Here is a 72,089-nt window from a genome sequence, read left to right as displayed (position 1 = left end):
ATGAACTGGTGATGGCTTAATGTCATTGAGCACCATTAAATAGCTTAATGTCCTAAACCAATCATAAGAAAATAATTTTTTGCTAAGGATTATTCTTATTTAGCTAAATTCAACATAAAAAAAAACTTACATTGTACATTTATATATTTATGATTTTTAAAATATCGTAATTTAGGTATAGGCCATGACATCTAATTCAATTTTTATCATTCTAAACAATATGAGCATGATATTCCAATTACAGCTTATGTAACACCTGACAACTTTTAATATTTCTGATCAGTTATAATATCTAAGTAATAGATATTTTGATGACTTATTCTATGATTTTTTAATACATGATTGTGTTGACATTGAAAATTTTAAGAGAACGAAATTGATTTCATCTAAATTGGAATTCATATGAGCTCAAAACATGTCTGACAATACCAAAGGCAAAATCATAATTTTGAAGGTCTATTTTATGAGTTTTAAACTCGTGATTGCATTCGTATCAAAATTTCAAAAAAAATGATATTGATTTCATTGCAATCAAAATTGAAATTCATTCAAAACATGCATGGTAAGTTCTAAGGGCATAATGATAATTTTTAATAAAATTTGGTCATAGTCGTTGAAGCCCAGGTTGACCACCAGTCAACCATCTTTTATACATAATTGGCAAAATTCTGTTTTATATAGAATACTAATATTTTTTCTTTTTTAAGAGTCTCTTTTAGGAAATACATGCAATATAGAGGACTTAGTTTAACTAACTGGGTTAAGACCTAGTTAGTGTTGATGCAACTTTTTCAATAAAGCATTTTAAAAATATATTTTCAGTAAAAATATTTCTACAAACCGTGCATCAAATTATAAAAATTGGTTCACACTAGTGGTGAAGTCCAAGTCAAACTTAGGGAACGAGAAAATATTTTGTATTCTACAAACAACTTAACTACTCTTTATTGCCAAAAATAAAAATCAATTAATTGAGTAAATAAAGAGAGAGTGCAACCCTCTGCGGAGGACTTTAAACAAATGAATAACAGCCTTATTACAAAACCAATTAAATGAATAAAATAAAATAAAATAAACCCTAATCTAAAAATAAATAAAAAAGACTCGTACTTGAGCTTATTATCTCTTTTGTTTTGTTGCTATAAACTTTTTTTTTCTTTTGAGGGCTCCTTGAGAGGCTTTTTGAGGGTACCTTTTAGGGACCTCAAAGTGCTCTTCAGGAATACGAAAAGGGGCTTATCGCATATTTACATGCTTTTTTTGCAAAACACAAATCACAAAACACGAAATAGAGAAAGAAAACTACGAGAAAAACACAGGTTAGTACAAAGAAAAATCATAAAACATGAATTAACTAATAACAAACTAAAGTGTTAAAAGACAAAGCAAACTATGACAAACAAGAATCTAATTCATGTAACAAACTAAAAACAACTTGTGAAACTAAATAACAAGTTAACTAGATTAATAGCAACTATGAATTGAATAACTAAATTGAAACCCACTTATTTAATCAAACAAGTTCTAACCACTAAACTACTTAAATAGGAATATGTGAACCCAAGTACTAAATTAAAAGCAAAGAGACTACTACTTCTAAACCGGACAAGCATAAATTTAAATTAATTAAACTACTTTTACTATGATAGAAAGTAAATCTCGAATTAACTATTGAACGGCTAATCATAACACATCTAAAAGAAAATGTTGAACTACTTCAAATCAACTAAAAAAAAACTTAAAACAAGCCGCCTATTCTAAAAGAGCAAATTAAGAAAGACATGAACTAAAAAAAACTAATTATATGTATACGGGAAAAAAAATCAAAGCTAAAGTGTTCAATTGAACCATTGTAATTATGATGCTAATTATAAACTACACTACCACTAACCAAAGTTTGTTAAAACGCAATGACACGGACATGTAAAACAAAACAATTAAACCAATGCAATGACACTAACGTGTAAAACAAAACAATTAAACCATTGCAATGACACTAACACATTAAAAAAATTTAAAAGTGTTTCTACATCACACTTGCTACCAAGGAAAAGACGAGTTTTATTAATGTCAATCACGCAAGCGTGATTGACATTAATAAATTATGATTTTTGTACCTGGTTGCGCGTGTGCGACAGGTCAATTAACGCTGCAAAGCAGACGGAATTCAGCATAAACGGATTTGCTAGGACTACGTATTCTGCATTCAGCGTCACACAGTTCAGCCTATGGAAACGATTTGTAGCATCCCAAAAATATCTGATTCGCAACATGGCTTGGCTGCGGAGTGACGGGATTAAATATCAATTTGATCTACTCCTTGTTAATCCAATCAATGACCAGGTCTGTCAATGATCAAAGTAGGTTATATGTTCACCCCCACCCCCCGAACTGGGCCGCCGGTACTAAGATCTCATGTTCGGGGGTTCCAAATAGCGCCACGTATAAGATGCAGACCAGCATGTATCTCCATGTGTGTCCGCATCATATTGCATCGTAATTTGATGCCGCAGCAAAGACTTAAGTACCCTTTACCGCCATTCGCTTCATCTTCCTCGAACGAACATAAATGCCCTTCTTCTAGAAAACTGAATCGTCGGTTCTTGAAAAGGATAAAAATGCCCTTCATCGTTATCGCGCCAAAACGTTCTGCAAAGTTTGCGTATGCAGCAAGCTGTATGTTATAGGATTTAAATAGTTCAAAACAATTCATTCTCGCCCAAAGCAGAAAACTCTACAGGAGCATTATTTGCTTTCATCTGTGTACAACGGAGCATCATTTCCTTTGTTCCAGAGCATCCGTTGCCACCTTCTGTTGTGTATTAGTTGTTACTGTTGCTTACTCTACAGTTGGAATATCCAAAATCCTATCGTTTCGGTGAGTTTCGTGTAAGGTTTTGTTATTCAATCTGTAGGTTTCTTTTTATACAACGACTTATAAGTTTGAGAAATCTTACAAAGATGTGTACTTATGAACCCAAATGTTGCGACGATTTGTAATCATGATGATCATTTAATTTGTTGTGCAGGTTAGCAATGTCTGCGCCTCATCAGAGAATAGATGCCCCGTCGTTCTATGGTTTGTGTATTAGAGAAGTGATCCGTCAGTCTCATTTATCCAAGGTTCTTGAGAGGTACCAAAATATACTTAACATTGAGAACGACGAAGACAGGAAGAAAGCCTTGGAATTGTATTATGCGGAGGATTATCCCTCAGATATCGAGGCTGCGGACCAAAGAAAAAATGCTGAAGAACGAAAGATGCAGAAGAAGGATGACGAAGAGAAGGCAAAGCAAAGAAATACGGAGGAGAATGAAAAAAGAAGGCGAAGGAAGATGGCAGAGCTTAGGGAAAGGCAAAGAAAGAATGAGGAGGAGAGGGAAAGGTATTTTAACCCGGTAATGATGGAGGCTAGGGCAGAATTGGATAAGGGGATCTTGGAGAATAAAGCAAGGCGAAACAAGGCAAAGCTACTGAAGGAGGCAGAAGAGAGGCAAAGACAAATGAATAAGGAGGAATTGCAACGGAAGGAGAAGGAGGATGAGGAGAAGAAGGAAACGCAACGGAAGGAGAAGGAGGAGGAGGAACAAAAGGAAAGAGAAAGGAAGAAGCAGGAGGAGGAAGTGCTGGAAAGAAGAAAACACTATTTGGAAGAGGAAGAAAGGCGGCGGAAGGAGAAGGAGGAGGAGGAACAGAAAGAAAGAGAAAGGAAAAAGCAGGAGGAAGAAAGGCGACAGACGGAAGAAAGGCGGCAGGCGGAAGAAAGACGGCAGGCGGAAGAAAGACGGCAGAAGGAGGAGGAGGAAGAAAGGCGGCAGAAGGAGAAGGAGGAGGAGGAAGAAAAGGAAAGTGAAAGGAAGAAGCAGGTGGAAGAAAGGCGGCAAGAGGAAGAAAGGCATTGGAAGGAGAAGGAGAAGGAGAAGGAGGAGGAAGAAGAAATGCGGCGGAAGAAGGAGGAGGAGGAAGAAAATGAAAGAGAAAGGAAGAAGTAGGAGGAGGAAGTGCGACAGAAGGAGGAGGACGAGAAAAAGGAGAGAGAAAGGAAGGAGAAGGCAAAAAAAGAGAGAGAAAGGAAGGAGAAGGCGCAGAAGGCGAGAGAAAGGAAGGAGAAGGAGGAGGCGAGAAAGGCGAGAGAAAAGAAGGAGAAGGAGGAGGAGAGAAAGCAGAGAGAAAAGAAGGAGAGGGAGGAGGAGCGAAAGCAGAGAAAAAAAAGGAGATGAAGGACGAGGAAAGGAAGGAGAGAGAAAGGAGGGAGAGGGAGCACGAGAAAAGGAAGGAGAAGGAGGACGAGGAAAGGAATGAGAGACAAAGGAAGGAGAAGGAACTCGAGAAAAGAAAGGAGAGAATAATGAAGGAGAAGAAGGATGAGGAAAGGAAGGAGAGAGAAAGGAAGGCGATGGTGGAGCCGGTAGTGAAGGAAAGAGAAAGGCAGTTGTAGGCAGTGGACCTACCAGAAAGGCCTAGGTTGGAGGGAGAACAGGAGAACAGAGTGACCAAGGTAAATAAATTCGGCCTGTCTTTGAAGATTTAATAATATGTTTAGCGATTTTGGTACATCGATTACTGTGTTAGGTATTAATATCTATAGTGATTACTGCGATAGTCTGTGTGCAATCAATATTATTTATAGCGGTTAGTAGAATAATATTTATAAGTACAAATGGAACTAATTGACAATTGGTATGGATAATATGTTATTTTTTGTTACAGGAAGGTCACAGGAGAAGGAGAGCACCAGGTGAAAAGCTCGGAGGCTGGTGTCAATGGCCTGTAGTTCTGTCATGGTATTGTCAGCTGAGTGCATATCAGAAGGACCGATTACGAAATATGCACTTCGGTGCCCTTTTGAACCAGCAATATTTTGAAACTTGCTGGAATACCATGACCCACCTGGTAAATAAGTGGAATGATAAGACTAACACATTCCAGTTTGATTCTTTTGAGATGACCATGACTCTAGAAGATGTGGCGAGGATCACTGGCCTTAAGTGTGATGGCAGTGATGTCCTATTACGACATTCAAACTATAACGCAAGGGAAGAATGCATGGCCCTTTTAGGAATGTCGATGGACGAATGGAGTCAATGTATTTCTGGTGGAATGAAGTCCACATCAATGAAAGTGTCATTTATCCGTAATAAATGGGAAGGTCGCTCCGCTACTTGTGCATCTGAAACAGCTGACCAAGAGTTACGCGACTTCCTTCTTTATTTTTTTGCTCTTACATTATTTTCTGATTGTTCTGGTTCGATAATAAGTTCCATGTGGCTGCAGTACCTGGCAGACTTAGACGAAGTCGACAACTATGCCTGGGGTGCCGCTATGCTCGCACACTTGTACAGTCAACTCTACCGTGCGAGTAACGGTACGAAAACAGTTGGGGGATTTTGGCCATTTGTTCAGATATTTGTTGATTGCATAGTTAGTAATTGTAGACTAATTTCATTGAAGGTTGTAGTGTTACTAATAATATTGTTTTTGTTAGGCTTGAGCGTGGGAACATATTATCTCATTGCGTCCACATGCTGCCCCTGCGAGTTATGGTTTTCCAAAGATCAGTCGGTGGGCTAGAATAAACGTCACAATGCATAATGCTAAGTCCATTTTAGATGGGCTGTAACTAAATGAGGTAAACGTTCTAAAATTGTTTACTTATCATTGAGTATTATAAATCGTTGTAATGTTTAGCATTCTTAAGTAATCATCGTTGCAGGAATGTTTTCCGTAGTACATATTGTTGTCGTCATATCATGCTTAAGTAAATTGTAATATATTTGTCACTCGTTATTAAAAAGAATTAGCAATGTACAAGTTTTGTGGAGACCTTATGGAGATGGGGAGGTCGATGACCAAGACGTTATTACAGAGGCTGCTAGATTGTCTGACCGCGATTTGTGGCTGTTTTGCAATTATGAAGCCGAGTTGCAGCATGGTAGTCGAGTTCTCCTACAATCTGGCTTAGGGCAGTCCATACCAAATATGCATTTGGAAGTGAGAAGGAAGTTGAATAGTGGTGGGTGTAGGAACGTGGATTGGCGCGAACTCTACAGGGATGAATTATTCATTTGGAACTCAGGTAGTGTCCCTGCCGTATCATATGATTCTAACGGATGACAATTTGATCCCTTCTATTTCGAACGCTATTGGGAACCAATGCGCCAAAATCTGTCGATTGATAAAATTGGGAACCCATGCATCCCAACTGCCCCCTCTCATGTTGCAGCCCAGCCTCTACAACCAAAACGTCGTCTCTCTTCTGTTACAACAACGATTTCCTCACCAACAAAGCACGATGAGGAGCGAACAATTGCTACAAAAGAGCACATTGTCTCTGCCTCAAGGTTCAATCTTATGGAGAGGGAGAATAAGAAATTAAGGACAGAAGTTAACAATATGGGGATACAATTGAACTCAGTTGTGGAGATAATGACCAGCTTTTTTAGTATGATGCACGCAACCCAGAGGCCACCCAGGATAGAGGGTCCACCAATAAAAACAGAGAGACAAGTGTATGATATTTCATCTGATTCGTCAAGTGCCTAGTAATAAACCCTGGGCATTCTTTTTTATCACGATAGCTATTTGTTGTAATTGTATAATTAATAGTCGTAACTTGACATTTTTTTATTGTTTAATTCTTTATTATTACATGTAACAGACACGTTTCGTCTGTGGATCTCGTAAATAAATAAATTTTAATCGAAAATAGATGTTTGTTCTTTAGAATGTGTGGCATTGAATTGAATAAGGTCGCCATCATTATGATAGAGCATTTCTGCCCAGCAATCGTTGTATTTGTCTGAACAATAATTTAACAAGTTCTGACGTCGTAATTGACATCAGTGAATAGCGATCAGAGAAGATTGATGCGACGAAATCGCTATTGATGATCATAAGTAAACTGTAAGTAGATTGCAATCGCGCAATAGTATGTCGGCCAGCCAAAATCGGTACGATATTGTTCTCTGCCAGAAGTCGCTCATTTGCGAGGATTTCAATTCATGAGGTCAACAACGCAAACGTCAATGGCTTGTCCCTTTGTAAACGTTGTAAGTCAACAAGGATTTGCGGTGTTAAATGATACTAGTATAAAGCGACAATGAACGTTTTAAAAAAACCGACAACGGCTACGATATTTGGCATGAATATATCGTTGTATCCATGTTTGATAATCAATTGAGTAATCGTCAAAGATTATTCATACCTGGAAAATGGGTTTGTTCGGGTCGGGTCAATCTCCCATTCAACCATTGTTATAATATGAAGTCGAAACGACAGTTTTTTAATTATTTAAAACCCAATCATTTAAGTTGCGGGTTGTCTTCGATAAAGGGCGGTATTTGAAATGACAGTTTTGAATTATTTAAAACAAAATCATATAATTAGCGGGTTTTTTTCGAAAAAGGGCGGCATGGGAAAAGACGTAAGCTATCACCACACGAGATTCATGTCCAACTGACAGCACAATCGCTTTCCCGCGATAACCACAACTGGCTATGCAGTGATTACGAAGTCTACTTACGCAGCTCCAAGCGATTGCGAGAAATCGAACCTTACATTTCAACGGCGCCATTCCTAGACGAAGAAAGATCAACCATGGAACAAAGGAATTCCAGTCAATGAACCTCTTCGTATGTTACAGGGTGAGCATTGTTCGCTTTAACAATGGAAGTGCAAGTGTGAGTGGTACTCCTTAATTTTTCACAATCGCTTTTGAGTTCTTAACGTGGTATCGTTCAAATCCCTCTGGTTTTTATCAACAAACGTTGATTATCGCTTTATACTAGTATCGTTTAACATCGCAACTCGGTGTCGACTAACACCATTTACAAAGGCCGAGTATTACAGCACAAATCGCTTTCCGCGATAAACACAACTCGCTATGCAGCGAATATGTAGTCGAATTACGCAATTCCAACCGATGGCCATAAATTTTGGATTTGTCGTACATTATTCATTGATCATGTTGGTTGAGCAATAAATCTTTTGGGTCATAAATAGTCTCACAAGTACTCGATGGTGTGATTATCTTCAACTTCATGAATCAACAACAATCAAACCGACGGTTCCTTCATAAACCTGGACTCCCCCCCCCCCCCCGAACATAGAAAATTGTGGTTGGTGAGGCAGACAAAGACAACTACACGACCAACAATGGCGAATCATGTGTATATTGTCTTCACATCATCTCCATTTTCAACAAAATCCGTCTCTTTGAAGTCGTTATTTGCGATTTGTGTTGTGTACTATGTAATGTAATTTCCATATCGTTCATTGCAATGTCCTTATTCATTTCAGTAGTACATCCACCGATGAAGTTGGGTGAAAACTTAGTCAATCACTCGTGGAGGACATCAAACGAATGCGCAAAGAATTCTCAAAATGCAACATGATCAGTAATTTTGTTCGTATGAAACTTGAAGGAGTTGTCTATATACGTAAGCCATGTGTACGTGCGTTAACAACACCATATTTGCTTCAAACAGACTATATCCGATTTCGTCAGTTATATTAAAAGCAACACACCAAGCCAGAATATAAGCATCGTCAGCCCGTATTTCATGGTATATCGGTTGTATTTTACGTTGCTTTTGGTTATTGATTAAGTCTGATTGATTCGTATGTTAACCTTGCTGTTAGCAATGTTTCGGTATGCAGACGATCTTACGCCGTTTGCCATATTCCAGTGGATTTAAAGACGGCCTACCTTATTGGGTTAATGGTAATCATTGCAGAGACCTTTTGTCAAGTGAAAAGGTAAGCAAACAAACCTAGAATGCAAGGTTACAGCATGACAGTGCTAACAGCATTTTTTCGATCCATTTGCAGATATTGATTCCTACACTCTGGCAATCAGAAAAGCATTAGGTCTTATACGTGATGGATTTACACGAAAAACAACTCTGGTGTTACAATTCTTTAGAAGTTGACAGTGGTTTACGACTAGACAATTCCCATCTCATAAGATTCCATCTTTATGAGTATCGTGTCCTGTACTGGGGTCATGAATTTACTTTGGGTCGCATTATTCTTAGATAGGTTTCGTCAAAGCCATTTTGGGAGTCGATGTTAGCGAGTGGATCTATCGCACGGCATACCATGCTCCATTACAAGATAATGGTGTTGATTGCGGCATATTTGTAATGAAGTACATTGAAGCGATATACAATGGTGCAGAACCCCGTTTCGACGCTGTATGCCATTTCTTGTCCTATGTTATTAATCATTAAATGCATGTCTATTGGTTCCACATTACAATTTGTTTTTGCAGGTTGATATACCTGGATTCCGTGAAGAACTCTGCCAAATATTGACGTCCTTCCTAATTGCGGAGGCGAAACTAGCAGAGCTGCCACGAGGATGTAAAAGGCAGCGACCAGCGGTGCCCAACACGCATGATTGACAGTCGCAGAATTAGATAGCGATGTATGCAATGAACGAAGCCTTGTAATGTTCGAAATGATAATAGTCAACATCATTATGAAATGTTTGATGTGTAAACATCGCCTTATTGCTGATACGCACAGAATGAAAATCGCAGAAGAGACTCGAGATGAATGCGGTGAAGCCAAAAATGTCGATTTGTTGTTCACAAATGGTGGTCTAACGTCAACTACACTACTACTACCATGAAATGTTGTGTAAGAATTTGTAATTTTTTTTAATTTCAAACGACTATTTACTTTAATTATGATATTGCATACATATGAAAAAAGTCTACATCGATACAACAACCGCGACGAAGCGCCTATACACTCGATTCAAGAACAAGTCGCTTTTGCAGGAATTGTCGATTTGTCAATTCCTTATTCGCGAAACAAAATAGAACACATCATTAACCTGTGCGATGTGTCATTCATATATTAATGAAACGTCCTATCACCCTACATCAGTTTTCAAATTAATACGACTGTTTTAATAAACAAAGAGCAAATCTCACATAAAATACCCTCCGCATTAATGAATTTTAACAATGGCATGTCAGAGAGCTATTCTCAAAACTAATCAATGCGATGGGACCTGGTAGTTCAAATCACGGTAGCACGTAGCGGGTGGGTTTTATTGTAGAAATATTTTTTGGTCTTATATAAAACCACAACTTTGTTCAGAGCGAACATTACGTGCCTTTGTTACTAGGAATCGCGGTAATCCATTTCCACACATTTTGTTCACGGATTGCGAGCTATACAACGATTTCGGAACAACAACAAAATATCTTTCGTTGTACAATATTTTAAATTACCGAAGAAAAGCATTACCAGGATTGGTTAAGTGCATACAACATAAAACTATGTCTTTATACGATTTAGTTTTCGTAGATGTAGCAGTACAACGATTTACAAGAGTATGTTGTAATGTTTAAATTATATTTCAACGGAGACAGATTTACAATATTTGTAGTCCTACAAAATTTGCCTACCGGAAGATGAACCCCCATCAACGGAACCAGGTAAGATGAACCCCCTTCACCGGAACGACCGCTACTCTAAAACCTTCTCCTCGTGAGAGGAAAAGGACGCGGTGGAGCTCTTGATGGTCACCCGCGGCGCGACGAACGCGTCCCTTGCCACCGCTGATGACTGCAAATTAAGTGCCCGCGACTGCACCGCCAATAGCTCCACGTCAGCCAACTCCACCTCCGTCGACCGCTCCTCACCATGTTGCGACTGCACAACCGTAGTTGGGCGAGAACGGTGATGGCGGAGCTCGTTAGGTTGTACATAGAGAGCAATCGATAGGTTTCACATTACATATTTTGTCTCCCGTTCTTTTTGAACTCAATCAAATTTCTGCATATTTCCTAGCGTAAATCCGGTATATCTTCCTGCAACAAAAATATGTAATATGAAACCAATATATAACAGGAATCCCCAATATCAGCGGATGCAAAGTTCATACATCGATGAAAATAGCTTCTTCTCCTTTGTATATTGCTTCAATGTGCTTCATTACGAATATGCCATAATCGATCCCATTAGTTTGTACAGGAGCATCGTCAGCACAAAGCAACATCCACTCGGAAATGTCGACACCCAAATAGTCCTTCAGAAATCCCACCTGTGATAAAGAGAAAACATAGTACAGTCCGGTCCACCACAAATAGCTACGCTTCACCTATGGGCAGAAGCTTACCAAATGCATAGCGTCACGTTCTACACCACTGTGGCAGTCCAATGAGTTGTAGCACTATAGTTGTTTTTCCACAAAATTCATCTCGTATAAGACCCAATGTTCTGGAGTTTGCCACAGCGTAGGAAGTAAAATCTGCGAATCGATACAATAATTTATAATTCTATAGACAGATCCTAATGGAGATGTAACGACTAAACCTTAGAGAAGAGGTTTGTTAACTTACCTTATCAAAATTCGCAAAGTCTACGAACTCTTCACCATTGTTCCAACAAGGTAGTGCATCTACGAATCCACTGGTGTATGGTTTTCGCCGGACGTACATCTGTTACACGAAATAGTAAGGTTTAACCACCAAGAAATTTGAGTAAGTCATAAAAGCAAATAAAACAATGGCAGACCACACATACCATGAAATAAGGGGTGATGATGCGTACTGTATTGCTCGTTGCGTTGCTTTGAATATAATTGACAAAATCACACATTGTCTGGTTGCAAAAATTTACAAACTTCAAAACATACAAACCAAAGACCTAGTAAATGATAGTGGTTGCGTACGCACAAAATTACTGATAGTGTTCCCGTCTGCAAATTCATCTTGCATCTGCTCAATGTCATCTAGGTTCTCGTTAGGGAGTTCCCGCCCACCTTTATCTGTGGATGTTGCACTGAGTGCACCATTAGCGTAGTATTCAGAATTAGTCGTTCAAATTATTTTCTACAGTAAACAACAAAAGACGAAATACGACATGAAAAGGAAAAATTATACATCTTAAGCGGTAAAGCTGGTACTGTGGGAGTGGTTGTCTTCTTCGTCGGCACCGTGGCTGGTCGTATTGCTCCCATTGTGCTCTCCTTTGGTGCCATGACTGGTCGTATTGCTCCAATCGTCCTCTCCTTTGGCGCCATGACTGGTCGTACTGCTCCCATCGTCCTCTTCTTCGGTGCCATGCCTGGTCGTATTGCTGCCATAGTCCTCTTCTTCGATGCCATGCCTAGACGATGATATCGATGTCACCTTTGCAACGCAGATACGGAATCGACGTCGTCAGTCAAATATAAAGGAAACGTCCTTTAACATGCCGCCCTTTTTCGAAAACGGCCTGCAAACTAGATGATTGCATTTTAAATAATTAATAATACATCATTTCACATGCTGTCGTTGCTCGATAAACGTTTGCAAATTAAATGATTGCGTTTTAAATAATACAAAATATGTCTTTCCCCATGCCGGCCTTTTCCGAAAAAAACCCGCTAATTATATGATTTCGTTTTAAATAATTAAAAATCGTCGTTTCGAATACCGCCCTTTATCAAAGACAACTCGTAACTTAAATGATTGGGTTTTAAATAATTAAAAAACTGTCGTTTCGACTTCATATTATAACAATGGTTGAATGGGAGATTGACCCGACCCGAACAAACCCGTTTTCCAAGTATAAATAATCTTTGACGATTACTCAATTGATTATCAAACATGGATACAACGATATATTCATGCCAAATATCGTAGCCATTGTCGGTTTTTTAAAAACGTTCATTGTCGCTTTATACTAGTATCATTTAAAACCGCAAATCCTTGTTGACTTACAACGTTTACAAAGGGACAAGTCATTGTTGTTTGCGTTGTTGACCTCATGAATTGAAATCCTTGCAAATGAGCGACTTCTGGCAGAGAACAATATCGTACCGATTTTGGCTGGCCGGCATACTATTGCGCGATTGCAATCTACTTACAGTTTACTTATGATCATCAATAGCGATTTCGTCGCATCAATCTTCTTTGATCGCTATTCACTGATGTCAATTACGACGTCAGAACTCGTTAAATTATTGTTCACGGCCTACATCGCGGTAGCACGTAGCGGTGTTAGTCAACACAGAGTTGTGGTGTTAAACGATACTAGTATAATTCGATAATCAATGTTTGTTGATAAAAACCAGAGGGATCTGAACGATTCCACGTTAAGAACTCCAAAGTGATTGTGAGAAATTGTGGAGTACCCCTCACACTTGCACTTCCACTGTTAACGCGAACAAAGCTCACTCTGTAACAGACGAAGAGGTTTACTTACCAATTAAGAAATAAAGTGAGGAAGAGAAACGACACATTGATTAGCCTTTTATTTACAACATATGGCTAAAAGTTTTCACAAGATAACAATTGGAGGTGTTGGGAACACGAAAGAATTGTTGCAGAAGAAGTTGAATCGACGCCTTTTATTTACAATCATAGCTTTACCAACTAATGTTGGTAAATTGACCCGATTTCAACATTGTCGGATTTGTTACGAGTTTATAGTGATTTGTCATCGACGACTTGCGGTCCGTGCTTGTATTTTTGCTTTAATCGCTAAATAGCAATTTGTGGCTTTTGCTGGTTCATGACATAACTTAATGGTGATTTTTTGGTTATCGTCGAATAGCGATATTTGGCACCGCAGTATAATAATTTGGGGGTATTGTTCGACTGTCACTCTAAGCGTTATCTGAGGGGTTGTTCAAGTAAGCTTTTTTGGTGCATTGATCATGGTTGCGTTTCATTTCATGATCTAAGTAAGATTTCATTTGCGTGGTGATAGCAAACTCAGATCATAAAATGAATCGCAACCTTGATCAATGCCCCATAAAAACTTACTTGAACAACCTTTCTCAACCCGCTTAGATTGACATTCGAACAATACCCACACATCACTATGCTGCGATGACACAGATCGTTATTCAATGATAACCACAAATCGCAAAAACACAAGCACGGACCGCAAGTCGTCGATGACAAATCACTATAAACTCGTAACAAATCCGACAATGTTGAAATCGGGTTATGCAAAGAGGCATGACAACTAAACTAATAGCCCACACGAGATTCCTGCGTCCCATACCCATCTGTCGAATGCATTAGAGCCTGTCATGATAGAGAAAATATAAGACACTGCATTAAGTTTTACAAGAAATGCATACCTCCTCACCACATTGATTACATACCAATAGACTTGTAAAACTGAAGCGATCCTTGCCGGAAATCTGGTCGGGAGGAATGGAGGTTTCAACGTTTGCTGGTACTTCTGTAGGGTATTGTTGCACGTTGGACATTACACGAGTTAGATATTAACAAGCTTCACGTAATGGGAAGCAATATAATGTCTAAAATGCCTGTTCATTCGAAGGGCTTTATTGTTTTTTATTACAGGTTGGTTGTTTCTTAGTCCTTTTCTTGCCAACCAATTCTAGTGCACCCTTTGACCTCTGACGACTGTGATCAGAGGCAGGTTTTCTTTTGATACCCTTCGCTTCATGAATATGTCCATCATAATCAACAACGTTCACTACTGACTTGTTGAAGATAATGTTTACGCTTCGACGCAACTTCTCGGGAGTGTCAAGCGAAACATGATTTTCACCTACGGTGTTCGATCCCATTATCTTCGGCTGGTATTCATTCGCTGCAACGGACTTAAGATGAATTGACTCCACGTTTTCAAGTAACTCCATTGCAGCTTTTCTCACAGATACATAGCATTCTTCACTTCTCGATGCCAAATCAGCAACATGCATGAATGACCTACATAGTTGTTGGTAACAAGAGGCTATGTGGCGCTTCTGGTCAACACCAGATTTACTCGCATTGTCTATAACGAGCATTTCAATCTTTGCGCGTCTCTTTCATCTTCGCATTAGGTAAGACTCAGGTATTTCTTGTATCTTCTCTTGATTGAGTGCCTTTAATGCATGACAACATAGAATACCTTTGAATTCATACATTTTGCACGAACATTCTACCCTTCCGTTGTCAACATTGTACGTGACATGTGTTTCTTGCCTTTCCTGATGCTTTTCGCCCTGACAAAAAGTATGGTATTTGTGCATATTCTCGGTTTGCACGAGTCCTATTTTGCAATTCATGACATGCAACACCTCTTTCTTGATCCATTCAAATACAGTTAGTGTATACAAAGCTGCAGGTCGCATCAATATTTTCATGCCAAAAGTTAGAGGTCGTGTATTGAAGCATTTCACGTCTTGTTCAAGCTCATTCTGTCTTAGACCGTCTACAAATAATTCATATTGTTCCATGAAACGAAACATTGTTAAACATGAATACATGGTTTTCTTCAGGGTGGCATGCATAGATTCAGTTCTTTGTGTGCTTATCATACCGACACAAAAGTATTATCTTTCATATGCCAATGCCCACTTCTCTTTTTCTGCATATAAATTTTGTAACCACAGACAGTCAGTAAGGTCGTATGTCTTAATCATTTTGTCCCAATCTGACTTAAAGGTGACCTCATCTACGCTATGAAGTACACACCTTGTAAACTTTTTGTCAAACCCTGTATTCTGATTAAATATGTGTCCTATGTTCTTTGCTGCATTTTGAAAGATATGCCACAAACATAGGCGATGATGTGCATCTGGCCACACATGAAGCACTGCTGCCGCAATTGTGTGATCACCATCTGTAAGTACAGTTTCAGGATACTTTCCGTTCATTGCCTGTGTAAATACTCTGAACAACCACTCAAAGCTTTCCTTGGTCTGGTCATACACAAAAGCACCGCCTAATATACAACTCTGTGCGTGATGGTTTACTCCCACAAACTGGCCAAATGGCCACTGTTTAGTATTAATCTTTACTATAGTATCAAACACAAGCACATCATTGAAGCATTCATAATCTACTCTAGACTTTGAATCTGCCCAAAACATATTCACAGCATATCCATCTTCGTCCACTTGCATTGCACTAAAGAAACCATGTTCATTGCTTGATTTATTCTGTAAGTAACGAACCAAACAACATATTTCTCCGTTCTTCATGTTATTTGTCCTCTTCCTTCTCAAGTGGTTTCTTAGATCCAAAGGTGTGAATGACACATTTTCGCGACCACCATCTATGCGGGTAAACAAATTGTATGTCTTCCTTGGTGCAATGCCGGTGCTATCGGCTATTTCAGCCATTGCAGCATGCGCTACAGTTACTTTACGATGTGACCTTAGCATAGAAGTCATAAATGATGCAGATAAATCATGATTATGATCACTGATTAAAGTATGCATGCCAAATTTCCCATTCGGATGTCTTCTCAAAACCAATCTCGCCTGACATCCACATCTTGATTATGGCATGCTCCTTGTTGGATTTCTCATTGATTTCTTCCAACCTTGCTTGGAACAGACATATGTCTTTCTAACCAAGACACCCTGTGCATTTTTTGACCAAGAAAACCTTCTCACACTGAAACCAACTTTTAAGGCATAATCATTGTAAAATTTATATGCATCTTCCTCGTTATTAAACTGCATTCCTTCTACAGGAACATAGTCAAGTGTAATTTCATGTACATTCCCAGTTCCTACGGTTTTATTAAGTGTACTGACATCAAAATCTACCTCATTACTGAATTACATTTCTTCTCCTAGAACATTCAAGTCAAGTGTACTTCCGTGTACATTCCCGGTGCCTACACTTTTATTATGTGCACTATCATGGTAGTCTACCTCATCATTGAATTGCATTTCTTCCACTGGAACATTCAAGTCAAGAGTGGGTCTAATGCCTGCACCCTTCTTTTCATGTGCATCGTTAGTGCAGATGTTCAATTCTTCAGTTGTGTCATAAGTATAGATATTCAATTCTCCAGATCTTTAGATTGATTGAGCTACATCGTCTTTATTACAACCTGATAATAAGCTTAACAATGTTTTAAGCAATATATCAATTTGTGTTTGCAGCAAAATAGAAAACAAATCGATATTAACTAACAAAAATGTATCTCACAAAAACGGGAGTCTGTTACTAATACAGCGGTTTGAGATACAATGCATATGATGAGTTAATGTAGGATACCTGATAGGGTAGAGGCCCTTCCTAGCATTTGTAAACAAGCATTCTTGTCAACAGGTCCAAGCGTCTTACAAATATCGATAAGTTTTCAACCATCGTAAGGACATGATCTACCTGTAATAACCAAACAATGCCTTAATGGCACACAAGACGACATGCATTCTTCATCGATAGCATGATGAGATGAAAAACTACTCACGCTGCCTTAATGGCACTGGTTGGAATGTTTGTGCATCATTGCTTTCTTCCATAATGCCTAACAACAACGACAAATAAAAGAAGACAGCGGAATGTTTTGTAACACAAGGCAGGCACGAGAAGGCGACAATGTCTTGTATAATAGGATAAAAAACAAGGCGGAAAGCTCGACTGGAGACGAAGGCAAAGTTTGGGTTGATAATGGGAGCAACTGTTACAGCAGATGGCGCAAAAGTTTAATGAATAGGGAACGTCTCCACTTTAAATGGTTAACATCAAACTTTCTGGATGGAGGACTTTTTTGTCCTTTTATCGACCCGTCGTTTCACAACTTTTGAATGGAGGATATTTTTGTCATTTCCTCGAACCATCATTTCAGGGCAAGAAAAGCAAGTAAGGGTGATTAAGTCTTTGCAACAGCACCAGAGTCTAATGCAAAGTTATGTCAACATACATGGGAATACGAGCCCCATGTGCATGAATACATGGCGCTCATTCGATCCCCCGAACACAGATGTGGGATTCGGTGAATCATCGGGGGCGAACATACACCACCCTCTCGTCAATGATGGCAGATCTGGTTTCTATCCCTCGCAGATGGGATGACAACAAGATGTACTCAAAATAACTATAGTTTTATTCTATCTTAGGCTAAAACGACAAGCAAATTTACGTTATATGCAACAGAAATCCTATTTAATCTATGCTATGAAAGTAGTTAAATCTAACTTTTATGCAAAACAGGTAAAGAGAAGGGAGAGATGAGGTTTACCTACGGCTTATTGAAAAGAGAGTGTTGTTGATCCCAAGATGCACACACGCCTCCTCGACGAAGAAGAAGATGTTGTCGACGACGAAAAGGGTTAGAAGCAAGAAAGAAAAAAGAGGAGAAGAGGGAGAGGAAGAAATCAGCAAAGAGAGAGAGAGAAGAGAGAGAGGGAGAAGGGCGGGCGTGTTTTCAGAATAGGGAAAAATGCCCTCTCTTGCTGAAAAAGAACTATTTATAATCCCTATTTAGGTTAAAACACTAATTTTCAAAAAGTGTCTGATGATTTTTCAATAATTTTCAAAAAGGGTCGCTTATTAAAAACATGTTTCTCTAAAATAAAAAATTCTTAAACTAATTAAAATTAGCTAATTACAACCTAATTTAACTAAACTATAATTTTTAAAAATCTAAAACTAATAAAAACACTAAAATGCAGGGCAAGCTTTGAAATACATGATTTTATGATATTTTTAATTCAAATGCGATTTCTCGAAACTAACAATAAAAATGAGTCTTTAATGCAATTTTATCATGGATCATGCATAAATAAAGATGAATAAAATGCAAATATTATGCATGATCAAGTGCAACTAAATTATCAACCTAATTGAATTCAGTTGGATCTGGATTGGATTCAATCAGGATCTAACCCAAACCCATAAGTTACCTCTTAAGAGTGGTTTAATTTTATAATCAGTTTGGTTTTATTGCTTTATAGATCATGCATCATCCTTTATTTTATTTAGTTTATTTTTATTTTATGAATGCATGGGAAAAGGGCTTATTTCAAGATAAAATCCCTCAATTTCCATATATTGTTGGATAAATCCTGAAAAGCCTACATATTTCTATTAACATATTTGATGATTTTATAAGAAAACTCAAGATTGCATTTTCTTTATTTTCTTTCCTTTCTTTTTTTTATTATTCAATTATTCAATATAAATTATAATCAAATACCAAAAATAGTAAAAATTTCTTTTTCTGCATAAATAGATTGCATTTGCATATAGTTTATTCTCCTAATATCAATTGCTATGGTTTGTCATGCATATGCACTTTCCAAATTTCATAATGGTCAATATGAATGGCATGTGCACCTTGTTCTAAGAAGTCAATAAACTCAGTGGAGTTCGTATTTGTGGCCATAGTCAGAATATGAACGAAACTCAGATTTATTAATTTTTTTAAGTTATAAATGACCTACACTCTTAGGTCATTTTAAAAAATCATTGCATATTTTCAACGATTTTTCATATTTCAAAACTCTCCTATTAGGATTCAATGAAGTATATTCAATACATATTAATGGCCATAGTCAGGTATACGTGACGAATTTATCTTGTTCAAATTCTATAAGGCACAAAAAAACCCTTTCTCTTTTTGCCCAAAATAAATTTCTGAAACAAAGGGGATTTCTCAGTGATTTTTCTCAATTTTTTTCCCAAAAAGAATTTTGTTAAATTATATTCATGCATCACTTATAATAAGGAGGCATCATAGGGACACACACCCAATCATCTGGATTTTCCTTTTTCAAAAATCGATTTTCTCAAAATATCACCTTTCAAAGCATTTTTAAAGCAATTCCAAGAATTTCAGACATGCATCATGTTTTCAATAATTTTTTTCAAATCATGTCACATTTTTTATTCTTTTTGCATTCTAGGATTTAGAATCATTTCTTAGACATTTAAATAAAGCAAGGCATATTGTTCAATCCTTGGTTCGATTACCCCTGTTTAAGGCACCAAGAACGATTGAACCTCATATCGACCGGCGAGTCCCCTCTCTTATGTTTTTCCATATTTTTTAAAATGGAGGTGAGTTTTCAAAAAAAAAATCAAAAGGTCAGTTGACTTGCAGAAGTAAAATTTTGCACGATAACAATTAGGCAGTCGAGTAGTTCGTGTGTTTTGTGTTTGTGTCTTGCAGGTGGGGTTTACTTTGAAGGATAAAGCGTAATAGCAAAGGGTTGTGCACATATTACAAAAAGAAGGCTACAGTGCTTGGAAAAGAAGCCCTGCTGATTTTTACTTTTCTTTAGTTTTTTTTTTTTGCCAGAGGGCCATTTTATTAATTGGGTTGTAATAAGGCCATTTTATTCTTTTAGTCCCTTTGTAGAGGGTAACTCTTATAATTAGTTAATTATTCTTTTCCTTGAAAGGCAACAAAGTTCGTCTTTGTGTGGGATATAAAAGTGATTAAACCCGTTCCCTAAGTTCGACCCGGACTCTACCACTCGTGCAAGCCAGTTTTTATGATTTGATGCATGGTTTGTATAAATGTTTTTATTGAAAAAAATATATAAAAAATACTCTATTGAAAAAGTAGCATCAAAACTCTCTTTCGAGATGTGTCTTAACCTTCAATACCAAAGCAAATATGATTGATCCTCCTTTAGGCCACATTTATTGTCAATCATTATGTTATCGACAAAGTGAGATTTTAGAGTTTGGAATTTGGTTTTCAAACAATACAAAGCATCACACACATATTCAGAACCTATAGGAATAAATTTTTTAATAATAATAAGCTTAGAGTTATAAAATTTAAAAGTAAAACGAAACTTATCAAGTTTTGAAATCGAAATAAGGTTCAACTATAAGATAAAACATAAAATGTATTTACCAAATCTAAAATAAATCTTGACTCCAACACAACTCCGAAGGTCTCAACATTCTTGACATGTGAACGCATCTTATTTCTTGAGAAAATGCTTATTTCATGTTTTGTTGGTTCCATTTTGTTCAAAAATGCCTGCAAAGAGTTGACAATATGCATCATGGCACCAGAATCAATCCACCAACTATGCAATGAAACATGAATTAAATTGCCCTCATGATAAATGAATGACTTATTACCTTTACTCTCGAGTCATTTCTTATGCTTAAGACAGTCCACTTTCTTATGTCTTTTTTTCTTGCAAAAAAAAACACTTTATAGAAAAACCTTCTGCTTGGGATTTAGCTTTCGTTTAAAAGTTTAAACTCTCCCCAGAAGTTTTCTTCTTGTTCTTCTTCTTGAAGAAACTTTTCTTTGCCCCTGACCTATGTCTTTCCTTATAAGAGGCCATATGTGTACTCAACACCCTCTCACCCTCCAGTCTTTTCTTTTCTTCAACACACTTGGTGAAGAGGTCATTAAAATACCACTCATCGTCTAATACCTGGTTGATATTTTGAAATGATCTTTTTAAAACAATTATTTTCAATAAAAATTTTGGAAAATCGTCAACCAAAGATATAAAAATCGACTTTCCACCGAAGTGGCGAGTATGGGTCGAATCCACAGGGAACGAGATATTTCTGAATTAATTCCAAAATAAAACTTTATTAATAAAAACAAAGTTTACAACTATGTCAATGTTTACAAGTTACATTAAATAACATTCTAAACTATGAAAATAAAATAAAATCGGAGGCTAAGTCTTCTGCAGGTCTCCAGGGGCATTTCTGTCTTTTCACATCAAGTGCAGTCGCACATTATAATTGAATTACACCTGTGAACCTGTTCTAACTCAACATCCTACACAATAAAAACATAAAATCAGTAATTAAATCATGAATTAATCTAAATTACATCTACAATTAATTCTATACTATTTCTAAATTAAACTACATTTAATTTAAATATCTAAAACTAAAATTATACTAACTAAATAAACTAATTAAGCTAAGTAACTCTAATTACTCTAAATACTGTTAATACATTAACTACAATGTCAGAAAACAGTAAAACTACACGAAATCAGAAAAACAGTTAAAAGACTGTTTTGTCCCTAAAGAAGGCAAAAATGGATTCTGACAGCTTTTCGCAAAACGACTGTTTGAGGGGTCAAACGAATTCCAAAATTAGTCAAATCACTTCTATTCAAATTCACAAAACCACTGTTTTGTCCCTAAAGAGTAAGGTCTCGTGAGGGTTTGCAGAGATGCTACCCACAAACATCAAAATCATGCATGAATAATTTTTCAGAAATAATAGGCAATTAAGAACTTATTGCAAACAAATATTTCATGTATTCTACATTTTCAAAACAAATTCAGAAATTTCTATGCCACCATAGTAAAAATCATTTTTCTTTCACTTCTCTAAACTTGTAATTATTTATGAATCTTTTTCAGAAAATCAAGTATTATCATGTTTTACTCATTTATCCTCACTTGTATATTTTCTGCACAGTAATTCAATAATTATTCTTAAGCATTGAATTTCTCTCTTTCAGCTCATTCTTTTTCTTTTGATATTCTATTTTTCACTCTTTTTTATTCTTCTAAATTGAGCACTATTTCGAATATCAAGTCTTCATGACCCATGTAGCGAGCTTTAGGTCAGTGACTCTCAGGCTGGCTGATCCTTAGGGCACCAGATACAAAGTATCCCTCAGACTTAATTGCTCGAGTCACTAAACCTTCAATTCTAATAGTTACGTATAGTTTTCCTCTCATCACGTGCAATGTCTCTATCTCTTAGGCTTTCTATGCAGTCCATGTAACAAGTTTTCGAATCGGTGGCTCCCAAACCAGCTGGCTTTGGGGCACCAGGTGTAAAACACCCTTCAGACTCTACTTACTCGAACTACAAAGGCCACAGATGTCGACTAGATAAGAGAATGATCTCCTTCGTTATCCATTTCGTATGAGACTCAAACCTTTCAACTCGTGTATGAGTTCTACTACTTGGATTCACAAAGAAATCAACAACTAAATGTAGCTCTATTCTATTAAGCTCATTTTTCAAAAACATCATTCAATTGCTCATTTTTCTCATAAAACACACTGTGCATACTTATACTTAAGTGAATCAAAACTTTCTAACATATCAAATACTATCTTTTCTTTAACTATTTCATAAACAACTACTCTATTTAAATCAGATAAGAAAAAAAAATTCACATGGGGCTTATAAATTTCTAAATTGTCAGATCATGGAGAAATACAATCATAAATGCTACAACTTATTCTTAAAAGACCTACTTTTATGAGTTTTAAGCTATCAGTCATGAAGAAAAATTTTAAAAATTTGTGCATCTAAACCATCCCCCCATGCTTGAATGACACTGTCCCTAGTGGCATACAGAATAATGCAATCATGTAATGCAGATGCACACTACAGAACAATAAAATGAATAAGGAGACAGGATTGATACAACCTGGTATGCTCGATCCTCTGGAGTTGTCGATTGACTGGACTTTGCACCATCACTATGCATGTATAAATGCATATCTTTCTGCTCATTTGGTCAATGTTCTACTCTTGAAGGCTTCTTCATATCCGATTACTTGGACTCATACATTGAAGGATCGATTGTTCATACATGTAAACAATGAAGTTCCAACATGAAATTAAAACATAATTCAAAATAAAATACATGAATACTAACTACTTTATTTTAATGTACATATGATACATCTAAATAATATAAAACCTTAAGATATAAAGCCACTAACTATGTTAGAATAATCTACATCTAAATCAATAAAACAATGAACAAAGTAGCAACTAACCTATGTTAGAATTAAACTATGATAATCAATCAAATCTAAATCAGCAAGTTAGCAATTTCACTATGTTAGACTATACTAAAATAATCTAATTATTTTATGAAATAAAAACATATACTCTAAATCAGAGAGTTAAACAACTAAACTATTTTAAACTATGTTAAAGCTATCTATGCAACTATGTTAACTATGTTAACAATGTTAAACTAAGTTAATTACTCTATGAAATAAAAGATAAGCTATTCTAAATCAGAAAATCAATAAATACAGGAATTCAACACTGCATTCTCTAAGACTCGACTATTTAATATATCATTGAAGCATGGAATTCAGTGAATCTTATCAAAACAGCAAATGAAACCTATATTTTTCTAACTATGTTAATTCTATACTAACCTAACTAAAACAATTAAAACAAACTAAACTAACTAGACACATATATTAATAAAATGATATCTCAGAAATATTCATAATATATCGTCGTTCCCCGGCAACGGCGCCAAAATTTGGTTGATATTTTGAAATGATCTTTTTAAAACAATTATTTTCAATAAAATTTTTGGATAATCGTCAACCAAAGATATAAAAACCGACTTTCCACCGAAGTGGCGAGTACAGGTCGAATCCACAGGGAACGGGATATTTCTGAATTAATTCCCAAATAAAACTTTATTAATAAAAACAAAGTTTACAACTATGTCAATGTTTACAAGTTACATTAAATAACATTCTAAACTATGAAAATAAAATAAAATCGGAGGCTAAGTCTTCTGCAGGTCTCCAGGGGCATTTCTGTCTTTTCACATCAAGTGCAGTCGCACATTATAATTGAATTACACCTGTGAACCTGTTCTAACTCAACATCCTACACAATAAAAACACAAAATCAGTAATTAAATCATGAATTAATCTAAATTACATCTACAATTAATTCTATACTATTTCTAAATTAAACTACATTTAATTTAAATATCTAAAACTAAAATTATACTAACTAAATAAACTAATTAATCTAAATAACTCTAATTACTCTAAATACTGTTAATACATTAACTACAATGTCAGAAAACAGTAAAACTACACGAAATCAGAAAAACAGTTAAAAGACTGTTTTGTCCCTAAAGAAGGCAAAAATGGATTTTGACATCTTTTCGCAAAACGACTGTTTGAGGGGTCAAACGAATTCCAAAATTAGTCAAATCACTTCTATTCTATAAAATACAGATCCAAGAAGTGGACACATTTTACATAAGTGAAAAATACGTTCTGGATCTCCAGAACAAAGCGTTTCAAAATTAGGATAATTTGGGAAATCGCTGGACCCGAAATTTCAAAATCAGAAAAAGCTGTTTTCATAATACGCTTAAAACTCAAACCAAATCAACTCGGATCGAGCTGAAATTTGGTCTGCAAACAGTTAACACACCAATGTGGAGAATAGAAAAATAATATCCAGAAAACTCATGAAAAATCTACATAAAATAACTAGTGCACGATCAGGTAAAAATTAGGGTTTTGGTTCAGTGCACTATTCATTCCTTTGAATCCACAATTGACATTAAAACCTTAAAAGACATGGAAAAACAGTATGAACTAAACCTATGCTGTTGCTAAACTATAACAAAGACAATAATTAAGCTAATTACAATAAAAACTAAGAAATTACACAAACCACTACTATTAAGTCTAATCTACACTACTTGTTACATCTAAGTTAACATAAACTAACTAACTCACTAATTCTAAGTCTACACTATCTAACTGTATTACACATCTAGCTAAATTAAGTATACTCTAACTAATGTAATTAACTAATGAACTATTTAGTCTAGTGTTAATTCTAATCTACTAAAAACACATACGATCTAATGTTAAGCTAACTAGGGTTAGATAATTACCTAAAATTAACTATGGTTAGTACTAATTAGGGTTAATAACTAATTAAAGTTAACTAAATCTAAGGTTAATTAACTACATAGGGTTAGTCTAACTAGGATTATGGTACGGTTAGGATAACTATGGGTTGGTGAATAAGGGTCGGTTAGACTAATTACCTAACTATGACTAGAGTCGGTTAGGGTAACTAACTAGGGCTGGGTAAGGGTTAACTAGGGTCTACTAAGGTAGTTAAGGGGTCGGTTAGGATGACTATGGTGGATTAATATTAACTAACTAACTAAATAGGCTTTAATCTAACTAGATCTAACTAAGTAGGGTTAATACCTAGGGTTAGGATAGGGTTTGACTATGGGTTAAGCACTAACTATGGTTAACTAAGGGTCGGTTAAGGTTTAGAATGGGTTAGTAGGGTTAACTATGGTATTTGGGTTCTAACTAAGGTCAACTAGGGTTTACTTAACTACGGTTATTAACTAACTACTAACTAAGGTTTCAACTAACTAGGGTTAGCTAGGGGCGGTTAGGATAACTAAGGTTGACTAAGGTTTACAAGGGTTGATTAGGGTTAGTGGGATTTAACTAAGGGTCGGTTGGGTTAATTAATTAACTATGATTAACTACCTAAGGTTAGGAATTAATTGACTATCTAGGTTAGTTGACTAGGTTAGTTTCTAACTAAAGTTAGCTAGTTACCTAACTGGACCTACACTACCTCTACAAATTAAAGCTAATAATAATAAATACTAATTACTCTAATTTATCCTAGTTAATGAAAACTACTAAATACTATCTAGACTAAAATTAAGACAATCTAATATAGTTACTTAACCTAGACTACATGATTTTAGAAAAGCTAATTTATTTCAAACTTACTAAGTTAACTCATATCTAATTAATACTAAATCAACTTAGGCAAGTAGTCAAGAGAGCAATAACTAGGAGAAACACGACTTTTGATAGGATCCAACTCCTCCTCTTCTAGCCTTAATTGCACATTGGGAAAGGTTCATCTTCTAAAACCGTCCAGCCCCTTGATTCACACGTTTTTCCATATTGGCATTAAAAGCAAGTCATTTATTTTGACATCCTTTCCAAAATCACATTCCATGAATTTTTGGGGTTGAATACAATAAATAGCATTCTTAATTAACCTTCCCAATTCGTGTGAACTATTTTAGAAAACCTTTTGAAATTCCAAGCATTAAATCTTCTTTTTGAGAACATTCCCAAAGCATCCCACACGATTTTTGGGGTTGGCTTTAAATGAGTATTTCTAAGTTCAAAACTTCCCAAAATTCGTGTAAATGCTTTTGGAAGGACCTTTGGAATTCCCAAGGGTTTCCATAAAATCGTGTAACTCTCTTTAAAGGGCCCTTTGGAATTCCAAAGGGTTTCCAGCTTTGAAAATGAAGAGCCATTTATGACTTGGCTGGGGAATAGGGTTTTCATTAAAAGAAATTAACGAAATTAGAGGAGGTGCCTTAATACCAAATTCGTATTTCAAACAATGACCTCAATTCCCCTTGACTAAAAGCTAATTGAATTTATATACCTAGACTAAAATAAAATTAATCTAACTAAATTAATATATATACAAATCAAATAAAGGGCATAAAGGGAAAGCTACCAAAAATCAAACCTATCTCTATTAACTACTACACGAAAATTAAAAATCACTAAGTTAATGCTACATTAAAACCGATATTAGCAATTCTATCTAAGTTAATTCCTACACACAATTCGACTTTACTCAATTAATGATAAATTACCTAAAACGAAATACATTGCACCTAGACATTTTAATTCTAAGTTCCTAAAACCTAATGACCTAATAACTGAAACATGCAACCTTGCTGGCCCTCTAATGGCCGCCCTACCTATGAGGAAGAAGAAGACACTCACACTAAAAAAATTGGAAAATCTAATTTTAAACTAAAACACAATAATAATTGCAAAGCTAAATTAAACTAAACTAACAAATGATTATGACAATCTAATTTAAACAAAAAACACACAAACTAAACAACTAACATGCTGGAAATGAAACCATACAGAAAATGAATTCTATCAAATCACTACACTCGACTAACCTAAGAACAAAACAGAAATTCATAACCTAAACTACTACACGATTTAAAATCTAGTAAAAACCTAAAGAATAACTAACAAATTGACATGAACATAACAAATAAAAGAACTACAGAAAATGCTACAAACTGCTGGACGTTCTACCTAAAAAAACAGAAAAACAACAATCGGTACTTAACTTTTATCAAAATCTAAAAACGCCTAAGACATCAAATGACATAACACGATTCCTAAAATACTAAACTCGATTAACACAAGGTATATGGGACTGGGAAACATTGGAAAACGCAGACATACAGAAAAATATCATTTCAAGAACACACGCACACCCAAAATCACCCAAAATCTTCCAACGTTGGATTAAAAACATCATTTTCACTAACACAAAACCTAAACACACTACGTGCTGGCTTTTGCACGAACAAAAGCTATACTAAATCTGACAAAAATACAGAAAACACAGCACACCTAACTCACACACATGATAGGTTTTAACTAGAAGAAAGGATAGAAGAAAGATCTACCTCTAGAGCCGATCCGAAGAATGGGGGGGATGAAGAGAAGAGCGGACTTTGCTTGGCTTCGCGCCGTTCGGGACCTCGTTGATGCTGGAAATACGCCATGGTACCATGTTCTACAGCTGCAACACGTTGGAAATCCACCGAATATGAAGTGTGAACCGATTCTCGATCGGGAGGCGTAGAAGACCGGATGGAGGTAGAGCCGGCCCTTCTCGTTGGAGTGTTTCACACTTCCACCCGAGGAAAGTGTTTCCCACCTCTGCTGCACCTGCAAAACACAGCACACATGGAGATTAAACAACATTGAAGATAAAGAACTGAAAAGAATTGAAAGGGAGACAAGATAGAAGGCTTGGATTTCAAGCTTTTCTTCATGTCTTCAATGGAGATGGTGTGAGGTGGAAGATGAGAAGGGGGCTGGAGCTAGAATCGTGCCCCTAGGGCACGAAAAACAAAGCAAAGACAGGGCATCAATGGATGCCCCTCTCCTTTTAGACGATTTGGCTTCTTTTGGCCATTTTGCAAAAACAGTGTTAAAATAAAAATATTTACTGGGCGCCTCTTTCTGCAGGGGGTTTTTAGAAAATGTTTTTACAAAACTTAAGTGGGCTGGAGCTGGGTTAAATCCATGTAATTTGGTCCAGATCCAAAGTCCAAAGGGGCGTCTGGATCCAAATCTCTCAAATCGGATCCGATATTTGACCCGTTACACTGTAAATGCCATAATTCCTTCATTTTAAGTCTAATTTTGATGAAATTCGAACCAGAGCTCCCTAACATCATTATGCACCTAAGTGTATGCTTTAAACCTATAGATGATGCATTTATGCAGTGAAAATGTATTAATAAAACGTGATATTTATGCATCATCAATACCCATGATTTTTATCAGATAAATAAATTTAGATTTTAAGTCATTAAGGTGATATAAGAATATTTATTGTTTTAATTATTTATTCGTAATTAGATCTTGGATAACCTCTTTGGATCTTCAATGTTGGATCCCTAATATCCTGTTTAGAACTCCAACATCCCATTTAGATCTTAGATATCGAATCGCGAACCCTAAATTGAATATTTAATAATAGATTGGATCCTTGAAATAAATTAGATTTTTAATGAGAAAATTTCTATAACACTTTAGTGGGAATTGGTATAGCTTAAGGCGATGTTCGGATCCACAATATTGCATTTGGATCTTCGATATCAGAACTTCAATATTAATCTGGATCCTTGTATCGAAACCATAAGGATCCATAAAGGAACCATATATATATATATATATATATATATATATATATATATATATATATATATATATATATATATATATATATATATATATATATATATATATATATATATATATATATATATCATAAAAAAAACATATCGCGTGGATCTGTAGTTGGATCTATTTGGATTTGATCTTCGGATCCACTCCGCAAAGCTGTCGCAGATCCACATCGCTTGAGAAACATGGATCCAACACGTGGTTGGATCTCGGGTCGCGGATTCTGACCCAGGCCACGCCCGTGTACTAAGGTAAGCAGTGAAAAAAAAAACCCGGTTAAGTTAAAAGGGCTGGGCCACTACAGGGCCTGCCCGATAAAAGCTGTTAGGGTTCCCAAGGAACCCTAATGCAAACCCAAAGCGATGGGAAGGGGCGGTGCGCAGCCATCAGAGAAAAAGGAAGGATATCCATATCCTCCTCCCTTTCCGGAGGCCACCCTCCCTATTAACTCCCCTCCCACACCTCTCTTCTTCTCACTCACCTCTTCTTTCTCCTTCCACACTCTGTGTCTCCCTGTCCCTTCCCGAACCCTTGCTCGACAATGAAGAAATCAAGGTCGGCGGACTCGCCTCTCGCAAAAACAACATGTTTGTCTTCCCCTACCCTCAGTCTCTCGCTCCTCTTTCGATTTCTCGCTCGACGATGGAGCAATCGACACTGACAACCTTCCCAACCGCGGCAGCCACCTTCTTCCTCTCGCCGAAACAGGTAGGATGTTGTGATTTCTTTTTGTGGGCTATGGAATGTGATTAGGTGTGTGCGTGGGAAACAAAATGGAAAATCCCCAATTTGGAGGTTTTTCTGTCAACCCTAAACTGAAACCCCAAATCTATGATTTGGGGGTTTCAGATTGTTATTGTAAAGGGGACTATTGTGGTTCACATTTCTGTAAAATGGGGAGAGGTTTTTGATGCATACGATAGGGTTTGTTTCGGTTAAATGAAAAAAAAAATTTATGGGGTCGTTGTTCTGCTAGATGTTGATTCAGTCCCTTTTGTTTACTCAACTATATCACCTTTTCTAAAATGCGGTGTAATCAATAGGTAGTGAGTTTCGCAGGCTTGATTCGTTCATGAGAATCGAACATCTTGCTCTTTAGTTTTCTCATGAACATCTGTATTTTAATCATCTGTATTTGTTTTCTCTAGATGACTGAACATTGTAATCATCTGTATTTGTTTTCTCTAAGTGATTGAATTTGATTCACAATATGTAAATAAGTTAGATTATCGATCAATGGAAAATCTACTTATCAATCAAATGTTATCACTGTTTCAGCTAGTGGGACTGAACATAAAGTTTGTTCGTTTCTTGTCATCAATGTTAATCTATGTTGTTGTTTCATCATATGATTCTGAAATTTAGTTTGATTAGCCCTGTATGTGATATCAGTGATCTCTGATAAATGAAATCTATAGGTTCATAACAGCATGTGTAGGGATTAGGAATCACCATGCTTATTTTGTGGGATCGTTAAATTTATTTGGAAATGGATTGAAACATTTGATGTCTCTGAATGTACATACTTGGTTGAGGCTTTCTGATCTGTGTGCATGCGTAGGGAATATTCTCATGTATTTGAAATTTTTGTTATGCGTAATCTGTTGCGGGAATAATCCCGGAAACATGTATAAATGAGAATCTAGTTGGATTTATATTAAGTTGAAATTCAAGTTGACATTTACCTGCATATTCAGTTGATATGCAAATTCCTAATTAGATGCCTATAGGTTGATGTTCGGTTCCATATGAAGTTGCATATTAGTTAGATGCTCAATGCCTATGTAACTGCATAGTAAGTGTATGTTCAACTTCGTATAAAGTTGCATATCAAGCTGATATTCAATGCAAACTTAACTGCATATTAGGTTGTTATTCACTAGTACATGAAGTCATATATTAAACTAATGCTCAAATGCATATTTAGCTGCATAGTAAAATGATATTCAAGTTTATATACTAAGTTGAATAGTTTAGTATGTTCAAATGCATATTTCTTAAAATGTTTCAATGCCCATTAAGTGTATATCATCTAGAAGGTTCAAATGGCCATTAAGATGTTTATTATCCAATGTTCTTATGCATGTTAAGTTGTATATTTTTCTGAAGTCCTATTGCCTAACACTACATATTTGCTGAAAGTATCAAATGCCAACTAAGCTGTATATCTTGTGGAATGTTCAAATGAGAATGTGTTTGGAGAAAAATATCTAGTTGTATTACCAAATCTCTAGGATTACACTGCATGCTTAATAAAGGACACCAACAGTGTCTTTGCGTGTTTGGCAGAGCTTTTAATACATGCCACCTTGTGTTGGGATGTCACAAGTCAAAACCTAATGGTACGTTGTGGCAACTTGCTATTGAAGAATAAATAAATAATAATAATGATGATGAATGATGATTTGATAACCGAACCTAAGGGTCAGTTTGTTGTGGACATATGAATGTCAAGCGAGTGTGTGAGGGTCATGCATAGACCATCGAAGTTATGAGGTGAATCCATATAAAAATGAAAATATAATATTTGTGCTTGACTGGTTTAAAGGCACCGGCGCACTCTGAGTGAGTTTGTGCAATGTATATAAAAAAAATGGATGTATGTGTACCTTGGCAAAATGACTAGGGTTGGGAACCTACTACTATGATAGTAGGAGGTAGTTTGGGGAAATGCTCATGTATTTTGGGTAATTTAAATAAATGAAAAGATTAACTCACTCAGATTCGGGCTTACCTTGGAGAGGGTAGGTGGTACAAAACTTTGAGGACATGTGTTTAACTGTTTCGAGCTAAAGTAACTCGTTGGTCCCCAGTCCTCGGAGTTGGGGGGGACCCGGACTACCAATATGTCCTAGGTGGTAGCTCTTTGTTCTTCTGCAAAAGTTAGGGATGCATCATGTTTTTTGTTTGGCCTTTGGAAGGTTCTCTCAGTCACTGGCCGCTCCCTTGGGATTTCAGCCTCAGTTAGAATGTTTGAGTTAATAAAATAACCTTGAATAATATACCCCCGAATATTCTCTTCTGTAATGGTTGTCTCGGCCCGCGTGTACTTGCGGGATAAGATAAAATAATCACTATTTAGAACAGTTAGGTATCACAGTGAGTGAAATCATTAAAGAGACATTTGCATATTCTTTCAGCATGCTTTATATTATGAGCTTGTGATGAAACGAAATCCTAAAATGTGTAGATATAAAATAATGGAATTCATATTGTGGTTGTTACATGAATATTATGCATGTTACTGTTGTTGTTGCATAAAATGCTTTACTTACTTAATTATTGTTGTTTCATAGTCTTCTTTACGCGATTCTGTATAGGCTGAAAATCACACACGACACCCACATCACATACTTGACACATGATATACCTGCACTAAGAGTTACAGTTTTCCTACTTAAACGTGGTAGTCTAATTCCAATCAATTTACTATTTTCAGGTAAAGAATAGGGTTTATGAGCGGCTGCGGGATAAGGCATCAGATCGAGATTTTTGGGATTTATTGTTACAGGGATAGTTTGAATTCCTTTTATGTTTTTAAAACTCTGATGTCATTATTCATTGATAGCGAAATGAAAAACGTTTTGGCTTTCTCTTCACTGTAATGTTCCAGAATGTTTAACCCCATAATATTACTTGTTTCCGTTGTTATAAAAAAACTTCCTCTTAAATTTGGGTTAAAATTTTGGGGCGTTACACATCGTTATGTGTGTTGTAGGAGATCTTGAAGGATCCATATTCACTAGACAACGAGGTCAAAATCAGATGGACTAAAAAAGAGTTTGAAATAACGAACTCGTGTCATTCAGCTGAGATGCAATGTTTCTCATCTCTAAGATGTGTTGTCGGATGTAACTCTCAGCAGGATATTTTATAGACACCAACTTGGACATCAGTGTACTGACCCTAGCCTTATTAGAACTAATGAACTGAGATTCAATGGCTCTCAGGAATTCCTTCATTGTCCTGCAGTGAGGGATGACTCCTTGAATGATCTTAGCCACTTTGGATTGCATAAGCAACATGCTATGTCTATTCGAGTGCTCCCACTTCTCAGATGTAGTCTTCTATTCAGTTGTACTCTGCTCTGTAAGAGCGGGAGGTTCGTTAATCCTAAGAGTCAAATCTAGGTTCATGTAATCGAGAGTGAATAATATTATTTCTTTCCAATCTGAAAAATTGCATCTGTCTAACATGGAGATGTTACTTGAACTGTTAATGATGAAAGAACCTAATATTACAAAGAACGAAAAAAGAAGACCTTATAATTGCTTAAATGAGACTCATGTTAAAAAGGTAAAACCTGAGACCCTTTATTATTTACCTCTTCTGAGACAAGCATAATTGAGCCATTATCCTTCCACTTTGGTGGAAACAATAATACTTATAATTGTTTTGTCTTCTCAATTCACAAGAAATTGACTTTAATTGGTGAAACTAGCAGATTATGTAAACAGAGGCAATTCAACACTAGGCTGATATACACATCTACTTTTACACTCTACATGAATTTGGAACACGACCTACATTTGGGTAGAATAATTGTTTTATAAAGTCACACATAATCATAACATTGAATCTTAGCATGGTCCAAAGAATCCTTAATCAACACAACTCAAGTCACTTTGGTGTTTGCATGAGTTAGTTAATCAAGATCTTTTACTACAAACATATTCGTATTATGGAGCATATCTATGCACATATAATAATACATGTATATTCATGACAAAACATGTATTATATTATCAAAAAATATAAATTCATGCTTCAACTTATATGCATGAATAAATTTTGATGAAAACACATCACAAATGTCATAAATTTAGTCATAATTCATGCTTAAAATATTACGCATAACTTAAATAACATAGAATGCATATATTAGGCGTGCATATGTCATGCTTAATAATAAACATGTATAGAGCATGAAAAATTAACAAAAATATGCTCTAATGAGTTAAACCTGGGGTTCTCGAGCTGAAACCAGTCTAAAAATGCTCCAAACCAGTTTAAAACGAATCTAAACTAGTCAACCAATTGAGCCTGAACCTATTTTCGAATAGTCAAACCGGTCTGAAACATGTACAAAAGCTCATAAACCCCTAAAACCAAATGACAAAATCCATTTTCATTCATAGATTCATGAAAACATGGTTTTTATATTCAAGAATCGGTGAAAACCCGATAGGAATCAGTCAAAAATGGCTATGAACCGGTCTCGAAATGCCCTGTATCAGTCACAAAACCAGTGCAGTTTTAAATGGGTTTAAATAGTACATTGACCTTATTTCGGACATGATCCAATTCAATCTGGATTCAGATCATGTTCTAATGGATCTTGGGTCAAATCCAAACCGGATCCAAACCCATGTATGACTGGGTATTGGTTTGGATCTAACAATCCACACCTGATTCAGATCCAGATCCGGATTGATAACTCGATCCATGTTCGGACCCAATCTTAATATGAAATAGGTCGATTCAAGAACCTGACCAAGATCTGATCCATAACATATCTGAATTGGATCTGAATCCTGGATTGGGTTTGACCTAGACCTGATATCTCAAATGGGACTAGGTTTGGGTTTGGTCCCATTCAATGGATCGGGTCTTGATACGATACACTCGGTTCCTTAATGGATCCAGTTCATGGATTAGGCTTGACCTGTGATGTGATGCTGCCCCGATCCACCCTAAATGGGTTTGGATCGGGCCTGCCACTAGGTCAGGATACTGAGAACCCATGTCTCCCTCCCGTCCCCCATCATGTCGCATCCCAGCATAGAAAGCATGTCCATCGTCTCTCTTCGACTACAACAACGATTACCTCAGTAACAGTACACGATGAGGAGCGAACATAACTCACAAAAGAGAACGTAGTCTCTGGCACAAGGTTTGAGATGTTGGAGAGGGAGAATAAAGACATACGAAAGGAGGTGAGCAATTTGGGGAGACAAATGCGGTCACTTGTAGAGATGATAACCAGTGTTTATAATAAGATCGAGGGAACCAAGAGGCCACCGAGGATAGAGAGTCCACCAAGAAAAAGAAAGAGATTATTTGTATGTCATAGTCCATCTGAGTTGTCAAGTGCCACTGAATAAACAATAACGATTCTTTTTATCCCGATAATTATTTATTGTAATTCTATAATTCTTTGTTGTAATTCTATAATTATTTTTTGTAACATCACATTCTTTAATTTTTTGTTTTTTTTAATAAGTGTAACGCACAAGTGCCACTGAACAAATCGTTGTAATGTTCGGCCTTCATAAATAAAAGTGACTGCATTTATTTTTTACAAGAGATCATGATTGGCTTGCAATCAGTTGTATATAAGAGATCACAATCTATTTTTTAGAGAAGGTGTTCTATCACGATCTGTACAGCCATCCCACCTAAACCCATCAAATAATCGAGCCAAATCTGTTTGAATATCCTATTGTGATTTTTCTTCATGAGCTTTGTCCTAGGGAACGATACATTCCTTACACAATGACATTCGAAAATGGTAGAAAAGAAAAAATAAACACATTGACACGATGTTTAGACTTAGTAAAGAACAAATCAAGTTAACTTCACTGACACAGATGCCATTGTGTATATCGCTCTGGGATAATATTTGGTATAATGATTCAGATACAATATATATATAACGATTTGTGTTATCACGAATTACATAATGACTGATAAATAGCGAAAAGTAAAAAGAAAAAATTGTTGAAGGTTATAGTGTTACTAATATATTATTTTTGTAGGCCTGGGCATGGCAGCATATTGTCACATTGTGGCCTTATTGTGGCCCTGCGATTTATAATTTTCTAAAGATTGGTTGGTGGGCTAGAATTAATTAAAGCAAAATAATGCTAAGTTCATTTTAGATGGTCTGCAATTAAATGAGGTAAATGGTTTAAAATCATTTACAATCATTTCATCATTTACCATTCAATAGTATAAATCGTTGAAATGTTTAGCATTTTTAAGTAATCATCGTTGTAGGATTTTGTCTTCGTTAGTACAAATTGTTATCGCTTTAGCATTTATCTTTCAATATTGTAAACAGTTGTAATCGCTTGCATTCCTAAATAATGATCGTTGCAGGATTTTGTATTCCTTAGTATAAATCATTATCGCGTAAGCATTTAACTTTCAGTACTGTAAATCGATATAATTGTTTGCATTCTTAAGTAATGATCATTATAGGATTTTGTATTCCTTAGTACATATCATTATGGCTTTAGCATTTAACTTTCAGTATTGTAAATCATTGTAATCGTTTGCATTCATAAGTAATGAATGTTGCAGGATTTTGTATTCCTTAGTACAAATTATTATCGCTTTAGCATTTAACTTTCATTATTGTAAGTCATTGTAATCGTTAGCATGCTTAGTAACAGTCGTAAGATATTTAGTACTCGTTATTATAAATAATTTTAACGATACATTACAACCACATTCATTTACATGCGTATTTAGTTACAATACATCATGACCAATGGTTTGGCTTAGATATAATATATGACCATCATCATCATCGAATAAAACATACATCATCATCAGCATCAACCCACGTCCAAATAGTGATGTGCTTCGAAACATACATCATCATCAGCATCAACATCTTCAATTTACTGAGTGGCCTTCGCTAGTCACTGGGAACGATTAAAAGCAAATCTATCTACCAATGAAGGTCCTAATATGTTTGCAAGTTTTCTTTCATGATGTATATTGGCAGCAGATAAAGGTATGGATCCCAACAAGCAAAGAAGATGCAGCCTGCACGACTATCATATTTGTCATAAAGTATATCAAAGATTAGGCAGATATTTTTTCAACTGAAAAGTATGGTTTGTGAACGATTGAGAGTTCGACACTAGGAATAGATAAAATAGATTGTCATCATCACCCACCTCTCTATCGTGAAGAACATCTATGCTTGCTCTGATATGGTGGCAAAGATTGAGGATGATTATGGTCGTTATATTCTACGTAAGCTTCAATATACTTCACGACAAATATGCCACAATCGTATGTGTCATGAATATATCGATGTATCTACAGTAGATAACCACTATAATCATCATCAAAGATTATACAGATATTTTTGCATGGTATGAAACAACTATGGTATCAACATCAAACACCATCCATCAAGCAATGGTATAAGGAACACAGAAGAACAAAGAAGAAAGAAAAATAAAGAAGAAGAAGACGAAGGCGTAGGAGAAAAAATAGAAGAAGTTGCTCTGCCGCAGAAAAGAAAGAGGAAGAGAGGTTAAATAGATTAGGGATTTAGACTTGGACAACAGGTCGGGTTACTCCCCCACCTAAACTCATCACACAAATCGAGACGTTCAAACTAAATAAACTATAAATTGAAGTAACTTCAGAATTACAATTTGCCACGATGTTTATTGGTAAACTACAAATCTAGGTAACTTAATCAATACAAATTGACTTACAGCCATAATACTTTAAGTTTCATAATTTAACAATATTTATCCTATTGTGATTTGTTGTTACGAGCTTTGTCAATGTGAACGATGTGTCCTATCATGATTTACACAATGATTGATTCATAAACGACAGAAAAGAAAAAACAATAAACAAATTGACACGATGTTTAGACTGATACGTCTTGTCACGTTGGCTAGTTTTGTAAAAGGCAGATGAAATAATATTTTTTCATTTAATTAATGCGCAATGCAATTAATTTGTGCATGGTTTTTTAAAATGGGTGGTAGGTGAAACGACATTTTCTTTATATATGAATGACACGTTGCATAAGTTCAGGAGGGTGTCACTTCACTTTGCTTTATGATTAAGCAATAGACGAACCCGTGATTCCTTTAGAACGACATGTTCGTGAAACAAACATATAATGTGCTTCATCGTAAAGGGGGTATCGATGTCAAGGAAAGAGATGACAACAACTACACGGCCAGTGATGTCGATGAAGAAGACGATGACAGCTACACGGCCAGCGATGGTGACGAAGGAGAGGACCACAACTACACGACTGGCAATGGCAATTCAGGCATATATTGTCTAAACCTCATCACTAGTTTCTGTAATATTTGCATCTTTTATGATGTATATTCGATTTGTGTTGTGTACTGTAGAAAGCGATTTCAATATCGTTTTCTGAATAATCTGCTCATGTTAGTGGAACATCCACAAAAAAAGGTGGGTGAAAATGCTGCAAAGAGCTCCAAGATAACATTAGTTAGTTGCAAGATGAATTTGTAGAAGGGAACACTATCAGTAAATTTGTATGTATAAAACAACTATCAGTTATATATTTACGTATGCCATGGGTATGTATGTTAACAAGTTCATATTTGCTGCAAACAGACTATATGTGATTTCCTCATGTATATTAAAAGCAACGCAACAAGCAATACTATACACATTGTCACCCCTTATTTCATGGTATATCGGTACTCTTATTTGTTTATTTTTTTTTTTGATTTACTCTTGTTGCTTTGTATTTTAACCTTACTATTATCACTCTTTCGTTCAACAGACTTACGTCCACCGAAAGCCATACACCATTAGATTTCAAGATGCACTACCATGTTGGGGTAACAATGATCATTGTGGAGACTTTTGGTCAAGTGAAAAGGTAAGTGAACGAACCGCTTGTCCAAGGTTTAGGCATAAATTCCTTACACGATTTGTCTATCGATTTCTAAGATATTGTATCGATTCGTAGATATTGATTCCTACAATCTGGGAAACTACTGAGCATTGGGTCTTATACCTGATGGATTTACGAAAAAAACAACTATTGTTCTATAACTCATTGGACTTTCATACTGGTGTATAATATGATATTATGCATTTAGAAAGTTTCAGTCGATAAGTGTATCATATCTTTTACGATGGCCCAGATTTGACTATATTCTACAGTAACCACAGGAGGGATTTCTAAAAGACGTTTTGGGTGTCGACATTGGCGAGTGGAGCTTGCTCTGTGCAGTCCATACACCTTTACAAAGTAATGGTGTCGATTGCGAAGTATTTGTAATGAAGTATATTAAAGCAATATACAATGGATAAGAACCTGATTTCGATATTGTATGCTCTTTATTATCCTTTGTTGTTAGGGACTGAATTTATATATTGGTTTCACATTACATTTTTGTTGTAGGATGATATACCGGGATTCCGCACCGAACTATGTCAAAAATTGATTGAGTTTCTAATTGTGGAAGAGAAAAAAACTCAACCGGCAAGAGTACTTATAAGGCAATGAACGATGCGACCCCCCCCCCCCAGGATTAATATGATGTACAAAGATTTTTAACAGTTTTTGTAGACTGTGTATACCAAATTTTGTATACAAATTTTATAAGATTGTATACAAATTATATAAATCTCTTTGGGTTGAAATAAAATTTCAATTTTACTAAACACGTGAATAAGTTGGACTCTTATTTGTCACCTCTATAGACGACTACTCTCTGTACATGTATCTCTACTTACAATTTGAGAAATATGAAGTCTTTCTGGCCATTAGTGTGGTTTCTAAAAGAAGGCATTATGTCTCAGTATACCATGCGTAGGTTGGCTCTGACATAGACGTCATTTTGTAAATAGTATTTTTACTATCGTGATTTGCTTTTTGCGAAGTTTGTCTATGTGAACAAATCATTGTAATGTTCTTCTTTTGTAAATAAAAATTGCAAAAGAGATTAACAATGTATACGGTGAACAAATCGATATAATATTAGCCATTCGTTAATAAAAATCATAAAAGTGATTAGCGTTGTGTACTGTTAATAAATCATTGTAATGCTCACCCTCCATAAATAAAAATTGTAAAGTGATTATCGTTGTGTACAGTGAACAAAGCCTTGTAATATTTGCCCTTCATAAATGAAAATCCTATAAGCGATTAGCGTTGTGTACAATGAAAATGAGTTGTTTTCTGTAACGTGACATTCTATAATTGTAGCACACAAATGCGACTGAACAAATCGTTGTAATGATCAGCCTTCATAAATTTAAATCGAACAAGCATTTATATAAGTATGAAAAAACTTGCACAAGTGGCTGAAACGATTTGCACAAACATTGACCGTGCACTTTTACAGTGTTTTGTACTCATGCAGAAACTTTCATAAGCGGTTTAGGGTTTAGGGTTTAGGGTTTAGGGTTTAGGGTTTAGGGTTAGGGTTTAGGTTTTAAGTCCTATCGTGATTTAGGGTTTAGGGTTTAGGGTTTAGGTAGTAGGGTCTAGGGTTTAGGGTTTAGTGTTTAGGGTATGGGGTTTTAGGTTTTAAGAAGCCATCATGACAACAATATATCTTTGTTTGTCTTTGTGAACGATAGCGATATATAATATCGTAATTTGATGAGTGTTGTGTTTTAGGTTTATGGGTTTTTGGTTTAGGGATTTGGGTTTAGTGTTTAGGGTGACAAACTTTGTCTATGTGAACGATTTAAGTCATAGTTGCAAATTTATTTCACTGCAACGATTTGTCCTATCGCAATTTGTTTTAACGAGCTTTGTCTAAGTTAATGATTTTTCTATCGCAATTTACATAATATTACATATCGATATCAATATCGATATCGATATCGTTTGACGTCCTGTTATGAGTAAATCGCTATATTACATATCGATATCGTTCACATAGACAAACAAAGACATCTATTTTTTTATACAATTAGATGTCCTATTAATTACGTACTGGTGATGATATCTGCCTTTTTTATGATGATGGTCATGTATTTTATCTAAGCCAAACCATTATGGTCAGGTAAAAAGGACTAGGTTTTTTCGTAAATGATTGCGGTTGTAAATCACATCGATTTATACTTTTAAAGTTACCACAACAACGATATGTCTTTTGTTAGTCTTTGTGAACGAAAGCGATTTGTATTTATGAAGTTACTACGATAATGATATGTCTTTGTTAGTCTTTGTGAACGAAAATGATTTGTATTTATAAAGTTACATCAATTTATATCGTTGAATTATTTTGGATTTTTTCTTTACTAAGTTTGTACATCGTGATGCTTTGTTTATGAACGAATTATTCTCGGACAATACCGGATGTTGTAGAGGCCCTCCCATACAATATGGACGATATAGTTTATATATAACGATTTGTATATGTGAAGGCTAGATGAGACAATTGTTTTCACTAATTGTATAAGCACTGAGTTCACATACAATACTCGATTTTCATACCCAATTTTCATGATTTTCACTAACTACGATTTATACATGTGAATGATACATATTACAAGGATTTATACATGTGAAAGATACATTATTAAACAAAGTTCACACGTGATTCTTTTGTTCCATAGCTTTTTGGATGAAGCCATTTTCATGAACAGTGATCCAAAAAAATATTAACAATTTTATTTTTTGTGGCTCACGATTCATGAAAATGGCTTCATCCAAAAACTCTTTCTTAATAAGATCATCCAGTGTATAAGCATATTTACCTCCTGTTTTGTTAAACTCTTAACAAATCCGACAATGTGGGTCATGCAAAAAGGCATGACAACTAACTTTATGGTAAGACTTAAACAGAATTTACACGCGATTCATGTGTTCTATAGCTTGCTTTCGAATTGATGTCAGTCTGTCATAAAACAGAACAATATAAGACACTACATTAAGTTTTACAAGAAATGCAAATATCCTCCCAACATTTATTACATACCAAAAGACTTATAAAACTGAAGCAATCATTCTGAACAAACTGGTCGGGAGGATTGAATGTTACAATGTTGGAAATTACGTCCATAGGGTATTATTGTGTGTTGAAAATTACACAAGTTAGATATTGATAAGCTTCACGTAATGCAATTTACATGGGAAGCAATATAATGTCTTACATACATGTTCATGCAAAGGGCTTGGTTACTTTTGCTTAGAGGTTGGTTGTTTTTTAGACCTTTTCTTGCCAACTAATTCTAGAGCACCCTTTGTCCTTCGACGACTACGATCAGACGTAGTTTTTTTTATATACCCTTCGCTAGTTAAATTTTTTCATCATAATCTATAACGTTCACTCCCGACTTGTTGAAGATGAGATTTACGCTTCGGTGCAACTTCTCATGAGTGTCAAGGGAAGCATGATTTTTACTTCGATGTTCACTCTCATTTTCTTGGACTAGTCTTCATGAGCTGCAACAGACTGATTGTGAATTAACTGCATATTTTCAAGTAACTCCCTTGATGATTTTCTCATGCATACATAGGCTGCTTCACTTTTCGATGTCAAATTTGTAACATGCATAAATGACCTACATAGTTGTTGGTAACGGGAGGCTATGTGACACTTTTCATTAACACAAGATTGACTGACATTATTTGTATCCAGCAGTTCAATCTTTGCTTGTCTCGTTCATCTTCACATTAAATATGACTTCGATATTTCTTGTATCTTCTCTTGATTAAGTGTCTTTAATGCATGATGACAAAAAATAGCTTTGAATTCATACTTTTTGCACGTACATTCAATTGTTTCATTTTCAATATTATACATGACATGTGCTTCTTGCCTTTTCGGATGCCCTTCACCCTCTCATAAAATATGGTATTTATGTATATTCTCGATTTGCACGTGTCCTTCTATGTTGCAATTCATGACCTATATAACCTCTTTCTTAATCCATTCAAATACAGTTAGTGTATACAGATCTGCAGGTTGCATCAATATTTTCATGCCCAACATTACAGGGCGTGTATTGAAGCATTTCACATCATATTCAAGCTCATTTTGTCTAAGACCATCTATAAATAATTTATATTGTTTTATAAAGCAAAACATTGTTAAACATGAATACAGGGTTTTCTTCAGTGTGGCATGCATAGATTCAGCTCTTTGTATGCTTATCATACATGCACAAAAGTATTGTCTTCCATATGCCAATGCCCACTTCTCCTTTTTTGTATATAAATTTTGTAACCACAGACAATCTTCAAGGTCATATATCTGAATCATTTCCTCCCAATCAGACATAAAGGTGACATCTTCTACGCTCTCAAGTATACACCTTATAAACTTTTTGTCAAACCTTGTCTTCTGATTAAATATGTGTCCTATGTTCTTTACTGCATTTTGAAAGATATGCCACAAACATAGGCGGTGATGTGCATCTGGCCACACATGAGATACTGCAGCCGCAATTGCGTGATCACCATTTGTAAGTATAGCTTCAGGTTGCTTTTCATTTATTGCTTGTGTAAATACTCTAAACAACCACTCAAAGCTTTCCTTGGTGTGGTCATACAAAAAAGTGTCGCCTAATATACAACTCTGTGAGTGACGGTTCACTCTGACAAACTGCGCAAATGGCCACTATTCAGTATTAATCTTCACTGTCATATCAAAAACAAGCACATGATTGAAGCATTCATAATCTACTATTGACTTTGAATCTGCTATTGACTTTGAATCTGCCCAAAATATATTCACAGTATATCCATCTTCATTCAGTTGCATTGCACTAAAGAAACCAGGGTCAATGTTTGATTTCTTCTATAAGTAATCAATTAAAGAACATATTTCTTCATTCTTCATGTTATCTATCATCTTTCTTCTCAAGTAGTTTCTTAGATCCATAGGTGTGAATGGCACTTTCTCACAACCACCATCTATGTGCGCGAATAAATTGTATGTCTTCTTTGGTGCAATGTCGACGATATCAGCTATTTCAGCAATCGCAACATGCTCCTCAGTTACTTTACGATGTGACCTTAACATAGGAGTCATAAATGAAGCAGATAAATCATGGTTATGATCACTGATTAAAGTACGAACTACATATTTCCCATTCGGAAGTCTTCTTAACACCATTCTCGTTGGACATCCACATCTTGATTCTAGCATGCTCCTTGTTGGATTTCCACTTGACTTCTTCCAACCTTCTTTTGAACAAATATATGTCTTCCTCACCACAACACCCTATGCATTTTTTGACCAAGAATACCTTCTAACTCCAAAGCCAAATTTTAAGTCATAATCATTATAACATTTATATGCAGCTTCCTTATTATTAAACTGCATTCCTTCTACGGAAACAGAGTCAGGTGTACTATCATGTACATTCTCAGTGCCTGCACCTTTATCAAGTGTGTTGTCATGATCATCTACCTCATTATCGAATTGCATTTCTTTTGCTGGAACATTCAAGTCAAGAGTGAATCCAATGCCTACACCCTTGTTATCATGTGCATCATTAGTACACATGTTCACTTCTTCAGGTGCGTCATTAGTACAGATGTTAACTTCTCCATATCTTTCAAATGATTGAGATAGATTATCTTTATTACAACCAAATGATAAGCTCACCACTGTTATAAGCAAGATATCAATTTGTGTTAGCAAGCGTATATGTTTACTACGATTTATTCAAGATGTATATAACAATGGATACCGATAAGGTTAAGCAAGTCAGAGAAACGATTGAATGAATCACAATATAAAAGCAATAGTGATTTGTTATTTACTTATACTATGCATCGAGTTGTTACTTACCATGCCAATAAAAGAAACAATTTGTCGTATATGTGTGTTGACGATAGCAATTTAATTATATATACGATGCTGTGAAGCGATTTCAATATAAATCGCTAAATAAGCAGCAATTTGAATACGAAACTCACCACCGTAAGCGAGTAACAATGTATTTCTGCACGCACACATTTTAAAAGTCTTTCTACAAATATCTTACAAATCGATATTAGAAAATACATAATATCTTACAAATCGATATACATATCGCATAATATATTACAAATCGATACAATAATTCAGCATAATAGCTTACAAGTCGACACTATAAAACGCATAATATCTTACAAATCGATATACATATCACAAAATATATTACAAATCGATACGAATATTCAGCATAATAGCTTACAAATCGATATTAACAAATAAAACAATATCTCACAAATCGGTAATATGTTACTAATACCGCGATTTGCGATACGTTGCATATACTGAGTGAATGGAGGATACCAGAGTGGGTAAAGGCCCTTCCTTGCATATGTAAATAAGCATTCTTATCAACAGGTCCCAGCATCTTACAAATATTGTTAAGTTTTCAACCATCAAAAGGACAAGATCCACCTGCAATAACAAAACAATGCTTTAATGACACTCACAACGACATACGTTCTTCAAAGATAGCATGATGACATGGAAAGGTACTCATAAAACCTTAATGGCACTTGTTGAAATGTTTGTGCATCATTGCTTTCTCCCATAATGCCTAACAACAACGAAAAAGTAGAGAAGACTGTAAAAAGAGATGGCTGACAAATGCCCCTATGATGCCCACCAATGATCAAACCAATCGATCGTGAACCCAGGAATGTTTTGTAATACAAGGTAGGAACGAGAACGCGGCAATGTGTTGTAACACAAGCTAAAAACCAAGGCGAGATCCTCGACTCGAGACGACGGCAAAGGTTGCTACTCCGGTGGCAACAGACAATGACAAAGGGTGTGTGGCCAAAGGGAGCGCCTGTTACAGCAGATGGTGCAAAAGTTTACTGCTTAAGGTGAAAATGGAACGTTTAGACTTTGAAGAGTTAACATCATCCTCGACTTTTTGGATGGAGGACATTTTTGTCCTTTTCTCGAACCGTCGTTTCCTTTTTTTTAATGGAGGACATTTTTGTCATTTTCTCGAACCATTGTTTCATGGCAAGAATAGCAAGAAAGGGTACTTAATTCTTTGCAACTGCATCAGACTCTGATGCTAAGTGATGCCGACACACACGGGGATACAAGCCCCACAAACTTATATATGTGGCGCTCATTGGGACCCCTGAACACGCACTATGGCTAACGATCGTCTTCGGAAGAGAACACACAACACCCTCCCCCGATGCACTCACACGTGCAATGAATGCGATGTATGTGTCCATAACTCAATGTTGGCGTTCATATAAACCATAACAAGAATGTAAAAGCAAAAAATACATATTGGTAGATGTGGTGGATGAGATGAGCATTGGCGCAGGTGCACGACGTTCTCCTCAACCTATTGACGCCCATGATGAGCCCAGGTCATCAAGTCAATGGTAAGCAGGACCATAAACCCAAATGATAGAAAGATGACACATCGGTTGCTCTCATCAAGCAATCATGTCTTAATTTAGAGTGGGGGAGTATTGGCGTTACATACATGGCATTCATGTATGTGATGCCATATTGAATGTGAACCCTTCACATTCACGTAACCCCCTCCTCACTAATATCCCACTAAAGCCTTCATTAGTGTCTTGTGTTAAACCGGGTCACACTTAGGGTTGGATCCGATCTAAAATGTTCAAAATTGGGTTATGGGTCCACACCTCGCATTTGTTGCACATGTGAGCCCATAAGCCAATGTTGGTTTTCATATAAACTATAACCGGAATGTAAAAGCAAAAAATACATACCGATAGATGTCATAGATGAGACAAGCATTGGCGCAGGTACACGACGTTTTCCTCAGCCTATCAACGCCAATAATGAGCCATGGTGAAGACCCTAAACCCAAATGATAGAAAGAGGATACCTTGGTTGCTCTCATCAAGCAACCATGCATCAATTTACAGTGGGGGAGTGTGGAGGATTACATACATGGCATTCATGTATGTGAACACTTCACATGCCATATTGAATCTAAACCCTTAACATTCACGGAACCCCCTTCCCATTAATTCCCCACTAAAGCCTTCACTAGTGTCTATGTCAACCCGGGTGACGCTTAGGGTTGGACCCGATCTGAATTGGTTGTACCAAACCAAGCTTGAGCAACCTACAGCTTAAATTTAACCAACATTTAGTTGGGCTGTTAATGGATTTTGTGTTTGTAAAGCATCATGGTTCGCATGGAGATTCAAATCATGTGATTTTTTTTTCAAAGCCCAGCAGTTTTGATAAAGTTGGTTCTAAGTCAAGAACTAATCACGGATCCAACCCACTGAGTTGGAGTGGAGAATTTATCTAGCTTTGATATTACTAGGTTAAAAGACAAAAAGGTTGTGCATAAAATTAAAACATAATGATCCGTCAGCCTCGTACTAATTACCACATACACGATAGGTCAAATGAAGGTGCTCCAATTATAACTGGATGATTAAAAGTAAAACGTCTTAGGGCTCATTTGTTTCATGGGAAAATTAGCCACCCATTTTTGTCCTCAGGGCTGAAACAACACAAAATGCTCACTAACATGGGCCCCATGTTTTCATAGGAAATGGCTGGTTTTCTACAAAAACCCTTATCTTTCCCTTTGGGGAAGGTTTTTCTCACGATTGACAATGTTGTTTCGAAAGGCATGCTTTTCACACGAAATGCACTCCCCTAGAAACAAATGGGCCCTTAGGATGTGAATGTCTTAGGAAGAGATTGAGCTTTACAGTACCCAATTAGGTCTCAATTTGGTTTCAATAAGAAAAAGGAAACTTTTTAACACGATAATTTAAATTTTGATAGCAAAATTTTGTTTCTAAGAAAAAAGAACAAATAAAAGGCCTTCTCAAATCAAACAAGAACAGTTGATGCATTGAACTTTCAATAAGAATATTATAGAGGACTATTTCACCATAGAAAAAGACACATTTGCTTCACCATTGAGAGAGAGAGAGAGAGATCGCCTCTCTTCACATCCAACATCCTGTAAGGTTGATGCCATGTTTTGAAAGTTGGTATTTACAAGGGTTGATGGCGTTGGCATGGTGACAAAAGTTAAAAAAACATCACTTTTATCATGCTTAAATTTCTTTGCTGATCTCAAAATTTACAAATTCATTGGGTTTTTTTAACGGAAAACCTTGCACGAAAAATAAATTAAATAAACAAATAGATAATCCAAAGTAGGTTGGAAGGCCCCATGAGGACTCTACTCATTTGGTGTAGAGGCAACTCATGAATGTCATCAAGCTAAAGGGGCATTAAGAGTTTGAAATCCACCGGTGCATGTGTACTCCTTTGTGAGCAAAGAGAGATTTGGGGTTTTTACACCAATGAGTTCACGAGTGAGGTGGTACATTGGGCACTCAAACACTGGCATGAAGAGCTGCAACCCAAGGTGTCATACCTCACATTATTCAGTCTCTCCAACAATTCACCTCTCAAGGGTAAGGGTGTCAATGTCGGGTTTACCCAGACAAGACCCGTATCAAACCCTATAGGGTCTGCATAAGGTGATAAATAAGATGACCCGATTTAGACCCGGGTTCGGGCCTGAAGGTCCAATTAAACAGTTTGTGTAATTTTATATCAGATCCGGGCCCGACCCGGGTTCTGATTAAGACCCGCAAATTTTCAATGTAAAAATGATAAAAAAAATATCATTTTACCGGGTATGACCCGGGTCTGGTTCATGTAGTTCTTATCGGGTCCGGGTATAGTTTCCCTTATGGTGGGTCCGATTAGACCCGGGTGGGTCTGATTAGACCCGGGTCTGAACCCAGTACCATACCCGAAAATTAGGGCCAGTTTTGGTTCCATCTCTACTCAAGGGATTGCTTATGTCATTGCAATTAAATGAATTAAGTAGGTACTTTAATCAAATCATTAAATTACCTTTTATATTTTGAGGCTGGATCAGATGCAATCAATCACATTGCAGAAAGTGCATGTGCTGCTGCACCTGTTGGGATACGCTTGCATTATTTATCTATTTTATTATGGATATTTTTCTCAGAAAATAAGGCCATCTTTTTAACTACCGAAAGACCTTCCTATGGGGAAATTTCCATTAATGAACACACCTTTTGTCTGCTGTTCCAAAAAAGAGTTCTTTCTTTTCTGAAAAGACATTTCAAGACCCAACTTTTCAATGAAAGTCTGAAACTGTCAAATAAACACCTCATGTAAGTTCGTGGTTAAAAACCTCATACATAAGTATCATTTTTAACCTTCCGTTTGAAAAGATATATGTTAGTTTCGTAATTTTATGATACATGGCGTTGCTCCAAGGGAGGACCATACGTGAAAACTTAGATCCTAAAATGACCTTTCAGAAAACATGGTATCTGGTAGATTCAGTGAAAAATTAAATCCTAAGTATGGCTCTTTTTGGAACATGAAACAAATGATAGGGCTCCAATTGGAATTATTTTTTTTCTGGTATACAGCTTTCATTCTTGGACGTCCCAAGACCATTTATATCACTATTATACTAAAAAAATTGATCATGATTACGAAGAAAAGCTTTCCAAATTTTACACACAAATTTTGCAACCTCAACACTGTCATTTTATCAATTAATGTTTAGTTCTTGTTCATATAACCAATTAATTTGATATTTAACACATTTCCATTTTAGCTTCTGAAATCCGAACGGTTGCATGTATGTCAGGACGCTCAAAATGGCGTCTATTCCTTTGTCAACGCATGGTATTCTGCAGGTTAGCAAATCTCCTTCCACATTTCTCTAATCATAAAATTCAAAAAAAAGGAATTTCTGACCAGTTTCTCTCTTGCACACACACACACACACAGATGGGGGATTTCTCGGCGCCTGTTTCTTCTCTTGCGTTTTTTATTCCTTTGTTGATTATAGTTCTTGTATCAATACTTGAACCAAACAACTCTGTATTTCCATCAATGCTTTCATCCACATATCCACCATCACCACCTTCTTCTTCAAATTCTTCATCACCATCTCCGAGTTTGCGTGCTCCTTACTCTTTCTTGTTGAATGTTTCTTCTCCGCAGTCTCTCGCTAACATGACCGCTTTTGATTCTGAAACGGTGAGGCACGCTTCCTCATTTTTGTCATGCTAATTTTCCTGATATATGATGACGGTGGTCTCCGTTCGTGGTCATGCATAAGAATTTTGTTGACATATGGAGATGGTAGTCTGTAGTCTTGGTCATGCATGCCAATTTTTTAGTTATTTGACGATGGTGATTTTTTGTCTTCATGGTCATGCATGCTAATTTTGTTGGTGTACGAAGATGGTAGTCTGTATTCATGGTCATGCATGCCAATTTTTTAGTTATTTGACGATGGTGATTTTTTGTCTTCATGGTCATGCATGCTAATTTTGTTGGTGTACGAAGATGGTAGTCTGTATTCATGGACATGCATGCCAATTTTTTAGTTATTTGACGATGGTGATTTTTTGTCTTCATGGTCATGCATGCTAATTTTGTTGGTGTACGAAGATGGTAGTCTGTATTCATGGACATGCATGCCAATTCTTCTTGATATATTACAATGGTGGTTAGTATTCACGGTCAAGCGTTTTGCAGACAATTAAATGGGTAATCAGATCTTATTTCACATTTAGGCATATCTCCTGTTATCATGCAACCGCAATGGCTTACATTTTGCTGCTTTTCAACTTGAGTTGCTAGAGGAATGGTCTTTAGTAGCCAGAATAATTGTAGAAGCAGCAGAAAATTCTCAATATATATATATATATATTTTCTTGGTTGAAGTTTTGTATATTGGCAGTAAAGGAGGGTTGGTTTCTGCCTTCTTCTGAGAAGTTCACAATGGTACACTAAAATGCTTCCCTTGGTATTTTTTCAGGCTATACAACACAACGATGCAAGTTCTCTAGGGATGGAGGAGAGAAGAAAAGTTAGCAACTTGGAGAAGCTTGAGGCTGCTTTAGCGAGAGGTAGAGCTGCCATTCGAGAGGCCGCGCTGGGTCGAAATCGAACATCCGTTGAAGACACAGGTTATATCCCCAGAGGGCCAATTTATCGGAATGCATTTGCATTTCACAGGCATGTTCACTGCTTCAACTTGTGACTGTAATGTGAAGTAATTCCACATTTTGCTCTTCCGTCACCATTCATCGTATATCAGATTTAACATTTTAAGGTTGACTACTATAAGAAAATGTTCAGTAATTGTATGGTTAGGTTTGATTCCATCAAGAATTTGTTAATTCAGTCTGTCCTTTGTATTCCTCTGATATTGTGGATTCCTCACACCAGTTTTGCCGGGCTTTAATTTTCAGAATGAAATAAATAAATGTTTGTTTCTTGTTTGCAGAAGCTACATTGAAATGGAGAAGGTATTTAAGATTTATGTATATGAAGAAGGAGAACCGCCATTGGTTCACAATGGGCCCTGCAAGAGCATCTACTCTTCGGAAGGTCTATTCATTCATGCAATGAACAACAAAAACCTGTTCATAACAAAAGATCCTGAAGAAGCTCATGCCTTCTTTCTTCCCTTCAGCATTTACGAAATGGTCCATTATATTTACGTTCACGAGTCATATGATCTCAGCCCCATCAAGCGCTTCGTGTCTGATTATATTAATGTAGTTTCTAAGAAACATGGGTACTGGGAAAGAAATCTTGGTGCAGATCATTTCATGCTCTCTTGCCATGATTGGGTGAGAAAGAAGCAGCCTTTTGATTAATACCATGTTCTTCCCCTGCTTCATTCAAAGCATTCTTTTGCTTTAGCTCTGTTTCTTCCCTAAATTTCAGTGGTGTATTTATATTAATTGTGCAGCATCCTCATGAATGCAGGGGCCGCATACATCAGAAGCAGTGCCTTACCTATACAACAATTCGATCCGAGTTCTCTGCAATGCCAATACCTCTGAGGGATTCAAACCATCGAAAGATGCCACCTTACCAGAAATAAACCTCCAAAGTGGGGAAATCACAGGGATGCTTAGTGGCCCCTCCCCTTCTCAGAGGCCGATCCTTGCTTTCTTTGCCGGAGGTGTGCACGGTCCCATCCGGCCGATCATCTTGGAACACTGGAAAGGCAAGGATCCTGATGTCCTCGTCTATGAGTACCTCCCCAAGAACCGCTCTTACCATGATCTAATGAGGAAGAGCAAGTACTGCCTCTGCCCATCTGGCTATGAAGTTGCAAGCCCAAGAATTGTGGAAGCAATCTACACAGAATGTGTTCCTGTGATCATCTCCAAGAGTTATGTGCTTCCATTCAGTGATGTGCTAGATTGGAAGTCGTTCTCGATCCAGGTATCGGTTTCGGAGATCAGAAACTTGAAGAACATATTGATGGGTATCTCACACAGCAGGTACATGACTTTGCAGAGGAGAGTGAAGTTGGTGCAAAGGCATTTTGTTGTGAACCACCCCCCTAAGAGGTATGATGTTTTCCACATGATAGTTCACTCTGTATGGCTTAGAAGACTTAACCAGCGCCCTCACCTTGATTTGCACAAGGAGCGCAGGGAATCAGGTGTATAGTTTTCTCTTATTTTATGATCATTGTTGCCACCACTAGTTGGGTGTAGATTGGTCTTAGTTTACATGTATAGGCCCATTTAATCAAGTCGGATCTATTCTTTGTGCTCATTTAACCAAGTGGGGTCGATTATCTTTTGCTCCATTTAAGCATTGGGCCAGGTTTAGGTACAATCCATTTTAGTCTTGTTTTAGTGTCCGTTGTGTGATAAAAGTATTTAACACATCTCAAATACCAATCAAGTCTCTAGAATTGTTCTCTAATTGTCCGAGAGCAAAAACATGTTTCTCAGGATAATTGAAATTAAATGTGATTGATTGAGGTGCCAACTATTTGTCTAGTTTGGATGATAATTGAAGGAAACTGCACTTTTAATATGGTACCAATTATTTGTGTTTGAATTATGTGTTTTGTATCTGTCAATAGGGGTGGCAATCGGGTCGGGTTGGCGGGTCGTGTCGGTGGGTCAGCATACCTCAACACGAACCCGACCCGTTTATTAAACGGGTCGGCTGTGGCAAACACGAACCTGACTCATTTATTAAACGGGTAACCTGACACGACACGGTTAATCCGTTTAATAAACAGGTTGGCTCGGGTCGGGTAAACGGGTTGGCGAGTTAGTGGGCGGGTTGGCGAGTTAGTGGGCGGGTTGGCGGGTCGTGTTCGTGTTAGCGGGCGGGTTGGCGGGTCGTGTTCGTGTTAGCGGGCGGGTCGGGGTCGGGGTCGGGTTCGGGTAAACGGATTGACCTGCCCGCCTAACCCGTTTATTAAACGGGTCAGCCGGGTTGGCGGGTTGGCATACCCCTAACACGAACCCGACCCGTTTAATAAACCGGTTAGGCGGGTCAACCCATTTACGACACGAAGCCGTTTAAGCCAAACCCGAGCCTGCCTACGAAGCGGGTCGGCGGGTCGGGTTGGCGGATCGTGTCAGATTTTGCCACCCCTATCTGTCCATGTTGAATTGCCCTTGGAGACATGGAAGAGCTAATAAGCATTTTGTGTAATTAACATCACGTAGTATTTATAAATGCTTTATTTGAGAAAAATATTACAAAACTAAAAGATTAAAAGATCTACATAAAGTTTTGCTTCACCTACATGTAAATGAGATCAGCCATTGAAAAAAGGTATTGTGCTGAAAAACCTTTCATTTTGATATCAGGTAACCGGCACGTTGGAGTTGAGGCCATTGCCAGGCTGCAATGGTTTCTTGGTGATTGCCATGAATGGTGGTCGACACAGAGATTCTGACTAGAGAGATAGAGAGGGAGAGACGAGAGAGAAAGGGGGGTGAGAGAGGGGAGTGACCTAATCGGGGCCTCCTCTAATTTGGGTCAAATGGGAGCAACCGCATTTGACCGAACATCAATGATGCGCACGCCTCATGGCATTTAAGCCTTTTCTGTGCTCTTCGAGGCACCAAAAGGCAGTGCCTCATCTCGTGGCAAGCTTTTAGCAACACTGCTCCATATTTAGCATGAAAAACCAAGTGTTTTGCTATTTGAAGAAACCATGTAACTGCGTTATGCTTGCTTTCGTGATGGCACATTAAAATCTTCTGTGTGCCTTCATTACTGCACCTGATTATGCTCAAGTGTGTTTGGTTATAAAAAAAATATTCACGATATAGCAATGTTTGGTTCATGATCAAACTGTAAGGTCCTTTGTGAGGGTCCAATTTGAATTTAAACCTGTATGTATTATTTTTTGCAACTCATTTTTTTATGTTGGTTTTTTCAGCGTCTTTTTGTGTAAGTGAAACCTCCATTTCACGTATTACTGACTGTTTTTTTTTTAAGGCAAGCTGGGGTTAGGCAGACCCCCACCAGTTACTATTCATCTTACCACTGGGGTTTTGAACCTGCAACGTCCCACCACAGGGAGACGTGCACTGACGGCTCCGACCAACCACGCGGAGCCCCCGTTGGTATATTACTGACTATGGTTGTTACAGCTTGCATCTATTAGTTGGCAACCTTCATTAGTACCAAATATTTACCTAAAGAAAAAATGCCTATTGTATAGCGGTAGATGACCCCCCCATCAATGTGCATTTAGGTTTTCGCTATACTTAGCAAAATGAATTTGTGTGCCAACCGATATCCTTCTTCCATAAGTGGTGCTCAAAGCGTTAATTGGTGTTGGTAACCCAACATATGCATTAAACACCCTTGTTGCCTAAATGGGTCGCTCTGGTTTGGTTGAAACAGGATTTTTATGCCCTCTGCTTTACAACTAAATAGCTCACGCATCTTTATTGTTGTTTCTTAGTCGAAGGCTATGATCCATCATCAGCCAGTTTGGGCTGTATATGACCATATTCTTCTCTTTCACGTTTTTTTTCCTTTTTGGTTTTTTCAGTGATGGTCATATTTTGTCCACTTTATGAGAGTCTAAATAGAACATGCTTGTGATGGATATTCAGTGAATGTGGATCCATTTAATTACATTCATGTGTATAGGGTCCGAACTGATTAGACCTGACACCACTCTATCTTGTTAGACCCATTGGTTTGGTCAGGTCTGAAACCTAAACTCACCTCATAAACGAGTTCCTTCTTAGATAAGCAAAAAAGGGAAATTTTTCAAAAAAGCACCTAACAAATTGACAGCAATAAAAAATGCACTTAGGGCGTTTGTGTGTCACAGAAAGTGGGTTGTTTTTCGCGGAAATGCATTGGGCCTCATGTGTTTATGCAGCCCCAACTGTTGGGGCACAAACAGAGTAACATCTTTCCTCAAGAAAAGAGACCCTTGTTTCAATGCAAGGACCCCCTTTTCCACTTAAAGGTTTAGGGCAAGGGGGTGGAGGGGCGTCCGAATAGGGATGGCAGTGAACCGAGGCGGGGGCGGAGGTGGGTGAAAAAGTCACCACCCCCGCCCCGTCTCAAAATGCTGCCCTCCGTCTCCGCAACGGTTTTTATTTTAACCTCCATCCTTGCCTCCATCTCCATTTCATGTCCTCCGCCTGGTCCAAATGGAGTGAGGCGGGGTTGGGCCCCATTTTCCCTCGGTTCATTGCCATCCCTAAAGAAGGATTGAGGATGGGATGGGGCAGGGCGGGAGAAAGCGTAAGTCCATCTCCGCACGGGTTTTGATTTTAACCTCCATCTCCACCTCCATTCCAGTTTTATGTCCTCCATCCCCGGTCCAAAAGGGCCAAAGCAGGGCAGGGCCCGTTTTCCCCTAGTCCACTGCCAGCCAGCCCTAGGTCTGAGGTGTGGCAGACAAATGCCCCCTTAAAGTTTCCTTTTCATAAAAAACACACCTAAACTTTTAACTGTGAACAAAAAATGCACTTTCTCTCCAATTAGCTGGGGTTTTCCTTAACCCAACTTGGTTAAAAATTGAACTTTTAATGTGTACCCTATATATATATGTGTGTGTGTGTGTGTGTGTGTGTGTGAGAGAGAGAGAGAGAGAGAGAGAATGGGAGGGCAACACTCAATTATAAATCTTTTTCAAACCAGATCTTAACAAAACCCTTTTAATACCAGACTGAACTTAAAAATGAAACAACTTGAAACACCTGAAGCTGAACTAGTGTTCTTTTCATGTCTAAATTGGTATGCTTTAGAATAGTGATTTTTATAGGGTTTTCAATTTACAAGTGTTTACAGTAGAGTTTGTTAATATACCCTCATGTTAATAAAAGATGGTATCTGACCTAATTAAAAGTTACACAACTTGAACCTGAATGGTCAAGCTTGGGTCCAATTTCTAGACCTGAAAAAAGAAAAAGCAAAACAAAAACAAAACTGAGTCTATTTGAAACTTGACTCAATTTATGCCCGAATCCTCCTTGAAATAACGAGCACATTATGAAGACTATAAACTTAAAGTAAACTTTTTTTGTTGGATAATCTAAAGGAAACCCCACCCCCACCCCCACCCCCACCCCCACCCCCACCCCCATTCTTCCCCGTCACCCCGTTGGTAAAACCCTTGGGGATCCCTTGCCTTTCTTTTTATTTTTTTTTCAATCAATTTATTGCCCATGCAAGATACCCTTTTATCAGCAAAAACAGTAGAACTCAATCAACTACTTGGAGGGTCTCTTCCATAGGAAAGGACACGAAACAAGCGCCAACTTCCATAAAAATGTTAACCCTCTTATGGATACTTTCTCTAGTTCCACACTTGCGTGTTTCGATTGCTTACCTAGGCGATTATTTCCCTGGACAAATTGATGTTTATGACGCCTGTAGAATATGTGATAGGACATGCTAAATCCACCATATCACCACAGAAAACACGCAATTTTTGCATGTAAAATTGTCAACGTCGAGACCACCATTAAGTTTTGCTCCTGTTAATGGCATTTGTTTGTTGCCCCACACCCAAGACTTTCTATTCTGCAAATCATGATCAGAAAACCATAAGATGTAGCCCAAGTTGAGAGAGAGAGAGAGAGAGAGATGAGGGACTTGTGGGCTTCCTCTTCTCTTGTTTTCTTGATTCCTTTAATGTTTATAGCTGTGGTTGTTTACAGAATTGAACCAGACAACTCTGTGTTTCTAACAAAGCTTAGATGGAGATACCCACCACCTTCTTCTCCTCATCCTCCTCCATCTCCTTCTCCTTTTTCTTCTTTCAGTTCTCCTCCTCCTCCTCCTTCTCCTTATTCTCCTTCCAATTCTCCTCCTTCTCCTTCTCCTTCTCCTCCTTCCTCAAGTTCTTCGGCAAATTCTTCATCCCCATCTTCACCTTTGCGTACCTCTCCAGAAACCCAACCACCTGCTCCTCCTCTTTTGTTGTCCAACGCTTCAGCTCCTCTGCCTCCCACCAACAAAACAATCCTCAATTCACGAAGGGTGAGACACCTTCTTCTTTTCATGCTAATAGTACATGCTCTGATTTATGATTTTCTTTCTTTTTTGCATAACAGCATGGAACAAAGCATCTCAGTTGACCGATATTCTTTTCCTTTTCCTTCTTTTCTTTGATGATTGAGGAACGTGTTTAATGTTTGTTTCATCTCTCTTCTCAACTGTAGAGTATGTGATAATTTTCATGTCTTTTCTTTGAATTCTTTCGTTTCTTTCTCTCCATTTTTTTTTTGGCTAGGAAGTAAGGATAAAAAAGCTCCTTTTATCATCACCCTCATCATCATCGTGGTCGTCGATGCAGCTACTACGTTATTAAAACAATATTTGTTTTTCCAATCTTTCATTTAGTGGGGATTGAGGATTACCTACTCTTTCGATTGCTTTAGGCTTTAGTCAAGAGTGAAGTGAACAAGACTGCCAGCAAGAATGAGAGACTTTTCTTGTTCTTGCTGTTCCTGCTACTCCTTGTTTTTTAGTTTATAATAGAATCTTCAATTATGAAATTTGTGTACATGACCATCACCATATGATTTGGGTTCCCTTTTGGTTTTGAAGAGCGTGCTAAGAGCGACAAGCTTGCTTTTTTTTATCTTCCTTTTTAAACTTCTTAGTGGGTACTGAATTGGATTCTGATCTTCAGTAATTCAAATCTTGACGATTTTTTAATGTTGAACAGAAAAAAGATGAAGATGTCGATGGGTTAGGAAAAGAGAGGAAAAGAGCAAGCAAATTGGCAAAGATTGAAGTTGCTCTTGCAAGAGCTAGAGCCGCCATTCAAGAGGCTGCCCTGTATCAGAACCAGACGCCTATTAAAGATGCTGATTACACTCCTAAAGGACCAGTATATCGAAATTCACATGCATTTCATAGGTAAGTCTTTCATATCTCAGACGCCCACATCTTGTTGTTCAATAGCCAACATGGTTTCATAGTTGAAAGCAAAACCTATCTCATAAGAAAAAAAAATCAGAAACTTGATGGTCTAGCATAATTCAATCTCGTTCTTCCTTTGTTTTTGCTCTGTTTCCCTACTCCATTTGAAATGAATACACTTCTGATATGCAGAAGCTACATTGAGATGGAGAAGATATTCAAAGTTTATATATATGAAGAAGGTGAGCCACCACTAGTGCATGATGGCCCCTGCAAGTGCATATACTCCATGGAAGGTCAGTTTATTCACGCTATGGAAGTTGCAACCTCTTTCAGAACAAAAGATCCTGAAGAAGCCCATGTGTTCTTCCTTCCCTTCACTGTAGTATTCTTGATACATTATATTTTCGATCGAAAATCGCTCGATCTCAACCCTGTCAAGCGCTTCGTGGCTGATTACATCGAAGTGGTCTCGAAGAAGTACGGTTATTGGGATAGGAATGCTGGGGCAGATCATTTCATGCTTTCCTGCCATGATTGGGTGAGCATCACAATTTTTCTTCTATGTTTTGTGTTTGTCCCTGCTTCATTCAAAGCATCCTTCTACCTTTTATCTCCTCTGCTCCCCCCCTGTTTCTTCTTTCAGTCATACAACACTTTCAGTATTTTGCTAACTGCAATCAATTTGTATTGGATTATGAACAATGCAGGCTCCTGAAACATCAACTGCCACCCCTCACCTATACAATAATTCAATCCGAGTACTCTGTAATGAGAACACGTCTGAAGGATTCAATCCATCCAAGGATGCAACTTTGCCAGAAATCCATCTACTACAAGGTGTACCCCCAAGCCGTGGCGGCCCTTCTGCTTCTCACCGCCCGATCCTCGCTTTCTTCGCCGGAGGAATGCATGGACCGATCAGGCCAGTGCTGTTAGAGCATTGGAAGGGGAAGGACCCTGACCTTGCCGTCTATGAGTACCTCCCCAAGGGCCTCTCCTACCATGATATGATGAGAAAGTGCAAGTACTGCCTCTGCCCATCTGGCTATGAGGTTGCTAGTCCAAGGATTGTGGAGGCAATTTATGCAGAGTGTGTCCCAGTGATCATCTCACAGAGCTATGTGCTTCCATTTAGTGATGTTCTGAATTGGGGATCGTTCTCGGTCCAGGTGCCCGTGTCGGAGATCGGAAACTTAAAAAAGATTTTGATGGGGATCTCAGCAAGAAGGTATATAACCATGCAGAGGAGGGTGAGATTGGTGCAGAGGCACTTTGTTGTTAACAGCCCACCAAAGAGATATGATGTTTTCCATATGATCCTTCACTCTGTATGGCTCAGAAGACTAAACCAACGACCTCATATTGCTTTGGACAAAGAGGATACCGAGTCAGGTGTCTAAATTTGTTATATTATATTACATGGAATCAATCATCATCATCGGTGCCAGTTGCATTTTATTCTCAAATTATTGTGGTAATTTTGAAATATAAATTTATATATATATAATTGAAGTATTAAAATTTAAAACACATTTTGATCATGTGGACAAAACTGAGAGTTTCAGAACAAATGATATTTTTAAAAAGGGTAATTTTCAAATAACCATCAAAGTTTTCCCACCAAACGTGGTTGGCTTTTCAAATGTCCACCAAAGAATTTTGCAAATGCACCCAACCCGTCAACTAGGGGTGGCAATAGGGTCGGGTTGGCATGTCGCAGGTTGGCGGGTCAGCATACCTCAACATGAACCCGACCCATTTATTAAACCGGTCGGCTGTGGCAAACATGAACCCGACCCATTTATTAAACGAGTAACTCGACACTACATGGTTAACCCGTTTAATAAATGGGTCGGGTCGGGTAAAGGGGTTGGCGGGTCGGTTCGGGTAAATGGGTAAACGGGTTAGCGGGTGGGTCGGGTAAACGGGTTGGCAGGCGGGTTGGAGGGTCGGGTTCCGGTAAACGGGTTGGCAGGCGGGTTAGGGTCAGGTAAACGGGTTGGTGGGCGAGTTGGCGTGTCGGGTTTGGGTAAACGGGTTGACCCACATGCCTAACTAGTTTATTAAACCGGTCAGACAGATTGGCGGGTGAAATACCCCTAACACTAACCTGACCTGTTTAATAAAAGGGTTAGGCGGGTTGAGCCGTTTATGACACGAACCCGTTTAAGCCAAACCCAAACCCAGCTAAGACTAGGGTTGGCGAATCGTGTCAGATTTTGCCACCCCTACCGTCAACCATCAGTAAACCATGATTCTCTATTTAACTCATGGTTTGAGATTCTGGTTTTACCCTAAATAAAAGTCGTCAATCATCAAGTGACCTTATCTTTTTCACTTGGCTGTCCTCAATTCCAAAATTCTTTCTTGCTTTGCAGCGGGGAATCTGAGTGGGTTTTGACCCCTACCAAAACCCTATGGGGTCTGGGTTTGGATAAATAGGAAGGTTTGAATAAAATCTGGGTTGGACCCGAAGGGTTTGATTATGGTTAGTGAACTTTCATACTAGCTAGACTTAAGCTCGACCTGAGTTTCGACTAAGATCCACAAATTTTCAATGTAGAAAGAATAAAAAAATATCCAGGTACGGTTTCTCTTATGATGGGTCAAATTATGCCCAGATCGAAACCTGATACCAGCATCTCAAATAAGGTTTAGGTCTGGTTTCACTTGGGTTCGAAACAAACCTGATCCGGTGACACCCCTAATCACAATCATCATTTTATTAGGGATAAAAGCGGGTGGCAGTTTTAACCCATGTCCAATTGTGCTATGGTGAAGGCATTGGATCAAACTCCACTGACACACACGGGTGTGTTCGTAGCTTTCAAAGGTGGGTCACGTAAGGCAAGATGGTCGTAGGGCTCCCACTCAGGGGTTTTCACGCTTCAGTGAGGTGCTTTGTCATAAAAAATAAAAAAAGGTTTTGATTCACATTATCTGATTCGGATCAGAATAGTGTATATATGAATCTAGTTCAGAATTGGAATAGATAAAGTTTGGGTCTATCCAAACGTGTGGTTGAAATCAAATAAACATATGTTGCATACCTGGATCATAATGGGGTCAAACCCAAGTCGTATATCTTTTTAATTAAAAATCAGTTTGTGTATCTATTTTCTTATATCAAGTAATATATGGTCCTATTTTTGGACTGGATCCTGCCTTCAAAAGTTGAAAACAAGTATTGGATTCATCCTAACTTGAACCATATCCATCATATTTTCAACTCTATTATTTATGAGGAGTGTAACTAGGTTCGTAAAGTATGTCTCATTAGACCCATACCTAAATCAAGTCTAAAAAACTGCAGAAAAACCCACTCAATACAAGTTGGGTTTGGGCTAGTCTTTGGTATGATTTTGACATATTTAATGGTTCTAATTTTAATTAGACTCATTTTTCACATCACATTTAGAATTGGACCTCAAAAAACCTAAACTGATATAAAGTCGGTTTAGAGGTTAGGTATTAGAAATGCTAAAATGGGTCGAGTTTTAATTAGACCCATTTTCGACCCATTTTTCACATCACATTTAGAATTAGACATAATCAAACCCAAACTGATAGAAGGTAGGTTTAGAGGTTAGGTATTAGATATGTTAAATGGGTCAGATTTCCTACCGCTTAAGCCAAATCAGATCCATATATCATATATCCAAATCCATATCAGATTGGGAAAGATTATATATGGATGGGTATGGGTAAATCTTGGTCAAAATTTGGCAAAAAATGTGCTTTGATCTAATGTAACCTATTTTACCTTTTCCGCATAGAAATAGGTACATTTTATATATTTTCAATGAATCCTATACCAGAATGACTCATATGATGACTAGATGTTTGAATATAGTGAACTAGATTCATAATAGGATCTATTCTTCAAAAACCAAGTCCATTGCTATCAAGCTTGAGGTGTCAATGAGTCGGATCTTGTTTGGACCTAGGTGAGTCCAAATCCAGGTCTGAATTTTAAGTGCTAGTACCAGGTCCAATCCGGTCCTATAAGGATTGTGTGAAGCAGATCTGGTTCATACCCAGTAAAATAATGGTTTTTATTTTTCTATTGAAACATCACGGGTCTTTGGGTCGGACCCGAGTCTGGTATGAAATTTCACAAACTGTTGTGTCTTACCCGATTTCTAATCGAACACGTTGGGTCTGACCCGGTTTCTAATCGGACCTCCTTCTTTATCACTAAAACCTAACCCTATATGGTTTGGTACGAGTGGGTTCTGGGTCAAACCTGGCCCATTGACACTCTCAAACTCGGCCCATTGGCACCCCTAAGCTTGACCCAACCCGATCCCAACCTATTTTTTGCTAAGAGAGAGAAAAGTCATGTCAACGAGGACAGAAAATGTTTTCCTAATAACTAAGCCTTTTAATTTGGAAAATGTGTTTGGATAAAATGGTCAATCTAAATGAATAATAAAGAAGGTAATAACTGACCTTGGTGTCATCTGCCTAACTCACGCAAAATCTTTAGTGGAAAGTTAAAGCTTCCAAACTTTTACTGTGCCCATAATTTAGACCAAAATGTTTGGTGGTTATTTTAAAATTTTCCTTCTAAAAAAATGTTGTATTCTTTTTCTAAAAAGCAGTAATACTTTGAAATATTGTGATAAAATTGTGAATAATTCAAAATTTCACTGATATTTATAAGTTAGCTTTTAAAAATTGTATTTGCTCTAAGAAAATTTTAGTCTTCACATTGATTGATGCCCATTTGATTAATCTTGCATCTTGCTTTTGCTATCTATTGTCATAATTATGCTTCTAAACCCACAAGGCCGGATGTGGTAGGGGTGACTTCGTGAGACAGGAAGTAACGAGTTCCAAACCCATGTGAAGTTCTTGTTACTTTTTTTTTTTTTTTAAAGGCAAGCTGGGGTTAGGCAGACCCCCACTAATTATTATTCAACGTACTACTGAGTTTTGAACCTGCAACGTCCTACCATAAGGAGACGTGCACTGACAGGTCCTACCAACCATGCTGAGTGGAAGCAAGGTGTACCCTCCAGTGGGGCAGAGGCACGTCAAGGGTCATACCAACAGAAGGTCCACCAATGTTTTGTCAGTGATTGGGGGCTGAATTGGCTTTTGTGGCCATTGCCACTTTAGTTTTGTTGGCATGGTTTGGATTTGGTCTTCACATCAAGACTGAGTGAGCCAAATCCAGTTTTTCATCCAAGTTTTGGGAGCGACTGCTGCACTAATGTCCAAAAGTTGCTTTCAAGATATTTAATATGAAATGACTTAATCATTGAAGATAACGTGTTTGTGGCATTTGGCTGATGTAGCTGCATCTATATCCTTCTGGTTGACATGACACTATCCACACCACATTGGGTATTTGGATGGATCATCTTGGACCCGTTTGGTTCCTTGGTTTAGCATATTCTAGATTCAATCCATGCAGAGAGAATTGTATTTAGGGGCCAACATTTTCCCTTAATTCAAAAAATGAGCATTAAGCTTTTGAATTTTATGATACAGGCTTTTGGTTTTTCGAAAACCAACAACTAGATACTTATTCTTATTATTATCCAATAACAAAGGTTAAATTTCTGTTAAATTGAGTTAAACAATAACAGTACTATAACACCAAAATTTTAAGTCCCAAAAATCATGAATTTTTTAAAAATACTTTTAAATTCTTTTATAAAATTATAGTAAAAATCAAATGAGAATAAAACTTAGCATGTTACTTTTTGTTTACATTTACATTCAAACAAACATTTGAACTTGGAAATTTAAATATCCATAATTGAAATAAATGTTCTCATATGTCCATCATTAATAATAAAAATCAATAATTGAATAAATTTATATATCAGAGTTCTGAGCAACTCATATGCTCTTATTCCAGAAATTTAGAGGTTTGAGAAAGGTATGACTTGGTCCCCGTCGTAACCTTCTGCCATCACACGTAAGCTCACTCACTTCCTGAAAAACATTAACAATACATAGAGTCAGACAAAACATGTTTCAGTAGGGCAGAACTATACTAAACATGTAATCTAAAATTCATAAACAGGGATTTTTTCATACTTTCATATATTTAACAATTTGAATATAATAAGGTTCAACAAGTATTGTAATTATTTTAAATAATCATACAATTGTAAAAGTCAATATTTATCCATCATTCATTGAACTTAAACAAGAACAAATGCTTGAATAGTTAAAAATATATAAACTTACCAAAGCAGAAACCCTTCGTTATGCATACATCGGTTATTATCTTCAATTAACTTTTCTTTCTTATATGATGCATGTGATGCTTATTCAATACACACATATTTATGTTTCACTTCTTAGCGTTGTAGGTACAAACACAAGTAGTGTAACGACCCCAACTCATACCTTTGAAAAAATGTGATTTTTTTTCTAAGAGTTGCGGAAAACCTCCCAGAGACCTGGGGTCCCTACAGTTCCAATTTCAGTTAGATAACCACACACCACAAAGCAACTTACATTTATCAATCATAACCAATCCACTGAATTCTTTTATTAATGAATCAATAAGAGTAATATGTTCCATGTCAACAGTGAAATATCAAATTGCAGGAAATCAGAAGAACTAAAAGAAAATAACAGTAGAGCCACTCTGTCCGTAAGTGAAGCCGTCTGAAACAATTATGACCCTCGTATCCCTCAGAAGCGAGTCGACTTCACTGATCACCTGTGCCTGGGAAAAACCAATAAAATAAGAGGGTCAGAAATCCGAAGAATTCTGCGTACAGGTTTCCCTAATGAATCAAATAAGAAAAAGAGCATAAATAAGATCCATGTAATATTTTGAGGAATACGATTATACTCAATTCCTAAGTCAATTAACCATCCATGCATAATTAAACATTTAACAGGAGAGAACACGAAATATGTAACATTGATCACAACTTAATCAATAAGGTAATTAAATGCAAAAGAGCTCAACATCATACAATGATCAACATAAACAACCAAGTGAACAGGTAAACATGCATGAACTAATGCATAGCAAGAATATGCATGATTCATGTGCAATGCATGAACCATTTATTATCTTCCATTTAAGTTTTCCTCTTTCCATATGCATGTACTATTAAATGCACACATCCTTAAGTTCCTCTTTTTTTATTTACAATGGCCCGCGGATACACCAAACGGGTACAAATCCTTGAGGTCAAGTAGGGTTCCCGGGGTAACTTCACACACAATTTGTAATTTATTACCGGGTTCCAAACTTAGCCGTCGACCGATATCAGGAAACAACACCATCCATCGGAACCTTGGAAAACAGCATCCAAAGTCGGGGACACTAGGGAAAACAGCATCCACTGGCGCCACTTTCTTGGTATACCAAAACAAACTCACAGTTGTGACTAACACACCACTCCCGGGTAAAGTGGTGGATTCTCCCTAAAACCGTGGCCAGGAGAAGAACCTCAATATCGGGTTCAGGGGCAACAAAACGCACACAGAGTTTTTGTATCCTCACGGTTTCCCCTAAACCGCAATATCCAAGATTCTCATGCTAAAGCAGGGACATCAAGGAGAAAGTGAATTACACTGTTCTTTATTTTCATTTATCTGGTTATTAATTCATTTCTTTTACATTTACATGCAGAACTAATATCATAAGCTTGCACATCAGCATGCTAAGCGTTTCACGGGACCACAGCCCGTGACAACATAGAACAGTGTGGTAAAACAACAAATCTCACATTTGATTTGTTGCAATGCATCAAAATAACTAAATCAGAGAACGACTAGTTCTCGAGGCTCACCCAACCCCTGATGATCCAATTGACCATCAATGCATACATAAGCAAAAATCATAAAAAGTATGCCACTTATGCATTCTTTTCACATGCTTTTCAATGCGCATTCATGTATGCAAATTGTGCATGAAACAATAATTTCATAGGCATAAGCGTAAATTCACACACACACATTAAATGCATGTTTTCATGACATGCACACACTCGTGTCAAATGCAAGAGTTCATTCATGAATCAATCCAATTAAAACATACGAACAACCATGCAGTTTTGATCTAAACTCCATATGTGTATATGCACAAGTACACTCACTTACAACAATAATTTCGAACAAGGATTATTTATCAAGTTTAAGCACCTAAGGAAACATCACCCTGAATAAGCCTAACATAACCAATAGGCATATGGAACATACATAAAAACTTAATTCTATATAGGGCAGGATTTGAACTCATAACCACACATGTACATGACAAACATGTTACCTACTTAGCTAAATGCACACACTATGAGTCAAATTGTGGATTTAAAATAACATCTAGTTTATATAAGGTTTTTTCTTGAAATTGGCTATTCAAGCTTGACCGACTTAATTGACTAGGGTTCAGCCTCACTCCAACCGAAACCCAACCGGCAATCCCCCCCCCCCTGTCAGACAAGTCTTTCTTTGAATCTGTAAACCCTTGTTTCACAATTTATATTTCATACTAACAACAAAACCTTTTTCCTTTGCAGAACTTACATAAAGTTACAGGCAACTGGCCCATCTTCATATGAATCTAAGGAGTTATAAGATATGCTCTGGAGGCCAAAGGAGAGTCCAAAATAATGTGCCTAAAACTACAGAAAGTATTTCTCAATCATGCATTTAAGTGTCTTGAGGAGACCCAAACACAGCCCTGACATCCATGCACTATATGAACAAGAGCTTAGTAGCTAAAGAGAGTAATTTATATAAGGACAATTCAAACATTATGAAAGATGTTAAATATATGTTGATAATCCCATCCAAATTTTGCACTGAGCACAGAAATTTTCCATCAAATATGCACAGCTGGTTTAATCCTCTTGAGAGTTAAAGGCTACTGAAAATAGCATAAAGTATATCTACTATTATGAAGCATACCATCAGGTTAAATGGTTTTCAATAGTACTCGAGCAATATTTGCGTAACACACTTGAAATCTCAAAAAAATTAATTGCGTGTGAGGTTTACTTGCCATCATAGCCACAACTTAGTTATTGGGATTTTCAGCAAAAGAAAATCTGGAGAACAAATAAAATCTATCGTTTCCATATAATCTTGAAAACAGAAGTATCGCATATCTAGTTGCACAGTAGATTAACTAAACAGAAACATAGGGAAAACACATAGTTAAGGAAATCTGGAATTTAGAAAACACACTACATCTAAAAGAATCGAACCAGTAGCCCAGTCCAAACTGGGTCTAGCACACAGCCAGACCCACCCAGCCGACCCAGTGGGCTGGGTCAGGTACTCAGCCCAGCCGACTGAGTACCTGGGCCCTAAGCATGAAAAAAAAATTCTATTAACTCTGTTTTCTTTTTTTCTTTTTCAAAAGATTACATTTATATCTAATTTATTACACAGCAACCTTCAAGAGTATGGAAATACATGGATTTCTTCCATGGATGTTAGAGTAAATGTCCAGATTTACTCATCCCTAGGCTTTTACACCAAAATATTTACATGGAAATTGAACCCATGTTCGTTTTCCTCACTTAACCCAAAGGAAAAACCCGTACCTTTGAAATCGGTGTTTGGGGTTGTTGTCGTGAGAGAAAGAGCTACTCCACCGCCCTCGACTGCTCCGGTGTCGTGGTGGTTGCACGCAAGGGAAAGACAACAAAAGGAGCTGCCGTAGCTTGCGGTGGCTGCAGCCTTCCGGCGATCTTCCACCCTCCGGCGCACGCACACAGATCGAAAGAGAGAGAGACGAGGGGAGAGAGAAAGAGAGAGACGCGGGAAGAGAGAAACGAGGGAGAGACCCCCTCGTCACTCCCATATATCGACTGATCCCCTCCCTTCCATGCCGAGATGGGTGGGGATCAGTTATGCCAGCCGAGCCCCCCCTTGGGCACGATTCTTGCTCTTTCCCCCTTTAAAATAAAAGCAGCCCGATATAGGGTTTTAAAAACCCTATCGGGTTACGGATCCGGGTCGGGTCCGACCCGGGTCCAAGAGCTTTCTTGCTTTCTTTTTTTTTTTAAATTAAAAATTTATTTTTTTTCGTAACCTACCTGCTACAGAGGACATGACTTGGGTCCGAACCCGGGACCCGGTGCATGTTCACCTGATTACTAGGGTCCACAAGTTTGGACCCGCAACCCATTGCAAAGTGGATCCATAGGCTGGGTCCAAATGGATCCAGCTATGGATCCCTTGCATAATCTTATAAATCTTTTTATTGATTTATTAAATTTTACATATATATATATTTAATATGATATAATTTACATATGGATCCTTTATGGATCTTGGATCCGATACTGGATCTAGGCCCAATTTGCATAATTTAACTTATTTTAAAATAAAAAAATTCGGGTTTTATATCCCTACCCCCTTAAAAGAATTTCGTCCGCGAAATTAGAACATAATAAAGGTGAGTAGTACCAAAATTAAATATATCATAAGCCTAAAGGTCGATAACCAAGAGGATACCTTCGATCAAAACAGTCACATTCTCCTGCGTAGAGGTTGTAACAGCATAAACTCTCCCGTTGGTCTTTCTTTGGCCTTGTTGTTGCTGAGGTCTCTGTTGTTGTTGTAGTTGCTGCTGCTGTGCTCCCTGAGCTGCTGGCGGGTTTGGACAATAGGGAGCGATGTGCCCAGGTTGCTGGCACCGGTAGCAAACTCCCTTGAACATCGGACAAAAACCCTGAGGATGACTTTCATTACATCTGCGACACATTGATTGGGCTTTCCCCTGCTGTTGCCTCTGCTGAGGTTGTCCCTGATGCGCACCCTGCTGACGTCCTTCCTGGGTTCGCTGCTTCTTGCCAACCTGAGTCTTTTCGCCTATCGGCGGGTCCTTCCTTTTTTCGCCCGAAGCATTCCCTCCATTCGTGCCTCCCTTTTGTGATACATTCCTAGACCTCTCCCAGTCCTTGGTCAGAACCGTGGCTGACTCGATCGCATCGGCCAAGGTAGGAGGTCGACCTGACAGTACGCGCGCTCGTAATCCATCCTTTAGTCCGTGCACGAACTTCGACGCTCTTGCCTTCTCATTTCTGAAGAGGTTCGGACAGTACCTCTCGAGGCTCCGAAACTTGGTAGTGTAATCTACCAGGCTCATGGTTCTCTGAGTTAGATCAAGGAACTCCCGTTGCATCTGCTCCTCGGCGTACGCGGGGAAATACGTGTCCAGAAACTCTTCCATGAACGTCTCCTAGGGGATCTCATCCCAATCGGCGAACTTCACTCTCCGCAGGGTGTCCCACCATTTCTTGGCATCGCCCTTCAGACGGTACGTGCCAAAAGATGTCTTCTTGTCCTCAGGAACAGACAGAACGTCGAACACCCGTTCCAACTCCTCAACCTAGTGCTCTGCTGCCTCTGGGTTTGCCTCTCTTGAAAAGGAAGGCGGATCTAACTTCAGAAACTTTTCGAAAGAAACTCCACCCGCGTTTGGAACTATATTGACGGGAGGATCCCAAGCTGCTGCTTATACGGTTGCCTGCGCAGCTGCCTGGGCAGCCTGTGTCGCTTGCGCCGTTTGTGCAGCCTGTGCCGCCTGGAGGTTCTGGGCCGCTTGCAGCGCCTGCGCTGTTTGTGTTGCTTGAGCCGTCATAGTCTCTGTCAAAGTATGAATGGCTTCCATCATGAAATCCCTTTGCTCCTGCCAGTCTGAGGGAGCAGCAGTAGAGGATGAAGCACCTCTGTGGGTATAATGTGACATCTACAACGTACATCCTTTCTACAAATTAGACTTCTACTGATCCTACCCCCTTAGGGTTGACCACGAACAATAGTTGTTCATGAAATCACACAAAGACTTATTTATTTCACAACAAAGAATATTAAACTATAATTGCAATCCATCACACTGAATTCACACACTTAAAGTAAAAGTATTAAATAACCATACCAGTAAAGAAGACTGCTCTGGAGGACGAGTCACACTTGTCGACGCTTCAGGACAGGGCTCATATACCAAAATTTAGAAATTTAACACAAGAAACATGATAAAAGTGTAAGTCTTTGTGGTTGCTCTGATACCAAACCTGTAACGACCCCAACTCATACCTTTGAAAAAATGCGAATTTTTTTTTTCTAAGAGTTGCGGAAAACCTCCCAGAGACCTGGGGTCCCTACAGTTCCAATTTCAGTTGGATAACCACACACTACAAAGCAACTTACATTTATCAATCATAACCAATCCACTGAATTCTTTTATTAATGAATCAATAAGAGTAATATGTTCCATGTCAACAGTGAAATATCAAATTGCAGGAAATCAGAAGAACTAAAAGAAAATAACAGTATAGCCACTCTGTCCGTAAGTGAAGCCGTCTGAAACAATTGTGACCCTCGTATCCCTCAGAAGCGAGTCGACTTCACTGATCACCTGTGCCTGGGAAAAACCAATAAAATAAGAGGGTCAGAAATCCGAAGAATTCTGCGTACAGGTTTCCCTAATGAATCAAATAAGAAAAAAAGCATAAATAAGATCCATGTAATATTTTGAGGAATACGATTATACTCAATTCCTAAGTCAATTAACCATCCATGCATAATTAAACATTTAACAGGAGAGAACACGAAATATGTAACATTGATCACAACTTAATCAATAAGGTAATTAAATGCAAAAGAGCTCAACATCATACAATGATCAACATAAACAACCAAGTGAACAGGTAAACATGCATGAACTAATGCATAGCAAGAATATGCATGATTGATGTGCAATGCATGAACCATTTATTATCTTCCATTTAAGTTTTCCTCTTTCCATATGCATGTACTATTAAATGCACACATCCTTAAGTTCCTCTTTTTTTATTTACAGTGGCCCGCGGATACACCAAACGGGTACAAATCCCCGAGTTCAAGTAGGGTTCCCGGGGTAACTTCACACATAATTTGTAATTTATTACCGGGTTCCAAACTTAGCCCTCGACCGATATCAGGAAACAGCACCATCCATCGGAACCTTGGAAAACAGCATCCAAAGTCGGGGACACCAGGGAAAACAGCATCCACTGGCGCCACTTTCTTGGTATACCAAAACAAACTCACAGCTGTGACTAACACACCACTCTCGAGTAAAGTGGCGGATTCTATGCTGGGTCCAAATGGATCCCTTGCATAATCTTATAAATCTTTTTATTGATTTATTAAATTATACATATATATATATATATATTTTAAATATGATATAATTTACATATGGATCCTTTATGGATCTTGGATCCGAAACTGGATCTAGGCCCAATTTGCATAATTTAACTTATTTTAAAATAAAAATTTTCGGGTTTTACAAGTAGTTACATGTTGAAGGACCATAGCGTATGTGTGTTTTCATACAAGGGTGGCTTTGGCCTGGCCAAGCACCTTTTACCAGTCCGAGTGCGGGACGACAAGAGCGATAGAGACTCCCAACACCGCTAACTCGATGCATCAGATTTTTCTCATGAGTTTTATTACGTTGCAGTCTTTGCAGAGGTTTTTTTCTATCTTCGTGGGTGGGAAATGAGCAACATTTCATGCTCAAAACATATTTCTATGAAGCTAATAGTATCGCTTACCGTCTCTTTGCAAGTCATTACTTTAGTATTATGGTTTTACTTATTTGCATTAATGTCTTACATACAATATCATAATAGGATTTATGAAAGTTGATTTGGCCACTTCAGACCCACGAGATGTAAATTTAAAATATTGCATTTAATAACCTACTCATACTTCTTACTTGACAAACATGTACATATGTACATAATCAATATGATATGCTTTCATAACTTTGCTTGTATCCATACATTCACATCATCACTATTATCATCATATCATATGCCCACATGTATACATAAAGGTTGCAACTATATGTAATTCATGATCATGCTTAAATAAGCAACATATGTAACAATTTACTTTACACTAATCATGCTTTATGATATTCAATGTTCATTAACATGCATGTCATATGAATTATTAT

At 37.4% G+C, this 72,089-nt stretch overlaps 2 protein-coding genes across 3 annotated transcripts; both read left to right on the top strand.

Annotated features, from left to right (window-relative positions):
* The first annotated feature begins 38,114 nt into the window (after positions 1-38,114).
* Positions 38,115-52,432, top strand: LOC149842939 (putative glycosyltransferase At5g03795). The gene is made up of 5 exons (XM_090000773.1): positions 38,115-38,292; positions 49,800-49,990; positions 50,778-50,977; positions 51,249-51,597; positions 51,737-52,432. Exons 1-5 carry the CDS (start codon positions 38,115-38,117, stop codon positions 52,430-52,432), a joined length of 1,614 nt encoding a protein of 537 aa, XP_089856899.1.
* Positions 52,433-56,697: 4,265 nt separating this feature from the next.
* On the top strand, positions 56,698-59,594 carry LOC149842938 (putative glycosyltransferase At5g03795). Of its 2 annotated transcripts, XM_090001651.1 has the most exons (5): positions 56,698-57,250; positions 57,942-58,135; positions 58,331-58,434; positions 58,525-58,679; positions 58,849-59,594. In XM_090001651.1, the coding sequence occupies exons 1-5, from the start codon at positions 56,855-56,857 to the stop codon at positions 59,539-59,541; spliced, it is 1,542 nt and encodes a 513-aa protein (XP_089857777.1). In that variant the 5' UTR covers positions 56,698-56,854; the 3' UTR covers positions 59,542-59,594. The 2 variants fall into 2 exon arrangements, with proteins under 2 accessions (XP_089857777.1, XP_089857775.1); XM_090001649.1 differs by having other exon boundaries at positions 58,331-58,679.
* The last annotated feature ends 12,495 nt before the right edge of the window (positions 59,595-72,089 follow it).

The sequence above is a fragment of the Nuphar pumila genome, chromosome 3 (genome assembly GCF_984573655.1).
Source record: "Nuphar pumila chromosome 3, dmNupPumi1.hap1.1, whole genome shotgun sequence".
Lineage (NCBI taxonomy): Eukaryota > Viridiplantae > Streptophyta > Magnoliopsida > Nymphaeales > Nymphaeaceae > Nuphar > Nuphar pumila.
Note: the sequence above shows the minus strand (reverse complement) of the source record. Positions and strands in the feature narration are given on the sequence as shown.

Excerpts from the sequence above, each read along its gene's own strand:
- LOC149842939 (XM_090000773.1), top strand. The coding sequence starts at position 38,115 with ATGTTCGTGAAACAAACATATAATGTGCTTCATCGTAAAGGGGGTATC. Across the intron at positions 38,293-49,799 it reads GACTGGCAATGGCAATTCAG|TTCTTGTATCAATACTTGAA; the intron begins GCATATATTGTC and ends TGTTGATTATAG. Across the intron at positions 50,978-51,248 it reads AATGCATTTGCATTTCACAG|AAGCTACATTGAAATGGAGA; the intron begins GCATGTTCACTG and ends TCTTGTTTGCAG.
- LOC149842938 (XM_090001649.1), top strand. The coding sequence starts at position 56,855 with ATGAGGGACTTGTGGGCTTCCTCTTCTCTTGTTTTCTTGATTCCTTTA. Across the intron at positions 57,251-57,941 it reads CAATCCTCAATTCACGAAGG|AAAAAAGATGAAGATGTCGA; the intron begins GTGAGACACCTT and ends AATGTTGAACAG. Across the intron at positions 58,680-58,848 it reads TGCTTTCCTGCCATGATTGG|GCTCCTGAAACATCAACTGC; the intron begins GTGAGCATCACA and ends TGAACAATGCAG.